This window comes from Gopherus flavomarginatus, chromosome 13 (genome assembly GCF_025201925.1).
Source record: "Gopherus flavomarginatus isolate rGopFla2 chromosome 13, rGopFla2.mat.asm, whole genome shotgun sequence".
In the NCBI taxonomy this organism is placed as follows: Eukaryota; Metazoa; Chordata; order Testudines; family Testudinidae; genus Gopherus; species Gopherus flavomarginatus.
Window position 1 is genome coordinate 27,685,126 of NC_066629.1, and position 61,919 is coordinate 27,747,044.

General features: G+C 53.2%; 2 protein-coding genes and 1 long non-coding RNA gene across 4 annotated transcripts; 2 read left to right on the forward strand and 1 right to left on the reverse strand.

Moving 5' to 3' along the window:
- Window positions 1-2,226: 2,226 nt before the first annotated feature.
- On the forward strand, window positions 2,227-26,060 carry RNF214 (ring finger protein 214). Of its 2 annotated transcripts, XM_050921890.1 has the most exons (15): window positions 2,227-2,349; window positions 2,944-3,520; window positions 4,396-4,455; window positions 5,972-6,112; window positions 6,952-7,091; window positions 8,184-8,252; window positions 9,979-10,075; window positions 10,600-10,688; window positions 11,210-11,300; window positions 19,963-20,061; window positions 20,446-20,822; window positions 21,886-22,018; window positions 22,370-22,477; window positions 23,088-23,183; window positions 24,005-24,259. In XM_050921890.1, the coding sequence occupies exons 1-15, from the start codon at window positions 2,237-2,239 to the stop codon at window positions 24,068-24,070; spliced, it is 2,256 nt and encodes a 751-aa protein (XP_050777847.1). In that variant the 5' UTR covers window positions 2,227-2,236; the 3' UTR covers window positions 24,071-24,259. The 2 variants fall into 2 exon arrangements, with proteins under 2 accessions (XP_050777847.1, XP_050777846.1); XM_050921889.1 differs by lacking the exons at window positions 2,227-2,349; window positions 24,005-24,259 and adding an exon at window positions 24,655-26,060 and having other exon boundaries at window positions 3,148-3,520.
- A 3,496-nt stretch (window positions 26,061-29,556) lies between these two features.
- On the reverse strand, window positions 29,557-59,458 carry BACE1 (beta-secretase 1). Its single transcript, XM_050921899.1, has 9 exons — window positions 58,748-59,458; window positions 40,209-40,297; window positions 37,448-37,664; window positions 34,838-34,975; window positions 34,508-34,642; window positions 33,572-33,673; window positions 32,924-33,073; window positions 32,307-32,478; window positions 29,557-31,714 (listed from the first exon to the last, which is right to left on the reverse strand). The coding sequence occupies exons 1-9, from the start codon at window positions 59,006-59,008 to the stop codon at window positions 31,473-31,475; spliced, it is 1,506 nt and encodes a 501-aa protein (XP_050777856.1). The 5' UTR covers window positions 59,009-59,458; the 3' UTR covers window positions 29,557-31,472.
- On the forward strand, window positions 35,793-37,435 carry LOC127033754 (uncharacterized). The gene is made up of 8 exons (XR_007769200.1): window positions 35,793-35,862; window positions 35,903-36,068; window positions 36,195-36,606; window positions 36,646-36,731; window positions 36,772-36,811; window positions 36,851-36,936; window positions 36,977-37,102; window positions 37,195-37,435. It is a non-coding gene; the product is annotated as an uncharacterized LOC127033754 (long non-coding RNA).
- Window positions 59,459-61,919: the final 2,461 nt, after the last annotated feature.

Here is a 61,919-nt window from a genome sequence, read left to right on the forward strand (position 1 = left end):
GCTCGCTAGGGTTCCTATCGGTTCCCTCCTGGGACGAGCTCGCTAGGGTTCCTATCGGTTCTATCCCGGGCCGAGCTCGCTAGGGTTCCCTAGGGTTCCCGGGCCGAGCTCGCTAGGGTTCCTATCGGTTCCCTCCCGGGCCGAGCTCGCTGGGGTTCCTATCAGTTCTATCCCGGGCCGAGCTCGCTAGGGTTCCCGAGGGTTCCCGGGCCGAGCTCGCTAGGGTTCCCTAGGGTTCCCGGGCCGAGCTCGCTAGGGTTCCTATCGGTTCTATCCCGGGCCGAGCTCGCTAGGGTTCCTATCGGTTCCCTCCCGGGCCGAGCTCGCTAGGGTTCCTATCGGTTCTATCCCGGGCCGAGCTCGCTAGGGTTCCCATAGGGTTCCCGGGCCGAGCTCGCTAGGGTTCCTATCGGTTCTCTCCTGGGACGAGCTCTCTAGGGTTCCCTAGGGTTCCCGGGCCGAGCTCGCTAGGGTTCCTATCGGTTCTCTCCTGGGACGAGCTCGCTAGGGTTCCCTAGGGTTCCCGGGGCGAGCTCGCTAGGGTTCCCTAGGGTTCCCGGGCCGAGCTCGCTAGGGTTCCCATAGGGTCGCTGTCAATAGCGCCCTGTGACGGGTCCCGGTCCTGCCGGAGCCGGACCCCCGGCGCCAGGGGGCGCTCTCGGGATCCGAGCCAGCTCCGACCGGCGCTGACGGCGCCTCTTCGCCCCGCCGGCTCCTCGGCGAGCGGCGCAGGAAGTGTGGGGGCGGGGCGCTGCTAGGCCTGGCTGCGGCCGCAGGTGGGTGCGCGGCCCCCGCACGGCCCGGCCCGCCCCGCCCCCTCTCCCGCCCCGGGGCAGCCTCCCCCGCGCCCCCTCCCCCTTCACCCCGCCCCGCCCCGGGGGATGCTCCCTGCGGCCCAGCCCTGCTCTCTGCGTGGGGGCTCCGCTCTGCCCCTCCTCCGGCCGCCTTCCCCCGGGAGCCTCCCCTCCTGCTCCCCCTCTCCCTGGGGCTCCTCTCCGACCTCCAGTGGGGGGTCTCAGCAAGCTCCCCGTCTTCTGCCCGCAGAGTCCCCTTGGCTGCTGCCTGAGAAGCCGCCTTCTTCCCCCGCAGGGGCTGCTCCCGCCTGTGTCCCTACCGGCCCTCTCCAAGGGGCGGCTGCTCCTGTACCTCTCCCTGCTCCGCAATCGCTACACGGGCCCAGCCACGCCCCGGGTTCCAGCGAGGGCAGCCCGGTTCTCTCAGAATTGCCGCCTTGTTTGGGTGTCAGTGGCCAGGATCTCAGGAGCAGTGGTGGCTTCCAGCCTTGTCAAAATGGGTGGAGGGAGGGGTCGGTCAAGGTAGTTAACTCACTTCTGCCTAATCACACCTTTTGTTTCTAATGTGGATGCATGGCAACACCTTTTACTTTCTGGACCAGCCTCGGGTGGTACTCAGCCTGCCCTGTTGAGGTCACAGGCATTGCTGTGCAGCTACACCAAGAAGGAGGTTGCGGTTAGTTAATGCTCCCTGACCCATTTTTCTAGTGTAGACAAGCTCTTAAAGGTGTGGACACTGTGTATGAAGTCCAGGGGGATTTCTCCCCATACAAATATATAGACTTACTTGTCAAATATCCCTTGAAGAATTTCAGCTGGTCTCAGACTGTAAAGTAACTGAGTCACGTTGGACAGTCCTGTATTGTGTAGATTGCATGTTTGCAAGGGTGCCATGGATTAGCCCTATGGGTCTGAATATTTGGTGAAAAGGGGTATTGGCATCCTGCTTCAGCAGCAGTTACTTGTTTCCTCTTTCATACTTTGTGTGTGGTTGTCACTGACGCCCTATTGATCTCTTTAATAATAGAAGATGATACAGTCGTAATTTTAGTGATTTTATCTTTACTTGTCTGTTAACTAATGTTTGGTAATAATGATCCACAATGTCTGAAGATGCCATATATAGATGTATCCACTTTAATGGTTCCCAGGGATTCTGTTTTAAACAGGTTTGCCTTTGTTGTAATGTCCTATACTTTTAAAGTTATAAATAAATAGGAAATGTATCTCTTTAGTGCTTCATGTTTGTATCTGTAAAATGGTGATAGGGATACATTCTTTTTCCGACCCTTCGTCTTGTCTGTGTAGACTGTAAACTCTTTGCGGTGGAGATTCTTATGACATGTTTGTGAAGCCCTTAGCACAGGGGGGCCCTCATATTGCAGGGACCGATATGTGCATCTGTAATACTAATGATGATTTTTAACTGCAGTGAAAGGACTATGGCATCAGAGCAAACCAAGGATGAGGTGCCTGTTCCTGAGAAATCCCCTGCTGGTCAGCTGGTCCTACGAGAATCAGACCCATACAAAGACCTCGACAATTTGCCTGTGAGGTAGGATGTAGGGGTGTGTGTGTGTGAGGTTGCTCACTGATGGTTTGTGTAAAGAGATGCACAAAATCAATCAAATGGTTCCTTTTAATGGCCTCTTAGTTCTGCAAAAGCAGGACTGCCCTTGGTGGTGTTAACTTATTGAACTAGCTGGTTTGAGGCAGCATTTGGAGGGCATTGAGAGTGGGGAAAATTGAAGACCATTTCTCTACTATTCCTCTTATCACTGGGCTGCAGGGAAGGGGATGGTGTTCTAGCTGTAGGTTCTGAGTGGCAGTTTCTAAAATCCCAACCGGTAAAGAGAATGGAACCGACTGAAGAGTGTGCAATAAATAGAGCAAAGTATATCGGAGGGAGTGTGGCCTAGTAGTAACTTGGGTCTCCTTCGTCTGAGATTTTGGCTCTGCCACTGACTTGCCATGTGGGCTTGAACAAGTTGCTTCACCTCTATCTCAGTTTCCTCAGCTGTAATATGAGAACATTGAACTACCTCACAGGGTGATTGTGGGATATACTTTTTAAAGCACTTTGAGATACTTGGGTGAAAGATGAAATCAGAATGCAAAGTATGGATTAGTATCTGTTTCTTTTGAATAGCATAAGTGACCTTTCTGTACAAGAAAATGAGAATGATCCCCTATCATTGGAAGCTGCTGATCATAGCCAACCAATAACAAGTGAGAGTACAGGAGATGCTCATTCAGGAGGAGCAGAAAGAGGTTCTGGGATATTGCTGACCGATGCATCTCTGCTGGCTGCAGAAAACAAAGGAGAAGAACCTACGCCCAGAGCGGTAGGACACTCTGATGCTGTTTCCAGAGAGACGCAGGGGTGTTCCTCAACTGAAGAGCTGTATCGGTCTGATTCAGAGGGTTCAGACAGTGCGATGGAAGAAGAGAGAACCTTGCTGCCTGGGGAAAATCTGCAAACAGTTTCTCTGCACTTCCAGGTAGATGTCCATGCAGAACAGCAACGTGCTACCAATAATTGCTCTGAAGGTGAACTGGAAGCTTCACACTTGCAGCAGGCCAAGGGGGATGGGGCTCTGGAGCTGGACAGTAAACCCCTGGAGGTGCCACCAAATGGGGAGAATGGGATTGAAGACAGTAGAGTTGCGCACGACTCAGATCAGGAAGCTTCATCCCAGAAGCCCTCTCAGAACATTGCAGTGCAGGTAAGGTACCAATTTCCTTATGTTCATGAAGCTTGAGTTTTCTCCAGCTTGGTTTTTTTTGACTTTGGGGAGGAGGGGCGGGGCGCAGTGTTGGGGGATGGAAGACAGAAGCACTGATTCCCAACTGAGAGCCTGCTGTGTGCACCAGGCAAGCTCTTCTGGTTTTCTGTTTGTTTCGTTTATTTCAGGCAAGTATATGCTTAACAGTTCCATAGGGCCTTTTAATCCACTAATTCACAGTATGTGATGTGGAACAGAGGATCCTGCGGGAACTCTTCCTAGAGATGGGATCCCTTTTAAAGTCCAGTAATTTTCTTAGGTTTGGAACAGTCCTTGTTGTCCTTTGCCAATATGTTCATGCAATATGTGCCTCTTGTGGCAGGAAGAACTAAAGCTTCTGTGTCTGTTCTGGATGGTTTCTGATTTCCCTGGTTTGTAGAGGTCATTTTCTAGGCTCCCTGGAAGGGCTCTTTCCTTGATAGGATGTTACAGATGCCAGCTATTTTGTAGGAGGAAAGGATGTGAGAATGGCAGATAGCATAGCAATGAGTGAGCTGGACTGCAGGCATTCCCGATACAAAGCAATACGTGCCTCTGTCCCTTATAAAATCCATTACAGTGTGTGCGTATTGTCTTTTGTAAACAAAAAAGTGGGTGGGGGAATTATGAGCACCAACTGACCTGAGCACTGACTCTGGTCCCAGTCATGTTGCCCAATTTTCTAATGTTGCTTCAAGGCTGATGAATGAAATGGTTTCAGGGCTGGCTCAGGAGACCACTAAAAGTTCCTCTAAAAGTGGGAACTGTCTGTGCATGAAACTATTGTTTGCACCTCCAAAGAGCTGTAACACAAGTAACCGTTTCTATCTGTGCAGACTGACTTCAAGACTGCTGATCTGGAGGTGAGCACAGATCAAGATATTGAAAAGAACTTGGTGAGTACTAAAGAACAGCCAGTCTTGTGATTAGAATAGGGGACTACATCTCAAATTCCTGGCTTCCGATCACAGATCTTTTACTGATTCTGTCACTGGGCAAGTTACTCAGGCCTGAGGAGGCCTCCATTCCCTGTTATCAGGATTTGTGAGTCAGTGGGAACTCAGGATCCCAACAGGACCACTGAAAATGAGGCCCTAAACCTTCTCTGTTTACTTACGGGTGAAATGACATTGGGTGTGTCTATACTGCTATGTAGCTCAGGATTCAGGCTCAAGCCTAGCCCCCTTCTGTCTATGCACAAATCATGCTAACCCAGGGTCCTGGGACCCCATGAGATGGTGGGTCTAAGCCAGGACTCATGGTTCCAGCCCTATTGCTTTACATGTAGACATAGCCCCGCTGGCCTCATCTTCTGAAAATCTGCCAACCGTATTCCACAGTTCCATGGACTGACTTTCTTTGTCCCTCTGGACAGTCACGTTTTCCCACATTGCACCATGAACAAAGGGCTAGAATGCTAGGGAATCTGGGATATGCGCATGATTGAACTTGGGCCTGCGTAGTGCAGTATAAACTCTGGAGCCTCAATTTGGGACCCAAGGTTCAGCAGTTCCTCATCTGAGGTTACAAATGAGTGTCGAAACTCAAGCCCTAGGTTAACAAACCCAGAGTCTGCTGACGAGTTCTTCTAATGCTGGGTTTACACTACAGCATAGCTATACCCATTGAGGCTTCACTGATGTTGGTAAAGTGCTTTGAGATCCTGTCCAAAGCACACATCATGGTGATGTTAGTATTTGTATAATTGGGCAGTTTTCTGTGCCACTTGTTCTACATGTGACATACCCAACATGTGAGGCAAGGAGGATCCTGGCAGATTTTCTTACAATATGATACCTTGGATCTACCTTGATTTCACTTTGGCCGCAAGGCAATTGAAATACCACTGACTTATTTCTTTCCAAATCTCCCTCACCCTTGCTCCTTTTGAGCTCCTTTGCTTCCAAAGCGTTTGACAAAACCTTCGTGAATTGTCATAGCACTCGTGTTAGGTTGGGAAACATTAATATCATATCTACATCTGAAAAAATTGCACCCCAGAGATATTAAGTGAGTTTCCAGAAGGTAGTATCTAGAACCCATGAATCTGATTCTTAGTCCCCCTGTGCTCTAACCACTAGACATACTGCCTCATTTAAATGGCAGCTTTACAGTCCTGTAATTAGTTGCTAGACAAGAAGCTGAAAAGTAGTTGATGCCTGCTCCAGTGATATGGGAGTGTATGCCTTTTCTGATCCAAGAGGGCCTGCGCTATTTGACTGGGAATCACACTAACCATGGCTCTTCACAGCCTGCATCTTGCCTTCTCCTGAGCTTTTATTACCCTACTGGGATGACTTGCTCTCCTCTGATTGCATCAGCACTTTGTGCTGCATGACAGGTCTGTCTGCATCATTCTCTTTGATGCAGTAGGAGACAGGAAACAATTGCCTACACTTTTGTCCATTACAGGGCAAAATGATGTCTGAAAGGGCCTTGTTGAAGGAACGTTACCAGGAAGTGCTAGACAAACAGAGGCAGGTGGAGAATCAACTCCAGGTGCAGCTCAAGCAGCTCCAGCAACGAAGGGAAGAAGAGATGAAGAATCACCAGGTATCAAACGAAGCACTTTTTCTCTCAACATCCAGCCTGCCCAACACCGTTCACGATTGTACTGCTAAACTGGGGTGATCCAGTGCCATGCTGCAGGGCACAGGATGATGCTGGGAGAGCTCAGGAAGGGATTTCTCTTTTGGGGAACATTGCACAACTTGCCAAGTGCGTTATGTGGGGATTCTTCCAAGAGTCAGATATTGGTCACAGCGAGAGTCAGGGCAAAGGACTTTTTTAGATGTCTATTTTTCCGAATCTTTAATCATGTGGATTACATCTAAATAAACAGCATCTCGTGGACCGGTCCCTTCATGTTCATGATCTCCTAGCATCCCCATGACAACGACAGCAGTAGCACTAGGGAAGCATTTCATGTATGAATCATAGGAGCTGGGAACAAGGAGAGTTAGGACTGTGTGACAGGTCAGCTCTGTCCTGCAGCTTGAGAGCCATTGGATTAGACCAGTGGTTCTCAGCCTCTTCTTCCATACTGTGAACCCTTGTCAGAACAGAAAAAAGCTTGAGCACATGCTCTTATCTAGATTTAAAGAAAGGGAGGAAGGTTATTAACCCCTGACACCTGTTTTGGACCACCCACTCCTCCCCGCATGAGAACCTGCGACATAGACCACTCATCTGTCTTGTGCAGCAGATTCTAGTTTCTTGTTTATAATCCTCAGCCCATCACCTTGCATGACTGATCTAACATTTATCTTTTAAAACCCTTTTGTGGCACGTGTAATTATCCACACAATTAATTGCACCAAGTTGAGAATTTAAAAAAACAATCTTGTGGTGAGCTTATGTTCTTTATTTGCTTGGTGCTGGCTATGCTCTAGGAGATCCTGAAGGCCATTCAGGATGTGACGATCAAACGAGAAGAGACCAAGAAGAAGATGGAGAAAGAGAAGAAAGAATTCTTGCAAAAGGAGCAGGATCTGAAAGCCGAAATTGAGAAGCTCTGCGAGAAAGGCAGAAGGTATTCCTGTGGGAGAGCAAGGGTTTATTGAAATAAAACAGTGTATGATTGAACCCTAGGGCACCTCTGGTTAGTCTGATGCACTAGATGGAGAGTGCATCACCATGTGACCTTTCTGGACTGTCAAAGGTATCTCTAGCAGTGTGTGTTTTAATATATTAGGGGAGGTCTGTTCAGGTTTTAAGCAACTCGGTCTGTAGTTGATCTAAGTATACAGAGGCTCCCCAAAATGAATGTATTTTCAAAGAGACAATGTTGAGATTGTTGGCTGACCTATCTTGACAAAGGAGACATACAGCTGAAGCCCTGAGTGCTTGGGGTCGCTCAGTCCTTTAGTGCTTTGCCGTCTTGGTGTTGTGGCCCAATTTCAGTTTGACTGATCACTCCCTGTCTGCCCAGAATTACCCCTGTGGATGGTTTGCTCAGATGCTACATGGATGGTGCCCTACAGATAGCTAACAGTATTGGGTGACCGAGTTGTTCTTTGCTGCTCACCCTGAGCTACTGAGGAGGGTTGAGTATGCAGCACTGTAAAACCAGCTGCTGTTCTTCTCTAGGGCCAGATGCTGCTTGCCTTTCTCATGCAAACAGCCTCACTGGTTACAATGGGACTGTTACATGGATAAAGTGAGCAGAATTTGGCTCATACTTTGTAAAGTACTTTGGGTTCCTTTTGGGAGAAGGGAGGGGATGGTCTTACACTTTGGGAGAGAGTTTATCATCTACTGTCCCATGCTGTAGGTCCTACTTTAAAGGGCACAGTGATTGCATTTTTCTAAACAGTCCTTCTAAAACTACCTTAATAATAATAATCCAAGTACCAAATCCATTTACTGTGTGTCCCTCTGCAAATAAACTGGTGCTTGGACAGTGGCTTTCTTTGCACAATTTCATGATATAACGAAGATTTATGCTCCCCTGAAAGCATCAGTGGCATCCTTACAAAAATACTTGTGGTTGATTTCTCAAAGTAGACCACTGTATCGAGCTCCTGACTTTGATCTGCTCTTAGTCCTGAGCCCTCTACAGTAATAAGTGAAAGGCTCCACACTTGCAGTAAGTGACTTGATCTGTCCTTTCTCCCTTTTGCAGGTTACTGAAGGAACAGGAGGAGAAGGAAAATAAAATTGTTTCTCTAATCGCAGAGCAGTCTGATGAAAAGTAGGACTCTGTTTCTATAAAATCCGTTCTGTGGAGTGCTCTCCTTCCATTCCCTTCCCCTTAATTCTTTGGAAACATTAAATCACACACAATAGCTCCAAAGTGAGACTTTTTCCCCATGGGTGAATGTGATGCTCCAAGTGAGAGGCTGATAATGTGGACTAGAGGCACATGGGGTAGGGTGCATGCTTTTTGTCTCCTCCCCAGCTCTGCCAATGCCCATCAGTTCCTACCTGTTAGGCACAGGCTTATCATGAGCAGAGACTACCAAGTGCTTCATTGGTGTAGATGAGAATTAGGCCACACGGAATGACTTTGTCACCTCTACCTGTAACTGAACTTGTGCTTGCAGAGGTCAGACTAGTCCATTTATCCCACTGTGCTATCACATGCTTTTGCCTCAGTGCTGTTTTTAACTTTGGAATATTTATGTTCTGAGTAGAGACAGGTTCAAGCTTCAAAGTACTGATCCAGAGCCAAACTTGAGTGCTCAGATAATAGTGATGGGCAGTAATATGAGACCCTAAAAATAGAACTTCTTCCGAGTTTGGGCTGTTTGGATTGGGGGTTTTGATTCATCTGGAAGGGACTCAAGAGGCCATTAGTCCAGCCTCCTGCACTGAGGGCAGGACCAGTAAACCTAGACCTCCTGGACAGGTGTTTGTCCAGCCTGTTCTTAAAAACCTCCAATGACGGGAATCCCACAACCTCCATTGAAAGCCCCTTCCAGAGCTTAACTATCCTTATAGTTACAAAGTTTTTCCTAATCTAACCTAAATCTCCCTTGCTGCAGATTAAGCCCATTACTTCTTGTTTTACCTTCAGTGGACATAGAGAAGCACTGATCACAGTCCTCTTTATAACAGCCCTTAATGTGTTTGAAGACTGTTCCTGGGTCCCCCTTCAGTCATCTTTTCTCATGACTCAACATGCCTAGTTTTCTTTAACCTTTCCTCATCGGTCAAGTTTTCTAAGACTTTTATCGTTATTGTTGCTCTCCCCTGGACTTTCTCCAGCTTATCTACTTCTTTCTTGAAGTGTGGCACCCAGAACTGGGGACAGTTCTGCAGCTGAGGCCTCACCAGTGCTGAATAGAGTGGGACAGTTACCGCCTATGTTTTTCATACGACAGTCCTGTTAATACACCCCACAGTGATATTAGCCTTTTTCACAACTGCAGCTCATTGATGACTTGTATTCAATTTGTGATCCTCTAGAACCCCCACATCACTTTAAGGTCTCTTTCTAGTTCAGACATGTATTTTTTTTTGCCAGACTTGGACACAATCTTGGCAAGGGTTAACCTTCTGCATTGTTAGGCACCCCGCCCCGCACACAGAGACAAAGAGGAGGAGAGCGGACCATTCATTACTACCATCTTTGAACCCCATCTTAGAAGGTGTAACTTTGAGCAACGAAAGTTTACAGGGATCTCCATGGCTGATTCAGGGGTGCCCATTTCAGAGTAAGATGTTCAGTGTCCTGCTGTGAAATGACTGGTCACTTGTACACACTGACCCAGCTTGGGCTTGAGGTCTGTGGCCTCTACATGTCTGATGAAGGTCATTGCTGCCATAGTCTGCAAACTGGGTGCAATCCTTGGGCTTAAGGCAACCAAGGAATGCGCTGGCAGCTTACCAAATAGTTTGGCCACTCTGCAATCCCAGATGGCCAGTCAACATGTCTGTTTAGGCACTAGTGACACTTGTTCTGCTTTTGCTTCTAGGGAGGTATGGGAGATGGAACTAGATAAGCTGAAGAACCAGCACAATGAGATCAATAGGAACATCCTGGAGGAAACAGAAAGGGCTTGGAAAGCAGAGGTTGGTATGAGGCGCCTTACTGCAGGGCATGGTTGCAAGTCATGGATTGATGCAGAACAGTGCATAGTCCAGTAGTTCTCAACTGGTTTACCATTGTGGGCCCCACGTGCAGCTCTGTGTGTGTTATGTGGGCCACATCCACACAATAGATAAACTACCTGTATGGCCCTGAGAAGTCACATGGGCCGCTGCTGTGTGCTGACTGGGCTGCAAGTGGGCCGTGGATTGAAAGCCACTGGCCTAGAGTTAATAACCATGGCAGGCTGACAATGGCACGGTGCATGTGTCTTCCCTGCAAAATGGGTGAAAGGAACAGTGGAGTGTTGGGCTCTTTGGATGGGTCTTGCTCTTCGCAGAGAGCAAGAAAAATAACTGTGATCTGCTGATGGATGTTTGTCAGGATTGGGGCCCTATTGTGCTAAGCGCTGTGCAAAGTGACAAGCTCAACCTGGGAGGATGAGCAACATGGCCTGCAGGAGATAATCAAGTACGTGCGCTCGATGTCTGTGGTCTCTCTCCATTAGATATTGTCTTTGGAGAGCCGGAAGGAGCTGCTGGTTCTGAAACTAGAAGAAGCCGAAAAAGAGGCGGAGCTACACCTCACCTACCTCAAGTGAGTTCTGTATTGGCCAATAGGGAGCGAAGTTAAACCAGTTTACTCCTATTCACCCCCTCCTAAAACCCCAACTAGTCTGTGCTTGAATGTGAGAGACATTGTTACAACCAAGTTAGGGTTTCCTGCCCTGAGGTCCTCAAAGCACTAGATGGTGGAGTTCCAGTTTTCCATGTGTTTTCCTTAATCTTTAGCTACCGCATATTCTTTCCTCTTGGCTGCTGAGCATCTGTCATGCACCAAATCTATTGAGGTTTGTGTGCTGCAGTTTTCTTCACCAGCATCTTGTGTACTAACTCCCAAGCTGCACCCTCTGAAGGTCTGCTCTCTTTGAGCAGAAAGTGGATTAGAGTTGCAATGGAGGGACAAGGGAAGAGGGGCAGGGTTGGGAGAAAAACAATGGAGAGTAATGTGTGAATAGGTGTCTCTGTTGTTCCTGCTTGTAGGTGTTCCCATTTTGCTACCAAAAATTACGGGCTCAAACCCTCTTTTCCGTTTTAATTCTCCTTGTCTCTGCATAGGTCAGCACCACCCACGCTGGAGACCATACGACCCAAGCAGGAGTGGGAAATGAGGCTGAACAGGATTCGAATGACCAAAGAAAGTGTCCGGGTAGGATTTCTGCTGGGCATTAAGCAATCCCTAAAAATACTTAGGAGGGAGGAATGGGAGCATGAAACAAATTTTAAGTACTTGATTGGGTTACCATCCCCCGCAACCCCCTTCACTGATTCTGCAAGTCTTGTCAGGTGTTCTCAAGCAAGCCCTTAAATGATCATTAGATTAAACTATTTGGGACTCCCATTGTCCCTGTTCTGTCTCTCCTACTGCTCCAACCACATTGCTAACATTTACTGCTGAAACTGGTGTTAGGAATAACTGCAGAACTCTGTCAATGAGCATGAAAATGAACACTCCCAAATGGCCGGGTATTAATGACCTTGACAAGGCCGTGCCTCAGATGTGGTCTCAAACCATAGAATCATGGGGTTAGAAGGGACCCCAAGGGTCATCTAGTCTAATATGCAGGATTTGTTGTGTCTAAACCATGGGAGGCAGATGGCTTCAGCCTCCTTTTGAAAACCTCCAGTCGAGGAGCTTCCAAAAGGTCCCTAGGCAGTTTGTTCCATTGTCCTACAGTTCTTACAGTTGGGAAGTTTTTCGTGAGATTCAGTCTAAATCTATTATTCTGTAGTTTGAACCCATACGCTGGAGGGTGGGGACAGGATACAGAGGGACCTAGACAAATGAGGATTGGGCCAAAAGAAACCTGATGATGTTCAACAGGGACAAGCACAGAGTCCTGCACTTAGGATGGAAGAATCCCATTCACTGTTACAGACTAGGGACCGAATGTTAGGCAGCAGTTCTGCAGAAAATGACCTAGGGGTCACAGTGGACAAGAAGCTGGATATGAGTCTACAGTGTGCCCTTGTTGCCAAGAAGGCTAACGGCATTTTAGGCTCTATAAGTAGGGGCATTGCCAGCAGATCAAGGGATGTGATCATTCCCCTCTATTCGGCATTGGTGAGGCCCCATCTGGAGTACTGTGTCCAGTTTTGGGCCCCACACTACAAGAAGGATGTGGAGAAACTGGAAAGAGTCCAGCGGAGGATAACAAAAAATGATTAGGAACCTGGAGCACATGACTTACAAGGAGAAGCTGAGGGAACTGGGATTGTTTAGTCTGCAGAAGAGAAGAATGAGTGGGGATTTGATAGCTGCTTTCAAGTACCTGAAAGGGGGTTCCAAAGAGGATGAATCTAGACTGTTCTCAGTGGTACCTGATGACAGAACAAGGAGCAATGGTCTCACGTTGCAGTGGGGGAGGTTTAGGTTGGATATTAGGAAAAACTTTTTCACTTAGAGTGGTGAAGCACTGGAATGGGTTCCCTAGGGAGGTGGTGCAATCTCCTTCCTTAGAGATTTTTAAGGTCAGGCTTGACAAAGCCCTAGCTGGGATGATTTAGTTAGGGATTGGTCCTGCTTTGAGGAGGGGGTTGGACTGGATGACCTCCTGAGGTCCCTTCCAACCCTGAGATTCTATGATTCACTGAATTAGGGGACAGCTAAACACAGAGGAAAACTTTCAGATAAATTTAGAATGCTGCTCTGACAAATAGAAATTGTGACCTAGGGTCTATTAATCAGTTTTGGGGTTCTTGTTGCCTTCATGGCTGGCTGTATACCCAGACTCCCTCTCTGTATTTGTCTGTGGTGTTCAGTTGCTCTATTGTTAATACATGCTTTCATGTAAATATTCTAACAAAATACAAGGAGGCTGTTCTAATAAACACCTAGGATCTTATTTGCAATGAAATCTCTTCCTAACATAGGGCTTTTGAAGATGTTTGGTCAGCCAGGGGCTTTGTTTGTGTGGGGCTGAAGGTCATTGCCTTATGATGTTCTGAAGAAACTTAGCTTCTCTTTGTAATATAGTCTCAGATTTGGTCTGTGTTGTTATTGTGGCAATAACTTGGCCATTCGTTAGAATATATCTGTTCCTCACACAAATAGCTGCACTACTTTCTATAGCAATGCAGTTATACAATGATTTGTGCCCTGTCCTGCCATTCTATGGTGGGCATACAATTACAAAGTGAAATAAATAAGCCTTGTAAAAGATAAACTTGATTAGATAGGAAACACTAATTATGGGCATGTCCAGATGGGTCAGGACTTAGGAATTAAAAACAAAATGTAAGCAAGACAACTGAGGCAGGCCTGAGGATCTGGCTGATACCTAACCTCAATAACACGCCCTCCGGTACCTCATCAGCTTCTCCCCGGTAGGTTTTTAGGGTTGGTTTCTCTTTTCTTCCTAAATAACATTCTATAGTAAAGCTCTTTGGTCCTGGACTTGACTCATCTTGTGTCGTGTGTGTGGGATTCACCTGAAGGGGTGTCTGAGACTGCATTTGAAAGTGTGTACATCACCCTTCTGTGATGCAGTAGGGACTGTCTGTGTGGGGAGTGGGAGAGCAGGGGAGGACTTTAGGGGATGGACGATGCCAGAGCCTGTAACCTGAGCTAGGTAAGGGAGGGGAAAGGTCAAACACCTTTGCCCGGGAAGGGGAACAAAGGAAGTGAGTGGCAGGAGGGAAGCAGTTTGAGTTTGGGCTTGGGGCTGTGTGGGCGGAATTCAGGGTATCCTAGCTAGGATCCAAGCACCCTGAAAGCCCAGAAGGACTCGGTGGAGGGGTCCTGATTGTGCCTGCAAGCTCTGCTGTAACCTGTGTTCCTGTTGTCCAATAAATCTTCTGTTTTACTGGCTGGCTGAGAGTCACTGTGGGTCCCAGGAAGAGGGGTGCAGGGCCGGACTCCCCCACACTCCGTGACAACTGGTGGCAGCGGCGGGAGATACTGCACCCCGTGGACGGCGCTTCCTGCAGTAAGTGACTGGGGAGCAGTAAAACGAAGGGGTGGTTAACCCCTGGGAGTGTGTGCCCAGTGAGAAGGACTTTGCAGTAACAGGGTCCCCCGGGGGATTGCAGCGAGCGGTCCCAGGGGCGGAGGAGTCTGCAGCTCGACCCTGGCAGAGAGGTGGTGACCTCAAGAAGGGCTGGTGCACTAGGGGTCCCCCTGGAAACCGTGGGGAGCGGCGAGCACCCCGGCCTGTGAGTGGTCAGCAGGAAGATGTATGCCAAGCGGCGCAAGTGTGACCTGGTGGAGCTGTGCAAGCAGAGGGGGCTGCACCCAGGGAGGCTCAGCAAGGACCAGCTGATTGCACAGCTGGAGCAGGGAGACCGCATGAATGAACGGAGCCCTGTCTCTGAGGGAAGCAGCCGAGCAGATGCAGCGCAGGCACCAGTGTCTGTCCCCGCTGGGAGTGGTCAGCCGGCGGACGAGGGCTTCCCGAGACCCCCCCTTCCTAGGCGTAGAGGAAGGGCGGGAAGGAGCCCAGTGTATACCGAGGGCACCGTGACACCCCCGGCCAGCAGGGGATCTACCCGGCGAAGCCCACCCCCCAGCAGGGGATCCTCCCGGCAACGCTCGGCATCCGTGGAGCGGATGCGGCTGGAATATGAAAGGGAGCTGAGACGGGAGGAGCTCGAGTTAAAGAGGCGAGAGCTGGAGGAGAAGGCGAAACAGCGTGAACATGAGGAGAACCAGCGTAAACATGAGGAGAACCAGCGTAAACATGAGGAGAACCAGCGTAAACATGAGGAGAACCAGCGCCAGCGTGAGTGGGAGGAGAAGGAGAAACAGCGTAAACATGAGCTGGACCTGGCCCGGCTGAGGAGCAGTGAGGCTCCAGCTGCGGTGAGTGAGGGGGGACCCAAGCCTACAAAGAGCTTTGATAAGCACTTGCTGCCCCGGCGTAAGGAGGGGGAGGACATAGATACCTTCCTGACGGCCTTTGAGAATGCCTGCGAGCTGCACAGGGTTGACCCTGCAGACAGGATCGCAGTTCTCACCCCCTTACTGGACTCCACAGCCGTGGAGGTGTACAGCCGACTGAAAGGGGCGGAGGCAGGGGACTACGAACGGTTCAAACAGGCCCTGTTCCGCGAGTTTGGGCTGACTCCTGAGATGTACCGGAAAAAGTTCCGGAGCCAGCGTAAAACCCGTGAGGTCACATACCTACAACTGGTCAACCGGGCGCAGGGGTATGCTCGCAAGTGGACAGCTGGGGCCCAAACTAAAGAGGACCTGCTTGACCTATTCATACTGGAGCACCTGTACGAGCAGTGCCCGTCCGACCTGAGGCTGTGGTTGATGGACCAGAAGCCGGAGAACCCGCAGCACGCAGGCCAGCTGGCTGACCAATTTGTGGACAGTCGGGCAGGGGATGGCAGGGAGGAGTCTCGAAGGAGCAGGCCTGCCTCAACGCAGAGAGAGAGTCATCATGGGACCTCCCAAAAGGGGCCTATGGAGAACCCCCCCAAAAGGGGAACATCCAGCGGCAGGTCCCTCCGACCCACTCAAGGGGACCCACGAGATATGGGCTGCTATCGCTGTGGCCAACGAGGTCACATACGGGCCCAGTGCCCCAAGCTCAGGGACAGACCAAGCAGACCCAACCCGCAGAGGGTGGACTGGGTAAAAACCCAATCGGAGGAGGGGCTACATTCCCAGGAAAGGGGGGTTGGCAACATACCACCTGTGGATGCTCCCGGTTCTGGGTTTTTGGTTTACCGGGTGGGCGCGGGGCTGCCCCTCCGGAAGGAGTGCATTGTTTCCCTGGAAGTGGATGGGAGGAAGGTCACTGGGTACTGGGACACGGGCGCAGAGGTGACGCTGGCCCGGCCCGAGGTGGTGGCCTCAGATCGGATGGTGCCCGACACCTACCTGACCCTGATGGGCGTGGGCGGGACCCCATTCAAGGTACCCGTGGCAAGGGTACACCTGAAATGGGGGGCCAAGGAGGGCCCCAAGGATGTGGGGGTACACCAATATTTGCCCACTGACGTGTTAATGGGAGGGGACCTTGAGGACTGGCCTAGTAACACCCAGAGTGCCCTGGTCGTGACTCGTAGTCAGAGTCAGCAAATGGCACTGCTCCCCGACAACGGGGAAGGTACTCGACCTGAGGTGCAGGACCCTAACTCAGGGAGCGGGGAACGCCCAGGGGCACGGTGCAGAGAGGCTGCGGCCTCAGACCCAGCCAGCAAGAGAGAGCCGGTCCCCATTCCTGTCCCAGCTGCTGAGTTCCAGGCCGAGTTGCAGAAAGATCCCTCCTTGCGGAAGCACAGGGACCGGGCTGACCTTAGTGCGGTACAGACCATGAGGAGAGGTTGCAAGGAGAGGTTCCTGTGGGAGAAGGGGTTCCTGTACCGAGAATGGGCTCCCCCAGGGGAAGTAGAGTCATGGGGGATCAGGAGGCAGCTGGTGGTTCCCCAGAAGTTCCGTCACAAGCTGTTGTACCTGGCCCATGACATCCCTCTCGCAGGGCACCAGGGAATCCGGCGCACCAGGCAGAGGCTGCTACAGAACTTTTACTGGCCTGGGGTCTTTACCCATGTCCGACAATACTGCCAATCCTGTGACCCCTGCCAGAGGGTGGGGAAGGCCCGGGACAAGGGGAAAGCGGCTTTGAGGCCTTTACCCATCATAGAAGAACCTTTCCAGAAGGTGGCCATGGACATAGTGGGACCTCTCAGCAAGACGACCCGGTCAGGGAAGAAATACATCCTGGTGGTGGTGGATTTTGCCACTCGCTACCCCGAGGCGGTGGCCTTGTCCTCTATCGAAGCAGACACAGTGGCAGATGCGCTGCTGACAATTTTCAGCCGGGTGGGGTTCCCCAAGGAGGTCTTAACGGACCAGGGGTCCAACTTCATGTCGGCCCTGCTCCGGTCCTTATGGCAGAAATGTGGGGTCCAGCACAACTGGGCCTCAGCGTATCACCCCCAGTCCAACGGGCTGGTAGAAAGGTTCAACGGGACGCTGAAGATGATGCTAAAAACATTTATGAACCAGCATCCGCAAGATTGGGACAAGTACTTACCTCACCTGCTGTTTGCGTACAGGGAGGTACCCCAGGAATCTACCGGGTTTTCACCTTTTGAACTGTTTTATGGAAGGCGGGTGAGGGGGCCCCTAGACCTGATGAGGGACGAATGGGAGGGGAAGGCCGCTCCCGAGGGAGAGTCAGTGGTGGAGTATGTCCTGACCTTCCGGGAAAGACTGGCCGAGCTCATGGGCCTGGCCAGGGAGAATCTGGCCCGAGCCCAGAGGAGGCAGAAGGTCTGGTATGACCGCACAGCACGAGCCCGTACCTTCGCCACCGGGGATCAGGTGATGGTTCTCATCCCCGTGAGGAGAAACAAACTCCAGGCCGCCTGGGAAGGGCCCTTCAAGGTTATCAAGCAACTGAATGAGGTAAACTATGTGGTGGAGCTGTCAAACCGGGCACATCACCGTCGGGTGTACCATGTGAACATGATGAAACCATACTATGACAGGGGGAATGTGGTGTTGGCCGTGTGTGGACATTGGGAGGGGCAGGGAGATGACCCCTTAGTGGATCTATTCCCTGGGACAAAAGCTGGTTCCCCCCTGGAGGCGATTCCCCTCTCTGAGCAACTGACCCTGGGCCAGCACGCTGAGATCAGAGCGGTGCTGCATCTATACCGACAGCTGTTTTCCAACCAGCCTGGACGCACTAATTTGACTGTCCACCGGGTGGAGACTGGGTCACATCCCCCTATAAGATGCTCCCCTTTTCGGGTCACTGGTAAAACTGCCCAGGATCTTGAAAGAGAGGTCAGGGACATGCTGGCTTTGGGGGTGATCCAGCCGTCTTCCAGCCCTTGGGCCTCGCCAGTGGTGCTAGTCCCCAAGAAGGATGGGTCAATCCGGTTCTGTGTGGACTATCGAAAGCTCAATGCCATCACCGTATCGGATGCCTACCCTATGCCCAGGCCTGACGAGCTCCTAGACAAGCTGGGAGGTGCTCGGTACCTCACCACTATGGATCTTACCAAAGGCTACTGGCAAGTGCCGCTGGACGCAGATGCCAGGCTGAAATCGGCCTTTATCACCCCTCTGGGGCTCTATGAGTTTCTGACCCTGCCCTTCGGCCTCAAGGGAGCGCCGGCCACCTTCCAGCGCCTGGTGGATCAGCTACTGAGGGGGATGGAGAGTTTTGCCGTGGCGTATATTGATGACATCTGCGTCTTCAGCCAGACCTGGGAGGACCACATGTCCCAGGTTAAACAAGTCCTAGACCGACTCCGAAAGGCTGGGTTAACAGTAAAGGCTGAGAAGTGCAAGGTGGGGATGGCTGAAGTATCTTACCTGGGCCATCGGGTGGGGAGCGGCTGCCTGAAGCCGGAACCAGCCAAGGTGGAGGTGATCAGAGACTGGCCTGCTCCCCAAACCAAAAAGCAGGTCCAGGCCTTTATTGGGATGGCGGGGTACTATCGAAGGTTCGTGCCCCACTTTAGTGCCATAGCCGGCCCCATCACTGAACTATGCAAAAAGGGGAAGCCAGACAAGGTGATCTGGACTGAGCAGTGCCAGGAGGCTTTCCGGGCGCTGAAGGAGGCTCTGGTTAGTGGCCCAGTTCTAGCAAACCCAAATTTTGACAAACCCTTTATGGTGTTCACTGATGCCTCAGATACGGTACTGGGGGCAGTGTTAATGCAGGAGGATGAAAAGGGGGAGAGACACCCCATCGTGTACCTGAGTAAGAAGCTGCTACCCCGGGAACAAAGCTACGCGGCCATCGAGAAGGAATGCCTGGCCATGGTGTGGGCCCTTAAGAAGCTAGAGCCATATCTCTTTGGGCGACACTTCACCGTGTACACCGACCACTCTCCCCTGACCTGGCTGCACCAGATGAAAGGAGCCAACGCCAAGCTCCTGAGGTGGAGCCTGCTCCTCCAGGACTATGACATGGACGTGGTCCATGTGAAGGGAAGTGCCAACCTGACAGCGGATGCGTTGTCCCGGAGAGGGGACCCTGAACTTCCCCAGGTCACTGGGCAGAGTGACCCCGCTCAGTTCAGTCTCGAAGGGGGGAGAGATGTGATGCAGTAGGGACTGTCTGTGTGGGGAGTGGGAGAGCAGGGGAGGACTTTAGGGGATGGACGATGCCAGAGCCTGTAACCTGAGCTAGGTAAGGGAGGGGAAAGGTCAAACACCTTTGCCCGGGAAGGGGAACAAAGGAAGTGAGTGGCAGGAGGGAAGGAGTTTGAGTTTGGGCTTGGGGCTGTGTGGGCGGAATTCAGGGTATCCTAGCTAGGATCCAAGCACCCTGAAAGCCCAGAAGGACTCGGTGGAGGGGTCCTGATTGTGCCTGCAAGCTCTGCTGTAACCTGTGTTCCTGTTGTCCAATAAATCTTCTGTTTTACTGGCTGGCTGAGAGTCACTGTGGGTCCCAGGAAGAGGGGTGCAGGGCCGGACTCCCCCACACTCCGTGACACCTTCCCTTTGCTTTGTGAGCCGTACTCCAGGGACACAGTCCTGCACAGAAGTGCAGTGACCCCAGATGACCCCTCAGCACTGACTATGGATAGCTACGCCCACCTTGCTTGTGCCAGTGTCTGAAGTTTCAGTATGTGCATGTGCCCCGTAGGGCAGCAGGGGCTGGGGCTAGACCTTTGCATAAGCGATAATTCCTTTGCCTCCCCCATACGGTCCAGTCCAGCAAAACTGTTGCTCTGTTAGGCTGCGGAATCATCCAGCTGGTGCTTGATGTTAGGGCCCTTCGCCTCGGCAGCCATGTCACACCGCATGCTGGGAGTGAGGGAGACTCAGGGACTGTTAGGGGTTGGTAACACCCCCCACACAAACACACGTTTGTTTGTTTTTTCTTCATTCTTAGGACCAGTTCAATGGTCACATTCAGCTGGTGAGGAATGGAGCAAAGCTGAGCAGCTTGCCACAGATCCCAACTCCCACCCTGCCACCACCCCCATCAGAGGTGAGTGTCACTCCCCAGATCCTGGCCCAGATGCTCCGTGTGAAGAGTTCCTGGTCACTCGTGTGTGGGGCTTTTCTAAGGCTAGCAGAGAGCCTTGCTGCTGACCCCAGCCCTATTTTGGGCAGACTGGAGGTGCAGGCTGGTCACAAACCCTGGCTTAGGTAGTGGTCTGGCATGTGTATGTGTTCATGGTAGAAGTGACAGTGCACCCCTAGTGACAGCATGGCAGCTGCACTCATCGGCTGGCTGGGAGATGTAACTGGGGATCTGTGAGGTGTGGGTTCCTTCCCACCCCCAGGTTTTCATGTCTGTAGTCTGAGTGGAAGGAGTTCCTGGCTGACTTCCGACAGGCCTGTTCTAACCAGTATTCTTTCTCTCTCTCAGACAGAGTTCATGATGCCGGCATTTCAGGCCAATCCATCCCGTACCCCCAGGCCCCCGTTCACCATTGGGCCGGTCCCAGTTCCCATGGTCATGCCCAGTGCTGATCCTCGGGCGCTCTCCTTCCCGCTCCTTAATCCTGTCATCTCCAGGCCTAATCAGCCCTCACCCCCTCTGCCTGCTTCCCAAGGGAGGAACAGCCCCGTATTGGCATCTCTTGTCAGCACCCATGGCCCTCACGTGACATCTGCTGCCTCTATCCCGCCTCCGCCAGGGCTCGGAGGAGTCAAGGGTGCTCATGAGTTTCACAGGCCACAGCCAGTCGATAAGCTGGAAAAGATCCTGGAGAAGCTCTTGGCTCGATTTCCCCAGTGTAACAAGTGAGTGTCCCTGTCTGGGGTGGGGCCCTACATGTCGGGTAGCAACCAAGATGTTAGAAGAGGCTGGACTTGAGTCTCTGAGAATGTGTAGCCAACAGTGCCATCGGCGAGAACCCAGAGTGTGTCTGGCGAGTGGAGCAAGCCCTGAGTATGCGGTGCTACCGCGGTTCCAGGAGTAGGGCCAAGCAGTGCACGAAGCGTTTCCAGCAACTAGCCTTGGGTCCTTTAGTAGCGTCTGTCAGCTCAGCAGACATAGCAGTACCTCACTCTCTGTGCTTCAGCTTTCCGTCTGCATAACGGAGAAGACTCTGCCTCAGTCAGGGCTTGGGACTGACTGTGGTACCTGTTGGGAAGTGCACTGAAGCCAGCAAATGACACGTTCTACAGGGCTTTGCGGCGTTGGCTAAGGCCCTTCTGGAAGGGGCTCAGATACTGTGGTGGAACTCGGAATAAAAGCACACAGTAGTGTTGTGTTGCTGTGTTCTAACAGCAAGGATGGCTGCTGCTGTTTGCCCTCGCTGCAGGGCTCTCGAGTCGGACATGAATTTTCTGGGTTCACTGGCAGCACTAGACTCGCCTCACGCTAAGGTATCCCAGTATTTCCAGTGCAATGAGAGCATGGTCCCGGGCTAGGGCACTAGCCGTGACACACTCCCTGTGTGACCTTGGGCAAATCACTTGATCTCTGTGCCTCAGCTCCCCACCTGTAACAGGGGGGGATAGTACTGCCCTGCCTCCCTGGCATTCCCTGGGGATCCATGCATGAGAGGTGATGAAGTGCATGGATACCACAGTACTGGAGCCATCTGTAGGCCGATGGTGCCTTGTTGTCCAGGTGCTGCAGCCGTCCTTTGGAGGAGAGGATGGCAAGTAACCATACCTGTGGCTGACCTCAGTGTGCGGTTGGGGAAAGGCCACGGCTGACTCCAACCTGTAGCAGCATCTCGGGCCCCTTGCTAGAAGGGGCGCAGGTTGCTGTGGTGAAACAGACCTTCCAGCTGACTGGCACCTGGGACCAGAACTTGTGCCCCAGGTGCTCCTGACCTGCTTGCTGTCTCCTCAGGGCCCAGCTGACGAACATACTGCAGCAGATCAAGACAGCGAGGAGAACCATGGCAGGGCTGACCATGGAAGAGCTGAATCAGCTGGTAGCAGCAAAGCTGGCCGAGCATCAGGGCGCAGCAGTGGGTTCTCAGGTGGGTCAGCTGCATGAGTAGTGTCAGAGTCCAACCGGTAGGGGGAGCATTCAGCTCCTGGACAAGGCAGCCCCGCGGCAGCTGATTGGAGTTCGTCAAAGGAGGGCTGGGCAGGAGTGAACTACAGCATGGTTCTGGTCTATGCTGTTGTACAGGGCCGTTCCCTTGGAAACAAATGGCATCACAGAGGCAAAGCCGGAGCTCCCAGCTTTCCATCCTGGGCAAGAGGCAATAGTCAGAGTCCAACAGGTCCCCTCCCTGCTGGTCTCCATCACCCCCGTGAATACCCTGGGGTGACTTCAGTACTCCCTCTAAAACATGCCTAATACCTTTTATCATCTTTGCTAACAGTCACTTGGCCGAATCAGGGCCCCCATGTTTCCTGCTCCTCTGCCCCAGATCAGCACCCCTATGTTCCTGCCACCGGCTCAGGTGTCTTACCCAGGGACACCATCACATGTAAGATGTTCTTAGTTACCTGGGAGTTCCTGCATGTTCCCCAGCACGGCTTGCAGGGGGCTGGGTGCACCTCGGCAATGTGCCCCACAGGCTGGGAGGTACCCACAGTGCAAGCTCTGGGCTCTCACCTTAGACTGGTGAGGTGGGAGGGAAGGGCTGAGGCACAGGCACCTCGCCATCTGCTGGCCATGAGCACTCAGCACAAGGGGAAGGAGTGAAACATCCACCACAGCAGGGCACAGGTGAGGGCCTGAGGGAATGTACTGGAGTGGGGGGAGCTGGCATACCGGAGTGCCTGGGATAGGCAAGCATGCGACACTGACATGGGGCAGGAGAGAGCCCAATCGCGGAATGAACAAGCTGCGCCTTGAGGGAGGAGGTCTGATCAGTGCCACAGAGCTGGTATGCTTCCCTGTCCCCAGGGTTTCCCACGTAAATATTCAGCGCTGGCAGTGCCCTCCTCTGTACCTTCTTAGTGGGGATGGGGGCAGGAGACACTAGTGTCTAGCGGGATGTGGACCCTGGGGGATGCAGGACGCTTAGAGCTGGGTCTGGTGACCAGACTTCTGAGACTCTCATTTCTGTGTGCACGCTTGCTGCTGTGACCCAGGCCCCCGCTACCTGTAAGCTGTGTCTAATGTGCCAGAAACTCGTGCAGCCCAGCGAGCTCCACCCGATGGCCTGTTCTCACGTGCTCCACAAGGAGGTAAGTGTGGCCTGGGACACTGTCCTCCCGCCACTCAGCAGGGGCCAGCTGCTTGGCCAGGAAACACTCTTATGTGGCTTATGCAGTTCTGGGTGCTGAGCCTCACCCCGGGCTGGGGAGCCTACGTAGCTGGTGGGAAACGCAGAGCAAGGGACAGGAGTCCCCTGGGAAATGATGCTCCTAAAGGAAAGAACAATTCCCCCTGGGGCAGGTGAAATTAGTGAGCCAACCTTTCCATGTCCTTGCCCTGGGCTGGGAGGTTTGCCCTCTTTAGATGGCTGTTTAGTTGCAGTTTCTAAGAATGCACAGTCCTGATTCCTGCTCTAAATGCTGCTCTCCGGCCCTCTCCATATTTGGACAGTTAGACCCTAACTGTGTTCCACTCTGGTGTAGGTCAGGGCCAATTGCTGAGCTGGCCCCCATTGAGTGTGCATCGCTTTGGGAGCTGTGAATTGTTAACTGGGGTGAGGAGAGGCTGATCCTAGTGCCTGTACAGGAGCCATCTCAGCCATGGTTCACTAGGGTGAAATGCAGGGGAGAAAGCCCAGTTGTCTGCCCTTTGTGGCTAAGAAGGAAACAGGAAGTCATCTAGAGCAAGAATAGCTGCTCTTTGCGTTAGGAGAACCTAGTGATCCTGCCATGTTATAAAGCTCCCTGCTGTGAACTTGGTCCCCAAGATGCAGAAATCTTAATGGTGCACTCTGGAGCAGAGCATCCCTTGGAGATAGCGCCCCGAACCAGCAGGAGCCTGGTAGAAGCTCTGTCTAGCACACTACCTTCGCGTTGGGCTGGTGGCTCCTTATTGACTCTCTCTTTTTCAGTGCATCAAATTCTGGGCCCAAACCAACACAAATGACACTTGCCCCTTTTGTCCAAGTCCTAAATGACAGCCACTCGAACAAAGCATCTGTGTTGGAGACGTCGCTGTGAATAGGCAGGATCGGTTCTGAGATTTCTACAGTTAGATATTTATACAACCATGTATACACATGTACATTTTTATTATATAGGTAATGTGTGTATAGGAAGTCTGTATACATACGAATTCGTAAATAAAAGTTTGTATATTATGCATAGATTTGCTATTGTTCCTCCTCTTCAGGTCATGCTTTATAGCCTAGCTGTCTTCATGGCTTTCATGTCTGTCTGTCTGTCTGTCTGTCTGTCTGTCACAAGATGCTAAGCGGGCTGAGCTGTTCTGCAGTTGTGGGAACCTGGAAGGAGCAGTGGGAAATGCGACTCTTCGGTAGCACGTTGGGCTGGCTGGGTGCATACCTTGCAGTGGAAGAGCTCTGCATGCCGAGGCTCTTGAGATTAACAGCCCAGTATTCAGTGTTGGCCTCTTGTGTGGAGGGGATGTTTAGTCCAGTCATTGGAGTGCAGGGCTAGTGCATGGGAGACCTGGGTTCTCTACACTGTCCTGCTGGGTGATCTTGGACATATTACTGTACTTCTGTCTGTTTCTCCACAGGTGTCTCTCTGCCCTATCCACAGGGAGAGACTCTGTTCCTCATGTGCTTAGCTCCTTGGATGAAAGGACTATCCTGATAGGGGCTGGGCCTCGTGAGCTCCAGACATGATGCCATTTCTCTCCCACACCCGTCTAGGCCATAGCACTTCCTGCTCCAGTGGGAGAAGGCACGGGCAGCTCACAAAATGACTTTTCTATAGTAGTGTCACTTCATAGTACCTCCTCCCTTAGGTTAAAACAGACAAACTACCTGTAGCCAAAGGGACCCCACCACCAAACAGAGGGTGAACGTTGCACATGGCGTCAAAGGGTGAATGCAGTCTGGGGGGGACGCACACACGGCAGCATCCTACACGCATAATTGCAGCCCAGCACGTGGAGCTGGCCTCACTTAGCATGCTATAGAAGGTGCTTGAAGCTACCATTAAATTGGCCATTCTCCGGTGAAGTGAACAGCAACAATGCAAGCTTCCCTCCTCCATCCTGCTACACACTCAACCCTACCTTCATGCTTTGTTCAGTCTTTGGCCTCTGCTGAGCCCTACCACTGGTCGGTTTGTACCGTAGACACCTTTCCCTGCGCTGAACCAGGTTGCTCCTCTCAGGAGCCCCAGCCTGCCTCACAGCTACTGCTGGCCTGCGCCAGATTTAAGATGAGGAGCCAGGTTTCCTATCTCACTAGTGGAGCTGGCTGAACAGTGCCAAGCACGTCCTGCCCATATTCAAACGTTGGAACAAACTACCCTAGCTGAGTCACTTGTCTTTGCTTTCTGCAGTTGTGCTACTCGGGGGGATTGCTGGCAACAGCAACTTCAAATTTTAGTTCTAAAATCTGAGAGTTAATGATCATCCAGGTGTGGATGGAAATGAACTAAATTATTCTGCCTAGCGCTGCTGCACTGTTAAATACCTGAACTGAGCAGCAGTCCAGGGGTCATTGGAGAAATTAAGCAAATAATTTCAGCCTATGAATACATATGAGAAAAGCATGAGCTGTTAGTGGAATTTGTGTTGCAGTGGAATGGGTCAGAGGTTCTCCCTCACCCTACCCCATTCCTGACCTGTGAGCCATCCCCACCTGTTGAGAATGTACAGAGGGGAATGCTGAACTGATAACTAGAACTCCGCACCCTTGTTACCCAATGTGCTTGCTTCCACTATGACCTTTGTCTCTTCCCATGGTATGCGGGACGTCTGGGCTCCATAACAATGTCAGTGAATCTCGCTGAGTTCTCCACTCAAGTCAGGAACTTCCCATACCTGCCCTAACCCTAAAGAGTCCTCAGCAGCTCAGACCCCTCCACCACCCTCCCCCCATCCTTCCTTGCACTCTGAGTTGCCCCCCAGACAATGAGCAGGGGCTGAACACAAGGCTTTTCTGTTTAATGTAATAATTTACTGTGTAACATTCATTGTTCTTACATCGACATTAGGGTTACAGAGTATGGGCATCTATAGTAGCTGCTAAGAGTAACTATCCCCAGTCCTCGTCCTGCTCCCCAACTCGTTAGACAAGAGAGCTGGACGCGCTGTGTGGTCCTCGCAGTCTCCTGTTACTCTAACTCAGGGCCCATGGGAAGGGAGTTCTTCAGGAGATAAAGCTGGCTGCGCTGCAGCTCAGAATAACAAAGATTTCAAGATCCAACTTCCCCGCTCTGAGCTCTTCATCCTACATCAGGCTGAGGTAACCAGTGATCTCTGCTGATTTCAATGGGAGTTAATGGTGCCCAGCACCTCTCAAGATCTGGCCCCTACTTTGTAGATTCTGCAGTCCTTGGGACAAATTCAGCACTGTTGTAAGCAGCTGCAACTCCATCGAAATCAATGGAGGTGTCACCTGCATGCAGCATGGCTGTGTTTGGCCCCGTTGGTGAATTTCTGCACACACACGGATGTTTGAAGGCTGTGGTCCAAACTGAGTGGGGTCCTGGAGCTGTTCCGGGCAGGCACTGGAGCGTGGAGGTTGCAGTTGCATAACTTCCCCCTTGGTTGGAGTCAGGCTGCTGCCTGAGTGCAGGACCAGAGCAAGTTATGGGAACCAGATGGTGCTGGCAAAAGCAAAGCCTCTGTCTCTAGTGAAGTAGGGAGACCCAGGGCTGGGGGAGTATCTGCTACTAGACCAACTTCTGCTGATGAGAGGACATGCTTTGAAGCCACACAGAGCTCTTCTGCAGGGCTGACCTGTCTGTAAGCTCGAAAGTGTCTGTCTCACCAACAGATGTTGGTGCAATGAAAGACCTGACCTCACCCCCCGTGTGTCTCTAATATCCTGGGAACAACACTGCAAACATCAGTGCAGTAGGTTCACAGAGCGGGTGGGGGTGGGGTGTTGCAGCTGTACCTACAGCCAGAGTTCACTTGGCCTGGCCAGTTTATAAGGTTTCTGGCTACACAGTGCTGGCTCCTTAGCTAGTGACTCACTCCAGGGACTTATTGCTGCTTTCTGTATGGGATATTCAAATAGCAGGGCCACTGGACCATCCCCGCCCCTTGCTTGTCACTCTTTATACTGTTAGTTTTCTCACGCTGGCCAGGCCAGGCTGTGCTGCTGGGGAGGGTTACCATTTTTCAACAAGGATGAGTCTCATCAACATGTAAAGCAAAAATTCCTGAAAACACTTCATGGCAGAGTCCCTCTTGTAGCTGGCTGTGCTTTCTTTTCTCCTCCAGCAAGGCTCAAATTTGGGCCTACACTCCTCACTGCTGCCCCCTGAAATTCTCCAGAGCCCTGTTTAGCTCTTCCTCAGGGGTCATGGCAGCAGCTCCTCTCCAATCAGCCCAGGAAAATTAAAGTAGGGTAGGGAGATTTGCTGTTGTCTGAGCCATTAAGCTTGGGTCACATATTGGAATCATCTGGAGCTAGTGTTCAGGGTCAGTTATTTGTCTTCAGGGGAGAGGTGAGCCTTGCAGTCTGTCCTCCATCTTGTGCTGTCTTGCTGCCCTTGGAACTGTGCTTGCATGGCGCATGGGAAGTTTCTAGTAACGCTGCTCGCACCAGCACAGCCTCTCTGGATCCTAGCTAGCAGGTGAGACGTCTCCACTGAAGAGAGGTTTTTCTCTACCCTCTTTAGGAGTCAATGGTTCCTTCACAGTTGCCGCTGCCCCTGCACTTCCCTCTGACAGGATGTGGTGCTACTATGAATTTGTGAGGTACACCTGGGAGCTGAATCCCCACCTCCCAAGTCCTCTGCAAAGTGAAACGGTTCTGCATTCCTCACAAATGGCCCAGCTTTATCTTGCGGGGCCATTTAGGGGAAAGTTAAACCCCAAGTCCCCTGTAGGAGCTGCATTAACAAAGCTCTGTAACAAGCAAGTCCCAGGCTGGGCAAATGTTCCTACAAACAGCTCGTGTCCTTGATTGTCTCATTCACTGAGCTAAAAGCTCAGGTGTTTATGGTTGGCTGAGTGCCTTCCCCTGCCCAGGCTGCTCTGGTACTTTTCAATCTCGCCATGACGGCCTACCTATCACCTTCTGCTGGGGCTAGGAACAGCAGTGTTACCAATCCCCCAGGAGGAGTGGCCTGCAGGACTAAGTAGGAAGAGAACCCACATTGAGAAGGAACAAAGTTGCTTTTTAAAGCAACAGTTAGTACCAGAACTGAAGCACAATGTGCAGGCCTTGGTCACTGGGATTCAGGAGGATGAGGGCGTTCTTACGTAGTAGGGAAAACCTCCTTGAACAGAAATGGGACAGAAGCAAAAACAGCCTTGAGTGATTTTTTTTTGGCTTGAGAACCACTGCTGTGTCCATGATCTAATTTCACCCCCCCCACAACCCAGTGCCCCCATCACCTTCACCAGATATATTACAAGGGATACATCCATCACAACAAATGCCAGATCACCAATGATCCATAAAGTGCTTCCATCAGATCAACCACTGCTAAGCACCCGTGACTTGCAGCCTGGCTCCTTCGCCCACAACCAAAGCAGGGGGCTTAAAAACCCACAAACCCCCTCAGGGTTGGGTTTGCAATGACCCAGGGGCTTTCAGCACTAGCATTAAAAATATAAAAATATGTATATATTGTACAGGCAAGAAGCATTCAGTATTGGTACACTCACATACAGCACAGCCTGCTACGTACACACGCTGCCCTCTGCTCGAGCACAACATCCCTGGCCCTTTGCTGTTATAAACAAGGAAAATTAAGTTCAACCATGTGTTTCAAACACACTAATGATGCTGATGGTGAGGCTGCTGCTGACCCCTGAAATAACAAGCTATTTCATGTGGTGGGCTGGGGCACTGCCTTCCCCCGCTGCAGCCAGAGGCAGATATTCCAGGAGGAGCTAATGGCCTCGGATGGTTAAGTCCAGCACGGGGAAGGGGTTTTCCCCTCCTGACCAGGTGCCGTGTGAGGCAATCCTGCCTTGTGCAGCACACCTTCCATGCAGGGGCTACTGCAGAGGCAGCTCTGGCTGGCTTGGGGCCTTCCCAAGCAGGCTGGGTAGCAGTCTGGTTTCGTGGCTTACACACCTTCCTTGGCTGCTGGTCCTGTCCCAGGGCTGGGTGCCCCCCTGCCGCAGCAGAGGTTGCTGGTTCTCCCATGGTGCTGCAGAGCGAGGCCCGTTGAAAGCGGCTGTGTGCAGTGCTTGGCAGGAGAATTGGGAGCCAGAGCGGGTTAGGCCCTTCCCGTGATTTGCAGCCCAGGCAGAGATGAGGGGAATGGATGGCTTACCCTGCCCCCACCTTTCTCTACAGTCTTTGCACAGGAGGGCAGAGGGCTCTGCCCCAATCCACTTCCCAGGGCCAAAGAGATTGAAAAGTGCAGGAACAGTGCAGCCCTCCCCCATCCCTTCCCTGACCCCAGCAGGGGCTGCCAGAGCTTCCCCCTTAGCAACACTTCTCCTGGGGAGCGCAGGGAAGCAGCCATTCCCTAGGAGCTGCAGGATGGGGTGGAGACTTATCCCTATGTGGACTGGTCTAAGCTGCAAGGCCTGGAGCAGAGCCCCCCTTGCAGCCTGAGGCGCCCAGACATCACACCACCAGCCCGCAGCGAGCGGTGTGTCTCCAGCTCAGGCATGGACAGCTGGCCTGCAGAGAATGCTCCTTGGCCCACCTAGGCAGACCCTGGCACTCATGGCTGGGACGGTGTCCTGCTCCCTGTACGATAGCATGGGATTGTGGTGGCTGCACACAGTGCTTAATTTGTGCCAGGGCTTGTGGGGGGCTCGGCTGTTCAGAGCCCTGGCACCTCTGGGTTTGTCGTGTCCGTTCTGAAAGTTAAAAAAATTGCTTGAGCCTCGGCACCTCTTTCATTGCCAATTAAGCACTGGCTGCACACCACAGCCTTCAACCCCCCTGTGAGGAGGGGGCTGGCCCAAGTGGGCCCCCAGAGCCGGGTCAGTGAGGAGCAGAAGAGATGCAGGAGCCAGTTGGGGGAAGATCTGTTCTCTCTGCTCCCGCTTCACCACGGCCAAGGGCCCTTGAGATGCATGTAGGCATCCTGCGGAGATGAGATGAGGGCGGGTGGGGTGAGGAGAAGGGGCTGCAGCAGACAGGACAGCGACATGTGCACACACTGCACTGGACGGCATGGACCCTCCTGAATCCACTGTGTGTCTGTCACAGCGATGCCTGGTGGGGGAAAGGGGAGCTGGGGTGTTAGGCTGACTCGCTGCTAGAGGCCAGGCTCACTGCAGCTCCTGGGCTCTCGCTGAGAGGCCCAGTCCCGCCTGACATGGGAGCGAAGGTGCTATTGGTACGCCTTTCCAGTTCAGAGATCTGAAAGGGGCACTTCCCAGGAGAGGAGGCCCAAAGTACGACCCGCCGGCGTTGTAAATTAGTGGCCGCCTGGGGAGGAATATCCCCTGGATTTTAAATGGCTATTTTAGAATCTACCATTGTTCACAATGTTTGAAAACCCAAACCATTGAGATGTAATGACCATGGTTTATGTAGGCCCTACACAAAAACAATGTTTTGGGCTCCCTCTGCTGGCTTTGCAGCAGCAGCGGCTAACAAGCAATGCTCAGACCTGGGCTGATTCCTCCACGGACTCCGAGGGTGTGTCTACACTCCGTTGTAAACTTGGGTCTGTGGGGCCTGGGCTGTGCACTTGGGGTTTCCACGCTGTGCTGTAAACCTGGGCTGACAGCTGCTGCAGCCGGTTCTCCCAGCCGTGCTCCCAGGTCCATGCTGCACGACACAGACTGTCTGAGTCGGGCCTGAGGCTCTGAGCTGTGTCCACACTGCAACATGACAGGGCTTGGACCTGAGCCTCCGTAGGGTTCAGACTCACCCCCAGCAGGGTCCTGAGTGCTTGCTGACCTGAGTCAGATGGGTTTGTGTGTGGACGGAAGTGGGGCTTGGGCTCAAACCTGAGTCAGAGCCCGGGCGTAGAGTGTGGCATAGGTGTACCCTGGAGCACAAGGGCTGTGGTTTGGGGAGGCTGTATCCCGAACAGGGAGAGGGAGCAAGTCCACGTTGGCCAGAGACCAAAGGGGTTTGATTCCCAGGCTGTCCAGGGCTGCTGCACGCAGAGGGGAGTTAAACAGCGAGCAAGCGTCAATGTACCCCACGGTGACCGTATAAACCTGCTGACAGGCCCAGCGTCCTGGCCTGCTGCCGAGTCTCACCCGTTGCTCCAGCGCCCGCTCCCAGGGCAGAGCCAACGGCTCCAGGCAGTGTTGGCTGAGCCACTGGAGGGGGCAGGGGAAGAACAGACCCGGCTCTGGCCTGGGGCAATGGCTGGTGCTGTTTCCAGCCCCAGCCAAGCTCTGTGGGCAGAGGAGCCTGTGCCGATGAGCTCAGCTCACGCTCTCCCTCCCAGCCTCCCCCCGCCGGCTGCTCCCTCGCGCCAGCAGAGTGGGCGTCACTTGAGCAAGGATATGTCGTCGGCGAAGTCGTCATGGTCCCGCCGCAGGCAGCGGAAGCAGCGCCACTGGAAGACCATGAGGCACAGCGGCAGCATGAAGAGGGCGCAGATGGCCGCCATGATGTAGGCGATGGTCATCAGGGTGGACTCATCCGTCTGCGGGACGTTGTAGCCGCAGTCCTCCATGTTGGGGTGCAGGTAGGGCCCCTCCACCGCCGCCGTCCGGAACTCGTCGTGCACTGCGGACGGGACCCCCAGCTCAGTGCACCAGCGATGGGGGGCTGGTGTGGGGGCCATGGGTACACTGCTCAGCAGAGGGCAGCGCTGGCCCTTTCAGCTGCCCTGGTTGCCAGGAGGCAGACCAGGGCTACCCTGTATGCACAGGCCTGACCGTTCAGAGACAGCGTCGGAGTGGCATGAGTGGTCCCCCGCCAGCCCCTCAGCTTGGCCCTGGCCTGGTGGGGCCCCAGAGCCGCTGTATGAAGGATGAGGGCAGCTGTGGGCCAGGCTGAAGAGCTCCATGGGATGCACCGACTGTGAGCAACTATCATTCTTGTCCCCTGCCCCCTCTAACCACATGGACCCACCGCTCAGCTGGGCTGATGCGTCTGCCCCACTGGGACCAGCATCACCCCCGTCCTTCCTGCAACCAGGAGAGGGGAAGCTGGGTGACTCGGGGGGGCTGCTGTCTCCCCCTCTCCTGCAGCCATCCCGCTGCTTCCAGGACACTAGAATGAGCCAGGACCTCGGCCCTGTGGAGACTCTACCACCTGCCCCGAATGCTGTGCCAGCCCCTGGCTCTCCCCCTGCACCGCATGCCCCTCCCCTCACCATGGCAGGTGCTGACGGCAAAGCCGATACGCTTGCGGGCACGGTCGAAGACCACGTAGAAGCCTTCCATGATGACGGCGCCCATGACGGTGCCTGTGGAGGACTGGGAGATGGCGAACTTGTAGCAGTCGTCCTGGGACGTGGCCACGTCCTCAACGGGGCGCAGGTATTGCTGGAAGGAGACCAGGGGATGGGGGTTATCGGAGCCCCCAGGGGCAGGGAGCAGAGAGCTCCAGCCTACAGCTGCGTTCTGAGGAGCAGCCACCTCCTTGTAGCCCCAGCTCACTGGCCCGGGACTTGTTCCTGGGCCTGTGGCTTTACCACTCTGAGTCCAGGGCAGCCCCCTTCACTCGACAGGAAGGGGTGGGAGAAGTGCGCACATGCAGGGCTGGTGTGGAGAGGGGCCCACCTGAGCTGGATTTCAAACTGCCCCCCAAACTGTGCTCCCAAGTTCTGGCTCAGCCCGTTACGGAGAGAGGGGCCAGCTCTGAGTTGGGAGCCCCCCGCCTCCCAAATAAAATCCATGGTGTTTGATGCTGGCCCATGTCCAAGGGCTGCTGCTCCTGTGAGCACCCACCCCTGGCCTCGCTCGCCCGCCTGCCCCGCCGGGGACCCACCTGGGGTAAGATGGTGATCCGGAAGGACTGGTTCGTTGCCTCGCCCATCAGATAGAGCGATATGACTGGGAAGATGTGCCAGGGGGTGGTTCCGACTTGCCAGCAAACCAGCTGCTCCCCGAGCCAGAAGCCATCCGGGAACTTCTCCGTCTGCCCCCGGGGGAAGGAGAGAGACCGTGAGACTGTGTTGGTGCTGGGTGTCAGTGGGGGAACCCTTCCCTCCAGGGCGGAGCTGATGATGGGTGTGAGGTGTTGTCATGCTAGAGACTCTTTTAGCTGAGACACGAAAGGAAGGCCCTGCCAGTCTGTGCTCTGTGCAGGTGTCATGGTGCTCTCCCCAAGGGCAGGGCTGCGTGCCCACAGCCTCCGAGCCGCGGGTCAGCTCACATTGTAAGCGCCCCACCTTCCGAAGTTTCCTTGCACTTTCAAACAGAAACAGCATTCTTCACTTCCTGTCCTAGCCAGCTGCCACCTTTTACCCCAGAGGGGGCTGCCTTTCAGTGGTGGGTGAAGTGACCCCTACATACAGTCTGCTAAGCACTCTGTTAGAGCCGGGTCACAGTGGCTTGGTCTCTGGGGCCCTCGGCGTTCACCAGGGACCCGGCTGGGGACGGGAGGGGCTAGGGTTTCTCAGAGAGCGATACTGACCGAAGACACCATTTTGATGGATTTCACTGCAGCCTCAAACACCTTCTTTGGCAACCGGAGGTTGGTGGTCCCGCTGTCCACGATGCTCTTGTCGTAATTATACTGTGGGGGCGACATGGCGAATGAGGCACCAGCCCCTGCTTCTCTCCTTCTCTGTGGGCCCCCCAAGGCAGAACCCATCCTGCTCCCCACTTAGCTGCGCCAGACAGGAGGCTGCCAACAGACTTAAACAACTGTCCCCGAGGGAGGCTGGGTCAAAGCCCTGGGCTTGGGCTGATTCCAGCTGAGTAGGTCGCCTCCCACTGCCAAGCCACCTGCTCTCTCCCAGCACCACTGACAGTCCCAGCAGAACTTCGCTGGCTATGTGGAGCCAGCCAAAGGCAGATGGGGAGGCCAATTACGGTGCGTCTGGCTGCAGAGCTCAGCGGGCAGCTCCCCGGCAGTCCCTGGGCACAGGAATTTGTCACACGTACTAATCCAGGGCCAGGCGTGTGTGCTGGCTGTGGGACTGGCGCATGCACCTGGAGAAGCATTTATCTCCATGCTCCAGAGGAGGAACGGGCCTGCACACAACCAACTCGCCGTTCACTGTCCGCGTCACGCTGCTCTGAGTGAGGGGCCCCTGCGCTGCCTCCAACCTCCCCTCCTCTCCTGGGCACAACGGCCTCAGTGTGTAGGGCCAGGGGGTGCCCCCATACGCCCCACAGGTCTGCAGGGAGACAGACCCATGTGATGTGCGAGCTCTAAGCCCAGCCTCCCTGGCCTCCATTCCTGCTGTGCTGATACATTGGCCTTGTCAGTGCCATGGAAGGGCTGAGAGTCGGGGTGTGCCAGGGGCTGGGGGAACAGTCCCCGCTATTTCTCTCTCTGCGCCTCCCACAGGCGTGTGGCCCTCGCTCGTGCAGCCACAGACACGTGGCCTCCCACCCCCGTCACCTCCTTGCAGTCCATCTTCAGGTCCTGCCCATTGATCTCCATCTTGACGATGATGACTTCGTAGTACCACTCCTTGCGGATGGGCGTGTACCAGATGCTGCCAACGTGGAGGGAGTGGTCCACGCCCCCAATGATCTGCAGCAGGGAGAGAGGGGTGAGCCACCGTCAGCCCCAGGAGCCGGGCACAACCTCAGGGGCTTGTGGAAACGGAAATGGGGAACCAGCAAGAACGCTGACTCTCTGCCTCGCAACCCCCTGGCATTGCTGTGGCCGGCACCTGGCACCCCCCGAGCCCAGGGTCCCAGTGCCGAGTTGAGCCTGTGCACTCACCATGCTGCCCCCGACCGACGCCAGGGCCTCGGACTCGTTGGGAGAGAAGCCGGCCCCGCAGAGCTGCAGGGAGAAGATGTTGGGCACCCGGGTCTGCTTCACCAGCGAGTTGAAGAAGGGCTCCAGGGTGTCGTCAGGCTGATGGGGGAGACAGAACCACAGAGCTGTGAGCAGCCGTGAGAGACAGGGCGGCCTGGGAGCGCTCCTCCGGAACCCTGCAGAGGCCTGGCTCCATTCCCCTGCACTTGCTACAGAGAGACCTGGTGTAGGGCTCCAGGTGGCTGACACGTTTCTGAAAGCCAGAGCTAGCTCCCCCAGGAACTGTGTGGGGGTGACAGCATAGCTAAGAGGAGAGGGGATTTGCCCACTCCAGCAAGGCTTGCCACAGGCAGGGCAAGCAGCAGCTGGGAATTTAGGTCTGGCTGATGGCAGCCTGGAAATATCAACGGGCTGGGATAGCTTCCTCCCCCGTCTCTAGAGCAGTGAGTCCTGGGTCATTGATACAGCCAGGCCTAGGGAGTAGGACACATGGTTCTGGTCCCAGTGCTGCTACAGCCTCGGGGAAAACTTCTGTCTCGCTCTGTGCCTCAGTTTCCCCTTATATAAGATGGAGGCAGCACTATGTGGCTGCCTTGTGGGAGAGCTGGAGAAAGGCGGGGTGTTCTTGCTCTCCTCTTTGCAGGGCTGGTTTTGGAGTGCATTGATAAAGCCATTGGAGAGCAATGATAGAGCCAGTGGCCGAGGGGCCAGGCTTGGGGGGCAGTGATGGAGCCAGTGGCCGAAGGGCTGGGTTTGGGGGGCAGTGACGGAGCCAGCGGCCAAGGGGCTGGGTTTGGGGGGCAGTGACGGAGCTGGTGGTCAGGGGGACGGGTTTGGGGTGACAGAGCCGGTGGCCGAGGGGCCGGGTTTGGGGGGCAGTGACAGAGCCGGTGGCCAAGGGGCCGGGTTTGGGGGGCAGTGACAGAGCCAGTGGCTGAGGGCCTGGGTATGGGGGGCAGTGACGTAGCCAGTGGCCGAGGGGCTGTGTTTGGGGTGCAGTGACGGAGCTGGTGGCCGAGGGGCCAGGTTTGGGGTTCAGTGACGGAGCTAGTGGCCGAGGGGCCAGGTTTGCGGTGCAGTGACGGAGCTGGTGGCCGAGGGGCCGGGTTTGGGGGGCAGTGATGGAGCCGGTGGCCGAGAGGCTGGGTATGGGTTTGGGGTGCAGTGACAGAGCTGGTGGCTGAGGGGCTGGGTCTGAGGGGCAGTGACGGAGCCAGTGGCCGAGGGGCTGCGTATGGGTTTGCGGTGCAGTGACAGAGCCGGTGGCCGAGGGGCCGGGTTTGGGGGGCAGTGACGGAGCCGGTGGCCGAGGGGCCAGGTTTGGGGGGCAGTGACGGAGCCGGTGGCCGAGGGGCCAGGTCTGGGGTTCAGTGACAGAGCCGGTGGCCGAGGGGCCAGGTCTGGGCTTCAGTGACGGAGCCGGTGGCCGAGGGGCCAGGTTTGGGGTTCAGTGACGGAGCTGGTGGCCGAGAGGCCAGGTTTGGGGGGCAGTGATGGAGCCGGTGGCCGAGGGGCTGCGTATGGGGGGCGGTGACGGACCTGGTGGCCGAGGGGCTGGGTATGGGTTTGGGGTGCAGTGACAGAGCTGGTGGCCGAGGGGCTGGGTTTGGGGGGCAGTGATGGAGCCGGTGGCCGAGGGGCTGCGTATGGGTTTGCGGTGCAGTGACGGAGCCGGTGGCCGAGGGGCCAGGTCTGGGGTTCAGTGACGGAGCTGGTGGCCGAGGGCCCAGGTTTGGGGTTCAGTGACGGAGCTGGTGGCCGAGGGCCAGGTTTGGGGGGCAGTGATGGAGCCGGTGGCCGAGGGGCTGCGTATGGGTTTGCGGTGCAGTGACGGAGCCGGTGGCCGAGGGGCCAGGTCTGGGGTTCAGTGACAGAGCCAGTGGCCGAGGGGCCAGGTCTGGGGTTCAGTGACGGAGCTGGTGGCCGAGGGCCCAGGTTTGGGGTTCAGTGATGGAGCTGGTGGCCGAGGGCCAGGTTTGGGGGGCAGTGATGGAGCCGGTGGCCGAGGGGCTGCATATGGGTTTGCGGTGCAGTGACGGAGCCAGTGGCCGAGGGGCTGGGTATGGGGGGCAGTGACGGAGCTGGTGGCCGAGGGGCCAGGTTTGGGGGGCAGTGACGAAGCCGGTGGCTGAGGGGCTGGGTATGGGTTTGGGGTGCAGTGACAGAGCTGGTGGCCGAGGGGCTGGGTTTGGGGGGCAGTGATGGAGCCAGTGGCCGAGGGGCTGCGTATGGGTTTGCGGTGCAGTGACGGAGCCAGTGGCCGAGGGGCTGGGTATGGGTTTGTGGTGCAGTGACGGAGCCGGTGGCCGAGGGGCCAGGTCTGGGGGGCAGTGACGGAGCTGGTGGCCGAGGGGCCAGGTTTGGGGGGCAGTGACGAAGCCGGTGGCCGAGGGGCTGGGTATGGGTTTGGGGGGCAGTGACGGAGCTGGTGGCCGAGGGGCCAGGTTTGGGGGGCAGTGACGGAGCCGGTGGCTGTGGGGCAGAGTTTGAGGTGCTGGATGTGCACCCGTACACAGCAGCTGCCTGGCCCCACCTAGGCCTTGTGGTCCAGGTCGGCGGTGCCGCGCTCACCCGGGCGATTTCGGCATAGGCCAGCCCCAGAATCCCTTCCCAGTTTGACCCGTTGATGAAGAATTTGTCGGACTCTGTGATGGCAGCGATGTTGGCGCGGACGGTGACGTTCGGGCCGTGGGGGATGGTGACCAGGTCCATCCCCAGTTCCCCTTCCCATTTGCCCTGGGTGTATGGCACGTAGACCCCTTTCCGCAAGTCCCGGTAGGTGCTGGACCTGCAACGAACGCCAAAGACAGGAGCAAGCCGTCAGGCTAGTTCTACCAGAGCACAGGAGGAGCTGGGGAAAGGCTGGGAGTGTGGGGGGTGGGCAGGTGCCTGGGGGAGAGATGGTCAGTGAACCCCTGGGATTGTGGAGCTGACAATCGGTGATGGTGCAAATCTCCATGTGTGTCTGTGAGTGGAGGGATTGTGAACTCACATGTATGAATGTGTGTGCAAGCAGACATACATATGGGCTACACGCTGGTGAAACTGGCCTGCATGTTGGTGTGTTTGTGAATCTGCGACCCTCAAGGTGTGTGGAGTTGTGTGTACGAGCAGGTACCAGGACCCCCCTCCCCATACACACACACACAGGGCCCCAGCCCACCTGCATCTCTACAGTTGGCCTATGACCCCCTCTCCCCCTCCCCGGGACACCAGAGGTGCCCAGGCTAGACTGAACTGCAGCATCCCCATAGGGCCCCTCTGCTGCTGGCCTCACCCCGAAGGGAACCCCCCAGGAGCTCCAAAAGGTCCTTCGTGTGGACCCTGGACAGGTACCGGATTGCAGTTGTCAGTGTGCACAGGGCACTCTGAGCCGTGGGGCTGATTCTAGGGCATGGGGGTGGGGGGCCCAGACACTTGAGCCAGTGCCATGGGAGAACAATGGTCCCAGCCAAGGGGAGGGCGATGAACAAGCCCAGACATTGTGCCCAGTGGCCCAGAGGCCGGGCAGTGTTGTATTGTGCGAGGGGAGTGGGGGGGCTCCTCTGCCCCTCTCAGCACAGAAAAGGGCCATTGAGTCCCACCCCAGCGCAGACACTGCCATCACGGAGGCTGAGCAGCACCTGGCCGTGTCGGCCCTGAGCCTGGGCCAGTGCCGTATCTGGCACCGCCAGCCTTGGGATTCGAGGGCCAGAGCAGGGCCCCCGGCACGTACAGTGTGCTGGAGTGGGCCACTCTGCGTCCAGCTGCCAGGGAGAGGCCTGCACAGGCCCCCTCCGGTTCCCCACCAGGCCGGCAGCTGCCTGGGGCATCCCAGCAATGGAGCACGCAGGAGCCAGCCATGCAGCCGGCCTGGGGAGCAATTCCTGGGCCTGGCAGAGGCCCCCAGACGCTCTCCCAGAGGCAGTCTCAAGGATGGCACCCCACCTCCAGGGCGTCTGCGTTGCTTCAGACTGCAGTAGAGGGGTGCATCAGGAGCGAGAGGGGCACTGAGTGACACGGCTGTATGCGCTCAGAGCCAGCTCTAGGAAGGCTGGTGGCCAACCCACTTTGCACCCACCCCCTGGGCTCTGCTCCCCCTCTGCAAGGTGAGGACAGACACGTCCCTTGGGCCGCCCTCTGCCTGGTCCAGCTAGAGCACTGGCTGGCTGAGCCGGGACGCTGTCACGAGGAGCCTGGGCAGTGCCCAGTGCCGGGGTCCTGCTGCCAGCTGGGACCCTGAGGTTCTGCACATAACGACACCGATGGACTGCGGTGGTGGGTGGAGGGGAGGAGCAGCGGCAGGCGGAGAAGGAGGTCTGACGACAGAGAACAGCAATGAACACAGTGTTCCAGGCAGAAGGCCAGACTCCTGCCAGTCAGCCGGCTGTAAATCCGGAGTGGCTCTGCTGCAAGTGGATGGGCTTACTTCTCGTTTACGTGGCATCCCTGGGCATTGGTGCCTGGTGCATGCAGGCCAGTGACCCCTCAGGTTGGCCTCGGAGCTGGAGCTCGCTCTGTCCGTGCTGTGTGGAGTGATGGTTCATCTCATTGCTCCATGAGCGGGCCCAGGGACTAAATCTGGCCATTGCTGCCAGCACCTGCCCCAGCCTCATGCGCCGGCTCCTTTCCTGCCCATAATTCCTCTCCTTGGAGGGGAACCGCCAGGGCTCTGCGAGTGCTAGTGGGGGGCCACGGGGCAGCCTCTCCTCACGCAGCTCCTGGGGCTGAGCACAGAACCGCCTCCCTGCCCCACTGGGATCCATGCCAGAGTGAGCCGGCCCCCCGGGAGCCCCCTGGGCCCCAGGCTGTGAAAGGTGGCCTCTCCAAAGTGGGATAACCAGCTGACCTGAGCAGCGGGCGCAGGGAGGGAGCGTTCCTGGGGGCTGTGGTCTGAGGGCGATGGCTGCTGTCAGCTCAGGGTGTGATTCTGTGGGGAGTGGCTTCCGCAGGCTGCCAGGCCAGGAGCCTGGAGCGGCAGATGGGGGCGTGGGGAGGGGGCACAGGTTGGGGGCGGAGAGGGGTACTGCACTCTCTGCTTAGGCTGCTGTGGCTATGACCTCCCTTCACAGCAGCATTGCTCAGGGAATGCAGCCCCCTCAGCATCTAGCTACACCCAGGGCTTGGGCCCCAGCAGGGAGCCCCCCAGCGCTGCCACAGCTGGGGCTGCTGGCTCAGAGCAGGGCCCCCTCCCCAAGAGGGGAAAGAGCAAAGTGGAGGTCCCATAGGAGTGGCTTTCCGGGGCCAGAGCGGTGGGTGCCCCATGGCTGAGCCACCAGGCGGGGTGACTGGGCTTCCTCAGTGCAGCGCTGCGCTCTGCCTCGCCCGCCCCTAGCACCCCGGCCATACTCACAGCTGTCGCTGGTAGTACCTCCGCAGGAAGGCGTGCGGCGCTGCCCCCACAGCAAAGTTACTGCTCCCCGTGTCCACCAGAATGTTCAGCTGGGGAAGGAGAGGGGGAGCCACGTTACTTAGGAGCAGGAGACGTCAACGCTAGCACCACCCCGCCACAGCCTGGCACAACTGGGCACCCAGCCCCTGCCATGGCCTGGCACAACTGGGCACCCAGCCCCCCCTGCCTGGCTATACAGGGCACCCAGCCCCCTCCACGGTTTGGCACAACCGGGCACCCAGCCTCCTCCTCCCACCTGGCACAATGGGACATCCAGCCCCCCCTGCCTGGCTCTGCGAGGCACCCAGCCCCCACCCCTGCCTGGCACAGTGGGGCAGCCAGCCCCTGCCATGGCCTGGCCTCTGGTGTGCTCTGGGCTATTAACGCCTTAGCTTTTAATGTTTGCATTTATCCACAGGGCTGGGAGAGCGGCAGTGCCCCTCAGCTCCAAAGCCAGCAGGGAATGGCCCTTGCTGTCATTATTCCCAGGGAAGCCTCAGACTTCAGCTCTCCAGCCTCACTCGCTCTGCCCGCGGCTGCTTGCGATCAGCGTCTGCAAGCGAGGGGGGAAGGGGGGGTTCTGTGGTTGCTGCAGCAGGACACCCGACTCCCGCCACCTTGTAGGAACCAGCCCACTCAGCAGCATGGCTGGGCACTGCAGAGGTATCCGCTTCCCTGCGGGGAAGGGTGGAAGAGCCAGGGCTGCACCAGGGGCTCCGCATTACTCTGGCAGGACACCCTGGTGTAGCCAAGCTCCGGGGGCTGGCTGACTGGATCAGACCAGGGGTCATCCAGCTCAGGCTTCTCTGCCAATGGCCAGCCCTGGCAGCTGCACAGGGAATTCCCCCTTGAGGACTGTTGTGGGAATCCAGGCCCCCCGGGCAGGGTCCCTCTCTGGGAATCGCCTCCAGCCAGCCCCACCTTGTAACTCCTGCCCAGGCCCCCTTCGGGGCATTGGGTCCAGTGCGGATGTGGAAGGAAGAGTCCAGCCCAGTGAACCAGTGTCCCCATGCCCAGCAGCACCAAGTATTGGCTCAGCTTGACCCCAGGTACCAGGCAGGGGGGTAGATAGGCATTCAGAGGCACGAGAGCAAAGGCCGAGCAAACCCCTTCAGTCACCCAAATGAGGAGGGTTTTCCCTGAATGCTCCCCAGTTCCACACTCCCAGGTGAGCAACAGCAGAACAGAGGGAAGGAGACCAGCTCCAGGCCCTGGTACCAGGTGTGACATATCCTGCTCAGACTGCTTCCCATCAATTTGCACAAAGGGATCTGGCTGCTGCCCCTAAACTCCAGGCAGACCCTGGCCCCTTTGCAGGCTCAGCAGGGGGAGATGCTCTGTTCCACTGGGTATCATTCTACTCCAGAGCCTCTGCTAGGCTGATCTGCCAAGACTGCCTTGTCTCACAGCCCCCAGAGGGGCTTGTGCTCTTAATCTGCAGAGCCAGAGGGCTAATGCACTTGTGCTAGTCAGAAATTCACTCCAGCTGCAGAGGGAAGAGTTGTCCCAATGAAGCTCTGACACCAGTGTCTATGCACTGCACCTCTCCTGAGCAGGCTTTTCCTATTGCACCACTGCCTCAGTGCGCTGCTAGCTCAATACCATGTGATGCACCTGTCATAAACAGATAGCTAAGGGTTAATGTCTCTTTCACCTGAAGCACCTGACCAGAGGACCAATCAGGAAACCGGATTTTTTCAACTTTGGGTGGAGGGAATTGAGTGTCTCAGTCTTTGTCTGATTCACTCTGTTTGGATTCACAGAGCTTGTGTCTGTGTATCTCTCCAGGAGCACCTGGAGGGGGGAAGGGAAAAAGGATTATTTCCCTTTGTTGTGAGACTCAAGGGATTTGGGTCTTGGGGTCCCCAGGAAAGGTTTTTCAGGGGGACCAGAGTGCCCCAAAACACTCTAATTTTTTGGGTGGTGGCAGCAGGTACCAGGTCCAAGCTGGTAACTAAGCTTGGAGGTTTTCATGCTAACCCCCATATTTTGGACGCTAAGGTCCAAATCTGGGACTAAGGTTATTACATGGTGGCAGCGGTGGGATATAGACAGAATCCAGAAGCCAGTAGAAATATTGTATTTTTCTTTTCTCTGCTAAGGGCTTTTTAGCAGAGAGAAGCAGTTGGTTTTAAAAGGGAACCAGAGAGAAATTTTTTTTTTTCTGCTCTCTCTGGCAGTTTGTGGCTTGCATGTTAAGCAGAAGTCGTTAAGGACTATTAACAGTCTTTTGTCACACAATAGCACTCCCATTGAGAGTCATACCAGCACTATATGAATGCAAATAAAGTGGTTTTTCAGGTTTACTTGACATTGAAGATTAGCTAGAGAGAGAAAAGGAAAAAAGCACTGTTGCTAGGCAGACTTCAGGAGGCAACAGAGAACCTGCAGTTCAGAAGATAAACACCGGAGGGCACCCCAACACAAGAAAACAGGAACCATGACTTCTAAGGCAAAAATTGAGGCCGAAGTACAAATCAAAGAAGCTGAACACAGGCGAGAGATGGAAAAACACAAACAGCAACTGGAAATAAAACAAAAAGAGATGGAGATGAAAGAAAGAGAAGAACAGATCAAAGAGGCAGCCTACCAAAAAGAACAGGCAGCCTACCAAAGAGAACAAGCAGCCCAAGAGGCAGCACACAAAAGAAAACTAGAAGAAGAAGAGGTGGCCCACCGCCGAGAAATGGAAAAGCACCAAAAAGAAATGGAAAAACAACAAAAAGAAATGGAAAAACAACAAAAAGAGAATGAAGAGAAGAAAAAACAAAGAAAACATGAACTGGAGTTGGCAAAAGCTGGGCTGCATGTGCCAGCCAACCCTAACAACCCGGCGCCAAATATTGCTCCACAGCACAGGAAATTTCCCACCTACAAGGCAGGTGATGACACCGAGGCCTTCTTGGAAAATTTTGAAAGAGCCTGTCTTGGGTACAGCATTCCCGAAGACCAGTACATGGTAGAATTGAGGTCACAGCTCAGTGGACCTTTAGCAGAGGTGGCAGCTGAAATGCCTAAGCACCAAATGAATGACTATAAACTTTTTCTAACCAAGGCCAGATACAGGATGGGAATAACCCCAGATCATGCCCGTCGGCGCTTCAGAACCCAAAAGTGGAAACCAGAGGTGTCATTTCCCAAACACGCCTACTACATTGCAAAAAACTATGAGGCCTGGCTAACAGGAAACAACATTCAAACCTTGGAAGAACTGAACCTCCTCATACAAATGGAGCAGTTCTTGGATGGTGTTCCTGAAGACATCACACGGTACATACAAGATGGAAACCCCAAGAATATCGCTGAGGCGGGGAAGATTGGAGCCAAATGGATGGAACTGGCAAAAAGCAAGAAAGCTACTGTCAAGGGGAACGATTACCCCAGGGGGCACACAGACCATAAACCCTACAACCGAGGACAGCCAAAGACCCCACATACCACCCAAGTAAAGCCACAGATACCCTACCCTTCAACCTCACCAGTCTCCAGTAACTCACCTTGGCCCAGTGACCCATCAGATGGAAGATGCTTTAAGTGTAATGAACTGGGACATATCAAGGCCAACTGTCCCAAGAACACCATGCGAGTGCAATTCATTACACCACCCTCACACCAAAGATCCCCAGGCCCGGATGCCTCTCAAATACCCTTGGAGCGAAGGGAAAATTTGAGAGTGGGCGGAAAGAAGGTTACTGCGTGAAGAGACACGGGGGCACAAGTGTCAGCTATCCACCAATCCTTCGTTGACCCCAAATTCATCAACCCAAAGGCCAAAGTTACAATTTACCCCTTCATGTCACAAGCTGTAGACTTGCCTACAGCTCAACTGCCTGTCCAGTACAAAGGCTGGTCAGGAATGTGGACTTTTGCAGTCTATGACAATTATCCTATCCCCATGCTACTGGGGGAAGACTTGGCCAACCAGGTGAGGCGGGCCAAGAGAGTGGGAATGGTTACACGTAGCCAAACCAGGCAAGCTTCCAGACCCATTCCTGTTCCTGAGCCGTCCACAGAGGCCCCGTCTGTGTTACCAGAGACCCAGACAGAGGTAGTGAACCCGGATTCCATGCCTACCACTGAAATAGCCACAGCACCTCCAGTCCCAGGCCCGGAACTGGAACAGCAACCAGCACCAGCAAGTGCAACCCCATCTTCAAACTCAACGCCAGAGGGCGCCAGCGAGCCAAAACTGGCAGAAGCGACAGACAGCCATACCCAAAAGGCTCAGCCAGAGCCTGAAATACCCTCAGGTGCACCAGCGGAGAGCGGTTCACCAGCAACGGAAACAACCCCATCACCTACATCACTTCCAGAGGGACCAAGCCCAAGTCCACAGTCTGAGGAAAAACTGGTGACCCCAGCCTCAAGGGAACAGTTCCAGACTGAGCAGGAAGCGGATGACAGCCTTCAGAAAGCTTGGGCGGCGGCACGGAGCACCCCACCGCCTCTCAGCTCTTCTAATCGATCCCGGTTTGTTATAGACCAAGGACTTTTATACAAGGAAATTCTTTCTGGTGGACACCGGGAAGAATGGCAGCCGCAAAAACAGTTGGTGGTTCCAACTAAGTACCGGGAGAAGCTCTTAAGCTTAGCCCATGATCATCCCAGTGGCCATGCTGGGGTGAACAGAACCAAGGACCGGTTGGGGAAGTCCTTCCACTGGGAGGGGATGGGCAAGGACGTTGCCAAGTATGTCCGGTCTTGTGAGGTATGCCAAAGAGTGGGTAAGCCTCAAGACCAGGTCAAGGCCCCTCTCCAGCCACTCCCCATAATTGAGGTCCCATTTCAGCGAGTAGCTGTGGATATTCTGGGCCCTTTCCCAAAAAAGACGCCCAGAGGAAAGCAGTACGTACTGACTTTAGTGGACTTTGCTACCCGATGGCCAGAAGCAGTCGCTCTAGGCAACACCAGGGCTAACACTGTGTGCCTGGCCCTAACAAACATCTTTGCCAGGGTAGGTTGGCCCTCTGACATCCTTACAGATTCAGGGTCTAATTTCCTGGCAGGGACCATGGAAAACCTGTGGGAAACTCATGGGGTGAATCACTTGGTTGCCACCCCATATCACCATCAAACCAATGGCCTGGTGGAAAGGTTCAATGGAACTTTGGGGGCCATGATACGAAAATTCATCAACGAATTCTCCAATAATTGGGACCTAGTGTTGCAGCAGTTGCTGTTTGCCTACAGGGCTGTACCACATCCCAGTTTAGGGTTTTCACCATTTGAACTTGTGTATGGTCACGAGGTTAAGGGGCCATTACAGTTGGTGAAGCAGCAATGGGAGGGGTTTACGCCTTCTCCAGGAACTAACATTCTGGACTTTGTAAGCAACCTACAAAGCACCCTCCGACACTCTTTAGCCCTTGCTAGAGAGAATCTAAAGGATGCTCAGGAAGAGCAAAAGGCCTGGTATGACAGACATGCCAGAGAACGTTCCTTCAAGGTAGGAGACCAGGTTATGGTCTTGAAGGCGCAACAGGCCCATAAGATGGAAGCATCATGGGAAGGGCCATTCACGGTCCAAGAGCGCCTGGGAGCTGTAAACTACCTCATAGCATTTCCCAATTCCTCACTAAAGCCTAAAGTGTACCATGTTAATTCTCTCAAGCCTTTCTATTCCAGAGACTTACAGGTTTGTCAGTTTACAGTCCAGGGAGAGGATGCTGAGTGGCCTGACGGTGTCTACTACGACGGGAAAAAAGACGGTGGCGTGGAAGAGGTGAACCTCTCAACCACCCTGGAACGTCTGCAGCGGCAACAAATCAAGGAGCTGTGCACTAGCTTCGCCCCATTGTTCTCAGCCACCCCAGGACGGACTGAACGGGCATACCACTCCATTGATACAGGTAATGCTCACCCAATCAGAACCCCACCCTACCGAGTGTCTCCTCATGCCCAAGCTGCTATAGAACGGGAGATCCAGAACATGCTACAGATGGGTATAATCCGCTCATCTACCAGTGCATGGGCATCTCCAGTGGTTCTGGTACCCAAACCAGATGGGGAAATACGCTTTTGCGTGGACTACCGTAAGCTAAATGCTGTAACTCGTCCGGACAACTATCCAATGCCACGTACCGATGAGCTATTGGAAAAGTTGGGACGTGCCCAGTTCATCTCTACAATAGACTTAACCAAGGGGTACTGGCAAGTACCGCTAGATGAACCTGCCAAGGAGAGGTCAGCATTCGTCACCCATGCGGGGGTGTATGAATTCAATGTCCTTCCTTTCGGCCTTCGAAATGCACCCGCCACCTTCCAGAGGCTGGTAGATGGTCTACTAGCTGGACTGGGAGAATTTGCAGTTGCCTACCTCGATGATGTGGCCATTTTTTCAGACTCCTGGCCCGAACACCTACTACACCTGGAAAAGGTCTTTGAGCGCATCAGGCAGGCAGGACTAACTGTTAAGGCCAAAAAGTGTCAAATAGGCCAAAACAGAGTGACTTACCTGGGGCACCAGGTGGGTCGAGGAACCATAAACCCCCTACAGGCCAAGGTGGATGCTATCCAAAAGTGGCCTGTCCCACGGTCCAAGAAGCAGGTCCAATCCTTCTTAGGCTTGGCCGGATACTACAGGCGATTTGTACCCCACTACAGCCAAATCGCTGCCCCACTGACCGACCTGACCAAAAAGACCCAGCCAAATGCAGTTAAGTGGACTGATGAGTGTCAAAAGGCCTTTACCCAACTTAAGGCAACGCTCATGTCTGACCCTGTGCTCAGGGCCCCGGACTTTGACAAGCCATTCCTAGTAACCACAGATGCATCTGAGCGTGGTATAGGAGCAGTGCTCATGCAGGAAGCAACAGATCACAACTTCCATCCTGTCGTGTTTCTCAGCAAGAAACTGTCTGAGAGGGAAAGTCACTGGTCAGTCAGTGAAAAGGAATGCTATGCCATTGTGTACGCCCTGGAAAAGCTACGCCCATATGTTTGGGGACGGCGGTTCCAACTACAAACTGACCATGCTGCACTAAAGTGGCTTCATACTGCCAAGGGGAACAACAAGAAACTTCTTCGTTGGAGTTTAGCTCTCCAAGATTTTGATTTTGAAATTCAACACATCACAGGAGCTTCTAATAAAGTTGCTGATGCACTCTCCCGTGAGAGTTTCCCAGAATTCAGTAGTTAAAAAGTGTTCTTAAAATGTAAAAGTCTGTTAGTTATATACTTAGGAGTATATGTAAAGGTGTATGTGTTGTATTAATCTGTTTATTTTCAAGTTCTAAAAGGAAATCGCCGCCAGTGAGCTTCCCCACTGTCTGCAATTTGGGGGGCGTGTCATAAACAGATAGCTAAGGGTTAATGTCTCTTTCACCTGAAGCACCTGACCAGAGGACCAATCAGGAAACCGGATTTTTTCAACTTTGGGTGGAGGGAATTGAGTGTCTCAGTCTTTGTCTGCCTGCCTGCTTGCTCTGAGCTTTGGAGAAGTAGTTCTACTTTTTAGTCTTCTGTTTCTAAGTGTAAGGACAAAGAGATCAGATAGTAAGTTCTATGGTTTCTTTTCTTTGGTATTTGCATGAATATAAGTGCTGGAGTGCTTTAATTTGTATTCTTTTGGAATAAGGCTGTTTATTCAATATTCTTTTAAGCAATTGGCCCTGTGTTGTATCATCTTAATACAGAGAGAACATTTGTACTTATTTTTCTTTCTTTTTATATAAAGCTTTCTTTTAAGACCTGTTGGAGTTTTTCTTTACTTCAGGGAAATTGAGTCTGTACTCACCAGGGAATTGGTGGGAGGAAGAAATCAGGGGAGATCTGTGTGTGTTGAAGTGGCTAGCCTGATTTTGCATTCCCTCTGGGTGAAGAGGAAAGTACTTTTTGTTTCCAGGATTGGGAACAGAGAGGGAGATTCACTCTGTTTGGATTCACAGAGCTTGTGTCTGTGTATCTCTCCAGGAGCACCTGGAGGGGGGAAGGGAAAAAGGATTATTTCCCTTTGTTGTGAGACTCAAGGGATTTGGGTCTTGGGGTCCCCAGGAAAGGTTTTTCAGGGGGACCAGAGTGCCCCAAAACACTCTAATTTTTTGGGTGGTGGCAGCAGGTACCAGGTCCAAGCTGGTAACTAAGCTTGGAGGTTTTCATGCTAACCCCCATATTTTGGACGCTAAGGTCCAAATCTGGGACTAAGGTTATTACAGCACCACTGCCTTAGTGCGCTGCTAGCTCAATGCCGTGTGACACACCACTGCCTCAGCGCGCTGCTAGCTCAATGCCGTGCGACGCATCACTGCTCAGCGCACTGCTAGCTCAATACCATGCGATGCACCACTGCCTTAGTGCGCTGCTAGCTCAATGCCGTGTGACGCACCACTGCCTCAGTGCGCTGCTAACTCAATACCATGCGATGCACCACTGCCTTAGTGCGCTGCTAGCTCAATGCCGTGCGATGCACCACTGCCTTAGTGCGCTGCTAGCTCAATACCGTGCAATGCACCACTGCCTTAGCGCACTGCTAGCTCAATATCATGTGATGCACCACTGCCTTAGCGTGCTGCTAGCTCAATGCCGTGCAACGCACCACTGCCTTAGCATGCTGCTAGCTCAATACCATGCGATGCACCACTGCCTTAGCACGCTGCTAGCTCAATACCGTGCGATGCACCACTGCCTCAGTGCGCTGCTAGCTCTGCCGTGCAACGCACCACTGCCATAGCGCGCTGCTAGCTCAATGCCGTGCGACACACCACTGCCTTAGCGCGCTGCTAGCTCAATGCCGTGCGACGCACCACTGCCTCAGCGCACTGCTAGCTCAATGCCGTGCGATGCACCACTGCCTCAGCGCACTGCTAGCTCAATACAGTGTGATGCACCACTGCCTCAGCGCACTGCTAGCTCAATACCGTGTGATGCACCACTGCCTTAGTGCACTGCTAGCTCAATGCCGTGCGATGCACCACTGCCTTAGCGCGCTGCTAGCTCAATACCATGTGATGCACCACTGCCTTAGTGTGCTGCTAGCTCAATGCCGTGCAACGCACCACTGCCTTAGCGCGCTGCTAGCTCAATACCATGCGATGCACCACTGCCTCAGTGCGCTGCTAGCTCAATGCCATGTGACGCACCACTGCCTTAGCGCGCTGCTAGCTCAATACCATGTGATGCACCACTGCCTTAGCGCGCTGCTAGCTCAATACCGTGTGATGCACCACTGCCTTAGCGCGCTGCTAGCTCAATGCCGCGTGACAAACCACTGCCTCAGAGCGCTGCTAGCTCTATGCTGTGCAACGCACCACTGCCTCAGCACGCTGCTAGCTCTTTGCCGTGCAACGCACCGCTGCCTCAGCGGCTGCTAGCTCAAGGCCGTGCGACGCGCACTGCCTCAGCGCAGCACCGTGTACTGCTACTGCAGTGTCAGGCTGTCTCAGTGCAGTGTTGTTTCACGGTTAGGTTAATTGCTTGCTTGGCTCATTGATGAATTCTTTGTGAGCTATTGTTTGGGTGAGGAAGGGCCTCTGCTTGGAACAGTCACAGAGCAGTGAGATGTTTCTCCTTTGCCTGATGCTCCTGCATTGACCCCTCCTCCTTGCAGAACTAAATCCATTCCATGTCAGTGACCTCTCATACAAGCCTGTGCTCTGCTCCCTGAGGGGTCCCTGTTAACATGCTCTGTGATACCATGACAGCAGCCCTGCCGCAGCGTCCTCACAGCTCCCAAAACACGTCCTCAGCCTAACCTGGGCAAACACACCTGGCTCCAGCATCAACTTCCCCCAGGCATCCGAGGCACAAAAGAACCTCTCCTCCCCGACCCGCCTTCTGCCCCTGAAATCCTGGGGAGCGGGGGCAGAGAGCAGCCCCCTCTGCTCAGGTGGGACCCACGGCAAGTGCCAGCAACCTGCCGGGTCTGCTTGTGAGCAGCGAGACCCACCCAGAGGGAATTAACGCCTCACTCATTTTCACTCCCTGCAAAGTACTGGGGCTTTAACATGTCATTAGTGAATGGGAGTGGGAGGGGGCATCGGCCTTCCCCTACACCAGGTCTCCTCTGCCCCTCCGTCTGGCCTGTAGGCCCCTGCTAGCCAGGCCATAGGCCTCACACAGCTCTGCCTATGTCCTGCAATCCTGCTCTGCAGCCCCACGCGCCCCTCATTATCTCCTTTAGAAACTGCCTGTTGTGCCACAACTGTGTCCTAAATGGGTGTTGCTCAGCGGGGTGGCTAAAAGCAGGGAGGGGGGCACTGCTGACACCACCCAGCGACGTGTTTCACAGGGTGGAGCTGTACTGCAGCCGAATGCTCCCTCCAGACGAGTCCCCCTCGGGTGTGCGTAAGTGGAAGGTTTAAGAGCACCCAGAGATACCGTCAGCAACTGGATCACAACTGATATAGCAACACCTGCGCTCAGGAACCCCATCTTCACTAGGCAACCCGGCGTCTGCAGCCACTGCCTCTAAGCTCCTCTGCATGGCTTCCAGTGCCTTTCCGTTTGATCGTTAATTAAAGGCCATCTGTGTTAGGCAACTGGTTTTTGCTTGTCCCTTGGGTGATCACTTAAGAGAGATTTCATTGGACCAATACCCCGCTAAACAGGCAACATACAGCAGCAGGGAGAGAGGACCGGCCAAGCAAGGCAAATGGTTCACATCCTAAGACCTTACCCCATCTGCACAAGAGCAGTGACTGAGGCGGGGCCCCGGGGAGCACATGGGTAAAATCTGCAGAATAGCTGGGACCTGTGTCCTGGTAACAGGGTATTGCCTTTGGACAGCCCAGGCACTGTCAGACAGGCTGGGACCGGGCTTACACAGTCATTCACATCTGGGCCAAGTGTGCACGAAATGGCACCCAACCTGCATGGCAGCATTTCATGTGGCATAAACGAAAGCACGAGGTGCAGGGCAGGAGGATCAGGCCTCTGCTAACTCGGGTTTTGGGGTTTAAGGGGGATGGCACCTCTCTCCGAGACTCCACTCAGGCATTGCTCTGGTCTGGGACGTGGGAGCCAGCAGTGCCTAGCCAGGTGTATCGCGGAGGCCCCTCCACTCCGGAATTCACCCACAGTGCCCTTGGTCCAACGAAGCCCCTGTCTATGGAACTCCCGGTTCCCTGCAGACGCATCTCTGCTCCTGAGGGCGAGAGGTTGGGGAGGGGTCTATGGGTGACTAGGAGTGTTCACGTGCAGACATTGCCACCATATGCAATGGGCTCTAAAGTCTGACATGTTGCTGAGCCAAGAGCTGGGCGAGTCCGAATGGCGGGAACGCAGAATCCTAGTGGAATTAAATAATTATTGATAGTGACTCCCTGGGGAGGTGCCGCTCAGACCCATAATTACAGCACAATTGACATGGCATAAAAATCTAGTGTCCAGAGACATGAAACCTAACGATGGAGACAGGGCCAACCAGGAAGGGATGGGGGTGGGTGGGAGGTGATGGGAAGGCAGCAGGACTCGGACAAGAAACAGCCTTCCCAATGGAAATGCCTGCAGGCTCATTCCTGGGGAGCAAGTTCCACCCCCTGGGGGCTGCCAGGGACCCCATCAAGGCACGTGATGCCCAAGCACAATCACATGCCAGGCTGTGCTCTAGGCAGCATTCTGGATGCAGCCAGGGCCTGAGGACAAAGCTCACCACAGGCAGCATTAGTGACTTACATCAGTGCTTAATGGCTCTGAAAAAGCAGGGGGTCTATCATAATCTGGGAGCCGCAGCTTTGGTAAGAAAGGCTTAGAGTGCACCCATCGGTAACCAGGCTTGCTTATAAAATATATTGTGCTGGTCTGCAGCCCCTGGTAACCCGCAGCACTGCTCGACGGGCTCAGCCAGTGAGTGCGTCCTGCACCCTCTGAGGTCGAGACACGCGCTGACATGTCCCACGACGTGAGCAGGCCAAGGGGCTTGGAATGAGGCTAGCCGCTAGCCAGCCCCTGTTTGGAGCTGCAGCCCCTTTTAGAACAGGAGTTGGGCCTGAGAGGGGATGATCAGACCTAGCTGGGAAGAGGGACAGGTGATCTCTATAGAGGCTGAAAGAGCCCAGCTCGAGGGAGGGGCTACAGGAAGTGTGTCTGGGGGGGTGGCTGAGGAAGCTTATGTTGAACTGATTGTGTTTGAAGAAGACACTGGGTCTGAAGGAAGGGCTTGAGCAGACCTAGGGCTGGTTCTCATCCTTCTTGGGCTGGGGAAAGCCTCCAGCCGTCCTACACAGAGGAGTGTGTATTCATGTGCCAATTGGGGTAGCCCCAGGCTGCTGGGGAGTAGCCAGTGGGACCTCTAGGGTGGGTGAAGGTCAGGACTCCAGGCTTTGCTGACTCTGGCTGTGCTGCAGCACTGTGCTTGGCAGGCCTTTCCCATGGCCTGGCAGAAGGAGCCCCACCTACGCTGGCCAGGAAGAGAGGGGCAGCAGGGCCTGTCTACCTGGACAGGGCTGTGCACACAAACTGGGCTGGCTGCTGAGTGAAGGTGAGTTACAGACTGGTGCTGGACACAGTCCTTGTGTCCCATTCCTGGAGCTGTGGTACAGGGAGCCCTAGGTGGCTGGGCCTGTTAACAGGCAGATTCTTAATGGGGGTTGTACTTGGCAGTACTGTCTGGGCTTCTGAAATTAACCAGGGCAGAAGCTGATTTGACCCTGATCCTGTGTGGGGCTTAGCTCCCACTGTGGGTGCTGAGTGCTTTGAATCTGCAGGATGGGGCCCTTCCTCTTGTTAAGCAGGGATTTTCCTTTTTTGTTTGTTTTTTTAATTTGACTTCAGTTGTGCTGCTGATGCAGCTTGGTACGTGGTCGCTGCCCTTCACAGCTTCATTCTCCACTCACATCTGAGTGAGCATGACTCACCCTTAGACTAAGGAGCCCATAAGCTAGTGGTTCTGCACTAGGGGTTCACCGAGGACTTCTGGGGGCACATCAACTCATCAAGATATTTGTCTAGTTTTATGACAGGACAAATTAAAAAGCACTCGTGGAGTCAGTACAAACTAAGATGTCATACAGACAATGACTTGTTTATACTGTGCTATAGGCTAGATCAGTGGTTGTCAAATTTTTGTACTGGTGACCCCTTTCACACAGCAAGCCTCTGAGTGTGACCCCCCCCCTTATAAATTAAAAACACATCTTTAGATATTTAACACCATTACAAATGCTGGCAGCAAAGCAGGGCTTGGGGTCGAGGCTGACAGCTTGTGACCTGCCCCCCATGTAATATCCTCATGACCCCCTGAGGGGTCTTAACCCCCAGTTTGAGAACCCCTGTACTAAACACTGACATGCAAGTGCAATGTTTATATTCCAGTTGATTTTTTTTATAATTCTGTGGTAAAATGTGAGAGTCTGCCATTGTTCAGTACTAGTGTGGCTGTGACACTTGTATTTCTATGTCTGATTTTGTAAGTTTTTAAGGGAGGTGAAACTTGGGGGTACACAAGACAAATCAGACTCTGGAAAGGTTGAGAGCCCCTGCCCTAGCTGCAAAAGAAACAAGTGTATTTTACAAGCTGAGGCTGTGCAGTGCTGGGGGAAAGGAGCTTGCCATGGTGCAGTGATGCATGCCAGGCTCTGCCCCGTGGGCCCCATGGAAGGTGAAAATCATGAGAGTGGGGTCAGGGAATGTGCTGTGGGATCTGGAAATACTAGAAAAGGAGTGTAAAGGATCCAGAGCACAGTGGCTTTGCTGGTGGTAGGGAGGCAGTGCTGGGTGTACAGAGTTCCCTTTGGGGAGCAGCAAGAGAGGGCAGGGGCTGGAGAAGAATTCCAAAGCTGTCTGGAGGGACAGAGTGGTGGGGGATGGGACACATGGAGGAGGGTGTGAAATTTGGTAACCCTGGATTTGTAATAAATATCACTGTTGCCCTGCACCCTTGACACTCCCTTCATGTGTAGTTCTGGAAGCACTTTGCACACATTACTGCACAGCCTTACCCTCCCTGTGGGAGGCAGGGCAGTGTAATTACCCCCCATTTCATAGGTAGGGAAGCTGAGGAGCAGAGAGTGAGGAGGATGTTTTCCAAGGGCAGTGACTTGCTGAACTCCTGCTGAGTCAATGGGAACTGGGTGCTTGACTGCCTTGGAAAAGCAGCCTGTGAGGAACTGACCGAGGTCTCTGTCAGTCGGTGGTGGAGCCAGGAGTAGAAGCCAGATCGTGTGTGTGTGTGTGTGTGTGTGTGTGTGTGTGGAGACACACACTTCACATAGACTTTACACCCACTAAAAATGCCTGCTGAAGGGATTTTGCTTAACCTTAAAAAAAATTAAAATAAAAAAAATCTAATATGGACAGGGGCCAAATGTAAAAGGCGCTGCCCAAAGAGTGAATGTTTCAGAAATGTGTGTGTGGAAAGGAAAGGTTCTCACTGAAAATGTCTGGCAGTCAGGATGTGTGGCAGGTTTCAGGCAATTGCTCCAATCAGATTTGGACAATGAAATGTTTCTAAAAGTCTAGTTTTAAAAACGAATTTTCTTTCTCTCCTTCTTCCGCTGTAGGAAGTACAGTAGTTTCCTTGGTTTCTCCCATACTCTAAGAAAGACTTGGTTTCTTGTATTACTTTGTGTGTGTTTCCTCTAACTCTTCCCCCCCCCCTCCCCCATCACTCCTTCCATTTTTCTCCCCCGGATATTCCCCTCCTTGCATCCATCCTTTCTGCCCAGAAACAGGAAGGTTTGGCAGAGCTGATTCTGTGTGCCCCCCGGTCAGTGTGTGTGACAGGCTGGAACAACTTGAATCCTGGGTGGATCAGCCTGCGGGGAGCAGTGACATGCCCTCCCCAGCAGGTTACATTTGCTTTCTGCATATGCCTGTGTGAGGCACCCAAGTAAGTGGCCAGATTTTGTGCTGGTTGGGTGCTGAGCTCTTCTGCCATCTGGCCCTTCTAGGCACCTAAATGAGTGCTGAGCACTTGGGTGAATCTGCCTCACGGTTGGGCGGGGGGGAAGAGTCCTGGGGCAGCTGGCCCTGAGCTCTTCTGACAGTGTAACCCTGTGCACCCAGGGCTGGCCAGGCTGAGGAGTCACCCAGGGAGAAGGCTACTGATACCAGAGCATGGGGGCCTCGGCCGTCACAAGAGATGTCCATTCAGAACATGGCCTGGGCCAGTTGGTGCCTGAAGCTGTATTGTTTTACAAGGGCTGATCCTGCATCACGCCATGTGGCTGCAAGGTGACGTGCACAAGACTGCACTGTGTTTCCAGAGGCCTCCTAGGCACTATGGGAATGCAAATAATACACTGCTACCTCGATATAACGCCACCCGATATAACACGGATTTGGGTATAACGCGGTAAAGCAGTGCACGGGGGGCACAAGGGCTGCGCCCTGCGGTGGATCAAAGCAAGTTCGATATAACGCAGTTTCACCTGTAACAGGTAAGATGTTTTTGGCTCCCAAGGACAGCGTTATATCGAGGTAGGGGTGTATGACAGGGGTAGGAAAGGCATGCCAGATGCAGGGGTGTGGCATGCATTTGGAGGGTGTCACAGGGAGGGGAGCTCCTTACAGTTATCACTGGCCCATTAGCTACTCTAAATAGCTGTTCCCTGCTCTGTGTGGGGTGGTTGGAGCCTGCACGCTGAGGCCACCAGCAGGGAGTTAGATGGGTGGCTTGGGGAAACTTTCACTTCCCACATGTGCATCCCTCCCAGGCCCAGCTCTGCCCCGTACCAGATCTGCTCTACTGTATTGTTGGTACAGCCCCCTCCATTGTTTGTACCCACAATGCATGTAGGTGCACTATCTCGTGCTACATGGGCTACTGGTTTGCAGCTCCCAGTGGACAAATGACCCTGTTTTGTAACTGGCACTCATGGGTTGCCTCTGCAGTAGGCCAAGGGCTGAATGACTGCAATAGTAGGAGCACTGCCAGCAGATAGAGGGATGTGATCATTCCCCTCTATTGGGCACTGGTGAGGCCACACCTGAAGTATTGCATCCAGTTTCGGTCCCCCCACTACAGAAGGGATGTTGACAAACTGGAGAGAGTCCAGCCAGGGGTCCAGTGCACGTGACTTATGAGGGGAGGCTGAGGGAACTGGGATTGTTTAGTCTGCAGAAGAGAAGGGGGAGGTGGGATTTGATAGCAGCCTTCAACTACCTGAAGGGAGATTCCAAAGAGGATGGAGCTCAGCTGTTCTCAGTGGTGGCAGATGACAGAACAAGAAGCAATGGTCTCAAGTTGCAGTGCGGGAGGTTTAGGTTGGATATTAGGAAACACTATTTCACTAGGAGGGTGGTGAAGCACTGGAATGGGTTCCCTAGGGAGGTGGTGGAATCTCCATCTTTAGAGGTTTTTAAGGCCTGGCTTGACAAAGCCCTGGCTGGGTTGATTTAGTTGGAGTTGGTCCTGCTTTGAGCAGGGGGTGGGAATAGATGACCTCCTGAGGTCTCTTCCAACCCTGATACTCTATGACTGCAGGACTGGACCATGCTCCGATCCCTGAGGCAGCCTCTCTGGCCCATAACTGGGGCAAGCTAGTGGAGGCAACTTGCCTTGCAGCTGCCCACATGCTTTCTGGAGCCAGCCAGAGGACTCCAGTTCTCAGGGCTTCCTTTGTAGCATCTCCCACCAGCCCTTGGACATGGACCATGTTGGAAGGGACTGTGCTGAGCTCCTTGTCTAATTCACACCTAACTCACCGAGAAGTCAGCAGGAAACCAGCACCCACTGAGGGGCAAGCACTGGGCCTAAAGAACAATCCATGTGCCTTGGGACATGCCCATGAGCATCCCCAGGTTCCCCCTGTGTTTGCCAGCCACCTGGATGCTGATAGCTGTGAGCATCACTGCCCTGAGGAGGGTGTGGAGCTACACAAGGCCATGCAGGGCCAAGGAAACCCTGCTTCTTACTAGATCATTTAATCAGAGAGGGGCTGGCTTGTTGCAAACTCCAGCTCTTTTAGTTAGCAAATATACTCGCAGCACAGCAAGGGCAGGTCACTGGCTCAAGTCTCATGCTGCATATGAGTGTGAGCTACTCAGGAGCTCAAACCAAAGCACACCCTGGAAGATTTGCATCAGTCCAGAACTGCATCCCCAATCCAAGCAGATAATAAACATGCTTGATGTGCTGTCATGCACACACTGCTTGTTGTGTGCTTCCTTGGAGATATCCTCTGAAAACTCCGACTCCACACACCCACTCCCACGTCTGTAAACATATATACATACTATGCACATGTGTACATACTACACTCACATGCACACAGATTACGCGTTCATCTCCTCCCCATGCACTCCATTAGCATCTGACTCTGCATGACTATGGTCAATAGGAGCTTTACTGTTCATTTCAGCAGGTGCAGAAGCAGGCTTGATTATGTGTGTGTACACACACACGCACTCTACAATCCCACACATCTGCATGTGTGCACACCTATCTACACCCCCACCTCCCTCTGATTTTTAATCATCCCATGGGGTGAAGCTCAAGTTCCCTGAACTGCACCCCACTTTCATTTATAAATGGCTGAAAACAATGAAGAGAAAGCCAGCGAAGAGCCAGGCTGGTCACTCGCCCAAGGCTCTGTGTTTTCAGTAGAGCAATGCTGCCTTTTCTGAATCTTCCTGCTGATGGGTGCACAGCTGTAGTGATATTCCCAAAATAAATACTTGTCATTTTAAAATAGATCTGTGTTAGTTCAGGGGAGATTGTATCCCCAAGCCCTTTCCTACCCCCTTCCTTCTCATGCATTTCTGCATCCCATAGGAATCCAAGATGAAGTTGCTAAGGCATCAGAAAACAATTGTAACCCCTGAATATTGCTGTTGTGCACAAGTAATGCAAGTTCCTTACTTGCGGGCTGGGTCAACCTAAGCACAATGGGGTCAGCTCAGGACAGAGGTTGGCTCAGAGCTTTGCGTTTCAGCGCTGTAGGGTTGAAGGATCCATTTGGGGCCAAGTCTTGCAGCCCTGCGCTCTGACATCCTGGGAGTCTGCCCTAAAGAGAGGCTGAATTCACCTCTTTGTGCTGCACTTCCTTGGGTGATTTGAATGTTAGTAAAACGCATTCAACAACCATCATCCAGATGCCCAAAATAGCCAGCCATGAAACACAGGAATCAACAGAACTGAGGGCCTGTTCTGTGACTACGGAGAGAGAGTATTTATCAAGAGATCTCATTTGTACATCAGTCCTACAGCCTGGAGTGTTCTGTTTGCAAACACCTATGGAGAGCTGTTTATAAAATGCTATTTCTACAGCAGGCCCTTGTGTCTGAAATGGTTATTGGTAATGCCTCCTGCAGGCACACAGATAATGGCTCTGTGCTCTGGCCACAAAATTCCCTTCAGTGAAGCTGTATTTCTCACTCTCTGGCAGTCAGTCGTCACTTTCTAAAATTGCTATTTTTCCTGCTTTCAGACAGTTTACATTCTCTCTTTACCAGTGTGTGGTCTCTCTGGAGCACAGTCTCTCAGAACCTGGATATATATGTATATGACACACACACACACACACACCGCACATGCCTCCACTTCTGTGAAGTCAAGGCTTGGTCTCAGTTTCGCAAACCTGCCCAATAACCCCCAGCCAGGGAATGTGGATTGCACACCTTACCTTTTGTGGGGGGCTGCCTAGAGTCATCTCCACATAGTAGCCCTGTCCAGATTTCCCCCTCAAGTTATCTATCATGTTCATAAAACTGCTTCTTTGTCTGGAATCCTCCCGCTCCTCCTCAGCTGAGCGCTGCATCCTGTGGGCCTGTTGCAAGGTTCCCATCCCATTCCTCAGAGGCACTCGGATCCCCAGATGTGGCTGGCTGGCTCGCACCATGCCAGACCCCAGCCACAGCAGCAACCAGGGCAACACATGAGCCATTTTGGTGAAAGCTCTGCCCAGCCCTTCCCCTAAATTTGTTGTTCCTGAGGTGATGGTGCTGTTGCTGTCGTTGTCTTCAAGGAAATCCGTCCCTTTGCACAGGCAAATGCATAAGGACCAGGTAAAAGTTTTACTCGGATAACCCAATGTTCCTTCCTAGTAAGCCAGCAGTCACCAGTAGCATCTTTGGGACAGAGAGAATTCCAGCCTGAAAATCTATCTAGACTGGTAAGTCTAAAGTAATAACTATCAAGCATCTAGGAGAGGAGTTGGCGAGAGGCGATTCAGTGCAAATAAGAACCTGGAAGCAGCAGTCATGCTGGGATGATTTTTTTTCCTCCTTTTGGTTAGCTGAAGCATGGGAAAATCAGGCAATCTGGTCAGTTTCAGGCTCCAGAGACAGCATTTGTCAGTCCACCATAATCTCTTCACTCTGCAATCAAGATTTGGAGGCGGAAAGACTTGTGGCTGCTGCTGTCAAAGCCAAAGGTTTTTTTTCCCCCAAAGATCTCTGGGAAGTGTAGTTTTCCACTTTTGCTTCCCGTTCAGGTAAATGGCTATGGCCGGTTTTGATGCCCTTTGGTGAAAAGAGAAGTGTCTCTACTATCTGGACTGAATTATCTCAATTCTGGCTTTGTAGTCTATGAATTCCAAGAGAAAGAAAAGGAGGGGGAAAAAAACTTTAAGAACTCTCCTATATAAGCCTCACCTAACGGGGGAAGCTGAAGAAAGCTGCATAAGAAAATGAAGTAGCCGTTTGCTTGCTTAAAGTATAAGGTTTCTTTATAACATGAATGTGTGTGCAGCCTTCCAGAGAGTTATGAGGATGCATGCTGAGGGATAGAGGAAGGTTGCTCGTCAAAGAAGCAAGGTTGATTTCAGGGTATGTAGTTTTGAGAGAGCCATCTGACTGTCTTATAGCAATATTACCAAACCCAGCCCTTCAAAGAGAGCACAAGACATGACCCAAAAAATGATGAGACAGACTTAAAAATTGAGTTTGGTTTTTTTAAAATAATACATTAGGGGTTCTTTTTATTTACTTTCTGGTTTCTGAGCCTTTGGGGGAGTTGCTTTTTTTCCAGCTTTTTCTCTGCAACTAGAAGAGCTAGAACTTTTTTTAAAGTGAAAACTGAGATTCTTGCATAACTCCAAGAGGGGGGCTTTAAGAAATTAGACTCACAATAAAGCAAGAGTGGGTTATGCTAGTATAGAGCACCCCACTTCCCTCCCCAGGCATTTTTTTAGTCTTGAATTAAAAATCTGCTTCCCAAACAGTTGATTTTTCTTCTTTGTTTGCACCCTGTACTTTAAGGGGGGGGGGTGTTAAATGATTTGAACATTTTTCTGACATAAACAAGAATGAATTGAACCATTTTGCCTGGAGTTTGGAGATTTATATTCCCTGAAAACCCATACAAAAAATAAAATTTGAGCAGAAACTGTAGCGAGTAAATGACCAGGCTGTAGGGCAGCAAAGTGAAATGCACAAAGTCTAAACATACGGGTCCTAATCCAGAAAACATTTAGGGCCTGTTTACTCTGGAAAGTTATGTCAGTATAATTATACCAGTATAATTGTACAGACATAACTACCTGGGTGGAGACGTTTTTCCATAGTAAAAGTAGATATTTTCAGTTTGTTTTAAACGCCTTTCCAAGCAATGTAATATAACTAAACAATGTCCTCCTAAATTATAAGAAATGTCCAAGTGTGTGTGTCTATATGTTTATACTCTTATAACTATAGCAGTCTAAATTCACAATATAATTTATACAAGTAAAATTTAACTGTGTAGACAAGTCTGCATTCAATGACTTAACTATACTTGCACGAGTAGCTTTATTAATTTCAATCTGGATATTCAGATACATAAGTAACTCATGTGGGATTGGTTTCCTCCTTCCCCTCCCATTAATTTTAAAGCAAACTTACAAAAAAAGTTAACATAGTATATTGTACATTACTTCTTACTTATTTGGGATCAGGTTAATATTCAAAGAACCTGGCTAAAGATTCTGGCTGGCTGGCTGGGAAACCCTTCTCCCCTATGTTAAAAGAGGTGACCAAATTTCTAAATAAGGCTCTTAATTTGAATGGGGCTCAGTGTAAATACCAGGACTTAGCCAAATAGTTCCCTTTGCAGGATCAGGGCCTAAAATTAATTCAATTTTAATAATCTGGGGTAGAGGTTCTTTAAAGCTCTCTTAGTGTGGATTACATCCTAATAGAGAGAAGGCCTCAGAGACCTCTCCACTCCCACTAGTTACAGTTACACAAGATCTTGCACTTACATCAATTGCATACTTGGAAATGTAACATTAGGAAACATAACTGTATTTTTAATGGTCTCTTTATGTGATTTAGCTGGAGAAAGTGAGGAGGAGAGTTAGCAGAAGGCTAGCAAGCCTTCTACAGAACACAGTTTGGTGCCTACTGATCTAAAATTATACTAACCAAGAATGGATTTTTAATATGTTGTTTTATGCTATATTTGAGTATTATTGCTTTATGGTGCTTTTTTAATTGGCATTTCAGTAGCACACACCATAAAAAAGTAAAGAGATATAGCTGACAATTAAAAATCAGCTACTATCTGTAGACTAAACAACCAGGAGTCCTTGTGGCACCGTAGAGACAAACAAATTTATTAGGGCATAAGTTTTCGTGGGCTAAAACCCACTTCACCACGAAAGCTTATGCCTTAATAAATTTGTTCGTCTAAGGTGCCACAAGGACTCGTGGTTGTTTTTGCTGATATGGACTAACCCAGCTACTACTCAGAAACCTCTGTGTAGCATGTTCAGGTAAACTTGTTGGAAGTGTGGAGGGCTGGGCAGTCATGACTCTGGCTTAAAAATAATAAGATTTTAAATAAATAAAATTATTTTTAATTATTGTTCTTTCCCT

Excerpts from the sequence above, each read along its gene's own strand:
- RNF214 (XM_050921890.1), top strand. The coding sequence starts at position 2,237 with ATGGCATCAGAGCAAACCAAGGATGAGGTGCCTGTTCCTGAGAAATCC. Across the intron at positions 8,253-9,978 it reads GCAGAGCAGTCTGATGAAAA|GGAGGTATGGGAGATGGAAC; the intron begins GTAGGACTCTGT and ends TTTTGCTTCTAG. Across the intron at positions 23,184-24,004 it reads CTCACGTGCTCCACAAGGAG|TGCATCAAATTCTGGGCCCA; the intron begins GTAAGTGTGGCC and ends TCTCTTTTTCAG.
- BACE1 (XM_050921899.1), bottom strand. The coding sequence starts at position 59,008 with ATGGCTCATGTGTTGCCCTGGTTGCTGCTGTGGCTGGGGTCTGGCATG. Across the intron at positions 40,298-58,747 it reads TAGGCAGCCCCCCACAAAAG|CTGAACATTCTGGTGGACAC; the intron begins GTAAGGTGTGCA and ends CTCCTTCCCCAG. Across the intron at positions 34,976-37,447 it reads CCTATGCCGAAATCGCCCGG|CCTGACGACACCCTGGAGCC; the intron begins GTGAGCGCGGCA and ends CTCCCCCATCAG.